Source organism: Typha angustifolia, chromosome 9, assembly GCF_048772165.1.
Source record: "Typha angustifolia cultivar Huaian chromosome 9, ASM4877216v1, whole genome shotgun sequence".
In the NCBI taxonomy this organism is placed as follows: domain Eukaryota; kingdom Viridiplantae; phylum Streptophyta; class Magnoliopsida; order Poales; family Typhaceae; genus Typha; species Typha angustifolia.
Window position 1 is genome coordinate 12,156,087 of NC_133247.1, and position 68,559 is coordinate 12,224,645.

The 68,559-nt window shown below is 36.5% G+C and overlaps 9 protein-coding genes across 17 annotated transcripts in view; 3 read left to right on the forward strand and 6 right to left on the reverse strand.

Annotated features, from left to right (window-relative positions):
• Positions 1–571: 571 nt before the first annotated feature.
• LOC140767273 (auxin efflux carrier component 2-like) lies at positions 572–3,049 on the reverse strand. 3 transcript variants are annotated; one of them, XM_073107122.1, is made up of 6 exons: positions 2,010–3,049; positions 1,685–1,940; positions 1,453–1,538; positions 1,194–1,351; positions 1,046–1,106; positions 572–940 (listed from the first exon to the last, which is right to left on the reverse strand). In XM_073107122.1, exons 1-6 carry the CDS (start codon positions 3,025–3,027, stop codon positions 846–848), a joined length of 1,674 nt encoding a protein of 557 aa, XP_072963223.1. In that variant the 5' UTR covers positions 3,028–3,049; the 3' UTR covers positions 572–845. The 3 variants fall into 3 exon arrangements, with proteins under 3 accessions (XP_072963223.1, XP_072963225.1, XP_072963224.1); XM_073107124.1 differs by having other exon boundaries at positions 573–940; positions 2,058–3,049; XM_073107123.1 differs by having other exon boundaries at positions 574–940; positions 1,046–1,122.
• A 4,287-nt stretch (positions 3,050–7,336) lies between these two features.
• LOC140767895 (probable WRKY transcription factor 17) lies at positions 7,337–8,633 on the reverse strand. The gene is made up of 3 exons (XM_073107977.1): positions 7,982–8,633; positions 7,751–7,876; positions 7,337–7,668 (listed from the first exon to the last, which is right to left on the reverse strand). The coding sequence occupies exons 1-3, from the start codon at positions 8,518–8,520 to the stop codon at positions 7,500–7,502; spliced, it is 834 nt and encodes a 277-aa protein (XP_072964078.1). The 5' UTR covers positions 8,521–8,633; the 3' UTR covers positions 7,337–7,499.
• Positions 8,634–18,445: 9,812 nt separating this feature from the next.
• On the reverse strand, positions 18,446–19,086 carry LOC140767240 (uncharacterized). Its single transcript, XM_073107085.1, has 2 exons — positions 18,786–19,086; positions 18,446–18,693 (listed from the first exon to the last, which is right to left on the reverse strand). The coding sequence occupies exons 1-2, from the start codon at positions 18,973–18,975 to the stop codon at positions 18,572–18,574; spliced, it is 312 nt and encodes a 103-aa protein (XP_072963186.1). The 5' UTR covers positions 18,976–19,086; the 3' UTR covers positions 18,446–18,571.
• A 737-nt stretch (positions 19,087–19,823) lies between these two features.
• On the forward strand, positions 19,824–34,504 carry LOC140767211 (uncharacterized). Of its 2 annotated transcripts, XM_073107046.1 has the most exons (14): positions 19,824–20,066; positions 20,143–20,386; positions 20,919–20,960; positions 21,165–21,236; positions 23,072–23,207; positions 23,360–23,517; positions 24,730–24,814; positions 25,638–25,807; positions 26,477–26,638; positions 28,328–28,477; positions 31,676–31,936; positions 33,105–33,162; positions 33,256–33,380; positions 33,577–34,504. In XM_073107046.1, exons 1-14 carry the CDS (start codon positions 19,966–19,968, stop codon positions 33,823–33,825), a joined length of 2,013 nt encoding a protein of 670 aa, XP_072963147.1. In that variant the 5' UTR covers positions 19,824–19,965; the 3' UTR covers positions 33,826–34,504. The 2 variants fall into 2 exon arrangements, with proteins under 2 accessions (XP_072963147.1, XP_072963146.1); XM_073107045.1 differs by having other exon boundaries at positions 19,827–20,066; positions 33,105–33,380.
• Positions 34,505–34,946: 442 nt separating this feature from the next.
• LOC140767212 (glutaredoxin-C8) lies at positions 34,947–37,413 on the forward strand. Its single transcript, XM_073107047.1, has 4 exons — positions 34,947–35,250; positions 35,803–35,876; positions 37,014–37,112; positions 37,204–37,413. Exons 1-4 carry the CDS (start codon positions 35,087–35,089, stop codon positions 37,272–37,274), a joined length of 408 nt encoding a protein of 135 aa, XP_072963148.1. The 5' UTR covers positions 34,947–35,086; the 3' UTR covers positions 37,275–37,413.
• Positions 37,414–37,872: 459 nt separating this feature from the next.
• LOC140767285 (protein trichome birefringence-like 5) lies at positions 37,873–42,107 on the reverse strand. Its single transcript, XM_073107135.1, has 5 exons — positions 41,586–42,107; positions 39,629–39,821; positions 38,966–39,159; positions 38,674–38,832; positions 37,873–38,575 (listed from the first exon to the last, which is right to left on the reverse strand). Exons 1-5 carry the CDS (start codon positions 42,038–42,040, stop codon positions 38,230–38,232), a joined length of 1,347 nt encoding a protein of 448 aa, XP_072963236.1. The 5' UTR covers positions 42,041–42,107; the 3' UTR covers positions 37,873–38,229.
• Positions 42,108–46,452: 4,345 nt separating this feature from the next.
• Positions 46,453–58,507, forward strand: LOC140766691 (villin-5-like). The gene is made up of 23 exons (XM_073106239.1): positions 46,453–46,588; positions 47,849–47,970; positions 48,609–48,708; positions 49,236–49,304; positions 49,384–49,626; positions 49,690–49,867; positions 49,950–50,082; positions 50,255–50,417; positions 50,769–50,916; positions 51,012–51,112; positions 51,487–51,642; positions 53,202–53,270; positions 53,359–53,427; positions 53,550–53,687; positions 54,014–54,142; positions 55,487–55,634; positions 55,776–55,786; positions 55,883–56,023; positions 56,140–56,265; positions 56,425–56,490; positions 57,194–57,512; positions 57,598–57,800; positions 57,874–58,507. Exons 2-23 carry the CDS (start codon positions 47,915–47,917, stop codon positions 57,985–57,987), a joined length of 2,880 nt encoding a protein of 959 aa, XP_072962340.1. The 5' UTR covers positions 46,453–46,588; positions 47,849–47,914; the 3' UTR covers positions 57,988–58,507.
• An 893-nt stretch (positions 58,508–59,400) lies between these two features.
• Positions 59,401–61,821, reverse strand: LOC140767242 (uncharacterized). 2 transcript variants are annotated; one of them, XM_073107088.1, is made up of 4 exons: positions 61,632–61,821; positions 61,060–61,316; positions 60,326–60,777; positions 59,401–59,896 (listed from the first exon to the last, which is right to left on the reverse strand). In XM_073107088.1, exons 1-4 carry the CDS (start codon positions 61,739–61,741, stop codon positions 59,636–59,638), a joined length of 1,080 nt encoding a protein of 359 aa, XP_072963189.1. In that variant the 5' UTR covers positions 61,742–61,821; the 3' UTR covers positions 59,401–59,635. The 2 variants fall into 2 exon arrangements, with proteins under 2 accessions (XP_072963189.1, XP_072963190.1); XM_073107089.1 differs by having other exon boundaries at positions 61,060–61,311; positions 61,632–61,785.
• A 2,352-nt stretch (positions 61,822–64,173) lies between these two features.
• Positions 64,174–68,559, reverse strand: part of LOC140766646 (nuclear intron maturase 3, mitochondrial) — a 7,877-nt gene continuing 3,491 nt past the window's right edge. The window contains exons 1-4 of one of the 5 annotated variants that reach the window (XM_073106147.1): positions 67,357–68,559; positions 67,004–67,090; positions 66,852–66,877; positions 64,199–64,303 (exon numbers count right to left, since the gene is read on the reverse strand). The exon at positions 67,357–68,559 is cut by the window's right edge and continues 3,491 nt beyond it. The gene's annotated coding sequence lies outside the window, so the exon portion shown is untranslated. Of the gene's footprint in view, positions 64,304–66,220; positions 66,357–66,851; positions 66,878–67,003; positions 67,103–67,356 lie in introns of those variants that run through there. The other 4 variants (XM_073106146.1, XM_073106148.1, XM_073106145.1 and 1 more) reach the window with 4 other exon arrangements.

Below are 68,559 nucleotides of genomic sequence, written 5' to 3' on the forward strand. Positions count from 1 at the left end.
GTAATTACTTGATTGATTGTTATATATATATACAGAGGTTAAAGTCTCTGTTGATCTTTAATGAGTTTTGAGTTAATTATCTGCAACACTCCAATGTCGGCCTTCTCCCATGCATATTTTCCTCATCCCTAGGTTTGCAGTACACCCTAGCTACTGCAATAATTAGACATTTATTAGGTCTACTTTAATTTGTTTTTATTGTACGAGTCTATAGATCAAATGGATCCCGTTAATCAACAATTAACATGATGGTTAATTAATGAATTAATCTTTCTATCTATATATATATATATATAGCTAACTAGTTAATTGCTTTCTGAGTTTTTAACTGAGACTCGTCCACAGAAAGTATAGTAGTTTTGAAAATAGAATAATCTAATCTTAAACTAATAGATTATAATGCTGAATTATAAGTTAATTAATTAAAGAAAACTTTGGAGTCTTCAATGTTATCTAAAGGACTCTTTTCACACCTAGATCATATCCACATGCACTTCCAATTAGCTGACAAGAGAAATGATATGATTAGAGATCTATATACATTAATCCACCCTCCCCAATGTAACTCCAAGGCTCTAATTAATTAGCCTAATCCTGCATGGGATCACACTCACATGGTTTTTGGATCTCAGAGGAAATTAAATCAATGCAAACATCCAAGATTGGGATGTGGCCAAGTCTTCACTGGATCAAATCACATGCACATTCACCAAGCCAGCAAGTACTTTATATCTAAACAATGGAATCTATATTAAAATTATACATACATATATATATATATATAAATTAACTAGTAACATAGAAACCTAGGCCTTTAATTAATAATTAACCATGCCTCTCTTGTATTAAAAGTTTTTCACTTCCTCTAGATCTTTATACTCCAAGAAGAACATAATAGAGGATAGTGATCGGTAACGCAATGAGCATTCCAAATATAACCCTGCAAGAAATATTTCCAAAGTTAAGTTTATCATATAATATATATATATATATACCATCATCTTCTAAATATTGATTGATGATAAGAAGTTTTATAATGACGTACGCTGTACTAAGGATGTCTGGATGACAATTATACTCCTTGGCAAACACAAATGGAACAATTCCTTGAGGAAGAGCTGCCTGTTAACAATTAATATTATAGATCCAATTACTACTATTTATTTAAGAACCAAACTTTTATATATGATCACCTGAACAATGGCTACGTGAAGAAGAACGCCGCGGACTCCGACGGCGATGGAGGTGGCCGTGATCACCGCCGGGCCTGTCAGAAACCTAACTGCCATCGAGAAGGCGGCGACGGACTTCCCGCAGGCGATGATCTTTGGTTGCAGAGCCATGAACAGACCTATATTTTTTGATGATGATGAACAGGATATAAAGTAAAGCATATTATAATTATTATTGCATGATATATAGAGTATTAAATGAGCTAATAATTATAAGTACCTAAGCTGAACATAGCCATCCCTAATCCAGCATCAGATAGAATGGATATAGAACCTTTTATTATTGTTGGCATCTCTATCTTCCATCTGAATAAAAAAAATAAAAATAAAAATATATATAAATTAAGTTGAATTTATAATTAGTCACATGCATTTGTATTCAATCTAAACTTGGATTCAAACAAATAAAATAATCTAGTTTATGTTCATGGTGTACTTTTGATGATGATCACCTGAAAGACACTAGTGACCAAGCCAGGCCAAAGAGGCTTGAGTAAGTGTTAGGGTTTCTGATGAGCTTCCTCCACACCATGATCAGTATAAGCCTTGTCATCACGCTGGCCGGCGGCATTGGCCGGCGGCTGCTCACCTCCACTAACCCCGGCTTGTTCGCCGTTACCGGCGGACCGTTCACCGGAACCTTCGGTACATTAATGCTGCTAATTTTCCCACCTTCTTCCACTATTTCTAACTCGCCATTCTCACTACCTGCATGCATGCATGCAACCATTCCATGAAGAAAAGAGATGATAATAATTTATGATATCGTACATGCACCTTTAGGTTCAGGCGTAGGAATTTTATTATCCGCAGCTCCAAGTTCACCTGAGGCGGCCTTGTTCACCACATTCCTCAGGTTAGCCTCCGACGCCGGCGAGGCGGTTGAGCTCCACACGAACATGTGTAGCTCCTTGTTCTTGGCTACGCCGGCGAGATTCGCATTAGGGTCGTTGATGGAATCACTGCTCCTGGTTCTCATGTCTTCCTTATTTGCGAACATGGCGTAGAAGTCGGCCTGGTTGAAGCTCGACGTCCTCGGCGTTGGCTCCTTCGAAGACCGCAGCGAGTAGATCTCCACTCCGGTGAGGTTGGAAGCCCTAGGAGTAGTCATGTTCGACAGTACTGCCATCGATCTCGAAGAAGAAGAAGAATTCACGGCCGACGACCTTTTAATGACCACGTGGACTTTTCCGTCTCTCCCCACCTCGGCGTCGGCCTGCAACGGCTCCCGGCCGCTGAGCGAAACGACGTCAGAGTCCACTCGGAAGGAGGAGATCGCTCCGGCGATGGTATCGTTGGCGAACTGCCCCGAGATCAAGGCTTTGGCGGCGCGGTACTCGAACAAGAAGAGCATGAGGGTGTACCAAATGACGCTCTGCAGAACTACTACTTGCACCATAAGGTCGCCGGAGAAGTCGCCGTACATGGCGCTTAGCAAGGGGATACCCATGACGAGGGTGTTGGGGAGTGTGGAGAGGGAGAAGAGGGTGATGAGCCAGTCGAGGTGGCCGGCGTTGGAGAGGTTGTGCCAGAGGAAGAGGGCGAGGAGGATGACGAGCTTCTGGAGGGAGTCGGCGGCGAGGAAGTGGTAGTTCATGGCGTAGGGGTCATTGGAGGCGATGAAGTGGAAGGAGAGGAGTGGGACGGCGAACATGGCCACGAAGCGGTTGACGCCGGCGCATTGCTCCGGTGTAAAGATCTTCCACCATCTCACCGACCCGTACGCCAGCACCATCGCCACGTACAGCGGCACCACCGCCGCCAGCACGTCGTATATGTCCTTCCCGGTGATCATGGCGGATAAGATCAAAAGTAGATCGAGACGTAATTTAGTTTATGGATCGAGTTATAAACTATATATATATATATATATATATATATATATATATATATATAATATATACATAGCTTCTACTTGGGCATCTCTTTAGCTCGATCTGTGTGCTTTAAAATAAGATGGAATAAGCAAGCATTTGATTTTTTTTTTGTTCTAAATATAAGTGATTAAGTTATTAATTAATAATTAGAGCACAATAATTTGACAATAGTAAAAATAAAAAATAACTTTTATGTATTGTTATTCACTCAAATAGATGATAATGTATAATCGTTAGTTAGTGAACGAATAAGTTTTGTATTTTATAATCAAACATGTATCAAATATGAAAAGTATTATTGATCTCTATCTTTTATATAATTAATAACGTTTTAATAATAATAATAGGCATTCATTTAAGTAAAAAACGAATTGTTTTGAAGGATATACAAGCAAATATTAAATTTAGTAGCTATGTTTTGTTTTCTATTTGTATCTTATTCTTTTATTTGTAGGTTGGTTGTTTTGAGTAAGCTTGATGCTGATCTTGAGACTTGGTTGTTTTAAGAAATGTGAATGAAGAGATTTAACTCATGAAATCATTAGGTTGGATCTTCTAATTAAGGTTAGATAACTAATTAATAATGATTACCTTTTTAATTTATTCTTTGGATCTCCACTTATGTAGGCTAATACGTGCATGGTTAGTCCCTCATTGGTCGTTTGATCCACTTAGGAGATGGTGGAGAAAGAAGCTGGAATACAGATCTAGAGATAGAGAGAGATGTAAAGTGGCGGTGGTGGTGGTGGTGGTGGTGGTGGTGGTGGTGGTGGTGGTGGTGGTGGTGGTGGAGGAGGAGAAATTAATTTACTTTTATACCTTTATATTACTTTTATGGCTACTTTTATCTTATTTTTACTCTTAAGATTATTTAAGACAAATATTTTTTTAATAATTGGATGATTAAACGAAGGAGACCGACCTCTCCTATATATAGAGATTGAGTATAATGAATCATACTAGGATTAGCCCGAAAGACTTACATAACCCAAACTAAAAATTTGTTTTAAATGCTTATATGACTTAATTGAACTTGTCTTAACTGGACTAGTATTAAGGACTTACTTGACTTAATTAGATTTACATTAAAGACTTACATGACTTAACTAGACTTATCGTAGAAGCTTGACTTAATTAGAGAGAGATGTAAGGTGACGGTGGTGGTGGTGGAGGAGAAATTAATTTACTTTTATACCTTTATATTACTTTTATGGCTACTCCTATCTTACTCTTACTCTTAAGATTATTTAAGACAAATATTCTTTTTAATACTTAGATGATTAAACAAAGGAGACCAACTCCTCATATATATAGAGATTGAGTACAACGAATCATACTAGGATTAGCCGAAAGACTTACATGACTCGAACTAAATTTGTCTTAAATGCTTATATGATTTAATTGAACTTGTCTTAAAAACTTACATGACTTAATTAAACTAGTCTTAACTAGACTTGTATTAAGGACTTACATGACTTAATTAGGTTTGTATTTAAAACTTACATGACTTAATTAGGCTTACCCTAGAGGCTTACGTGACTTAATTAGACTTGTCCTAGAGACTTACATGACTTAACTAGACTTACATTAAGGACTTACATGATTTAACTAGACTTATTTTAAGGACTCATATAAGAGATAAATATGAATTAATTAAAAGATAATTGGACTCAATCCATGAAGTCCAATACCCACATTAATATGATTGGACCCGACCTAATTCGCAGCACTCAGCAGCCTACATGCCATTTTCCTCTCTTGCCTTCTCGTAATGCACACTCACATATGCTCTGGAGTAATTAACCCAAATCTCAAGTTAATTAAGCTAATTAACCCAATTAAGTTACCCAACACTACATCTAATCGAGCTCTAGTCCTATAATAATCTACTAGATTAGTATATGTCTCCATTCCTAGTACAAATTAGGCCACCGTGATTGAATCTAGAAGATATTAAAAGCACATAAAAAGTCCAATTAATTAAAGTAATATTTGAGTAAGACTTGCTTTATAGTTTGGCGAGTTTGACCTAGCAAGCAAAAGTTCAATCAACTATAATGGATTGGTCTTCAGTTAGGGGCAGTTTATTAGACTTTTACCCACTTTTTTAGACTTTAATTTGCTTTGCATCAAGTCCAAGAGAGCAAGCACTCTTAATTTGATGCACATCAAAACTTAAAGTATAAAATCCATTTTATACATTATCCTTTTGACCCTCAAGTTAATTAGGCTAAGATTGGATATGATAATATTATCTCTAGTTTGCCTCAAGTATTAAAAATTTCCCTACCATCTTCTAGGTGCTAAAGGAGGCAAGGGTTTTGCAATTTAATTGTATTTAATTTTTTTTATTTAACATCTAAAACTGAGTACATATAGTTTTTACATTTAATACATATTATGTTATAATTGAGTGCACATAATTTACATATGCAATACATACTAAAGCCTATTATCGTAAATTAAAAAACTTATATATAATTAAATTACAAAAGCCCTGAGATGAGGCCCATCTAATGATCAACTAATAGCCCTCATTGGAAAGAGAGAGAGAAAAAAAAGGGGCCCAACAAATGTATCCAATAAAACTTGCACTTTTGATTCAGAAAAAGATTAAAATGTGTGCAAAGATAATTAATGATAGGAAGTACATATTTGACCAACTTTAATAGTGCTTGCCATGTGATTGGCAATAAAGTTCCATGGACAACATTAAGTAAAGGCCCATCCACCAAAAGGCCCACATTATTTATCTTGAGAGAGAGAGAGAGAGAGAGAGAGAGAGAGAGAGAGAGAGAGAGAGAGATGGATGATGGATGATCAAAGGATGGGCATGTGGGATGAGGGCCCCATGGATGTATAAAAAATGGGACCAAAAAAAGATTAGGAAATTGTAGCTCTCAAAATGATTCAGAGAACTTGCAATAGGGATCAAAATCATTATAAACATGGAGTTCTAACCTCCAACTACTTAAATAGGGATTGTCATAATTGGTCTCCTTCCATCACCTCATCTTGTGTGGTGGTGGTGGTGGTGGTGGGTTCCTTTCTTTCAGAGATCTTAAATTTAGTTGACTTAGAAGTTAGGTTTGGTTTGGAGTTTAGATGCCTACCTAATTCTTATTAACTCACATGAAATTTATAATTCTAATTGTTGAGTTTTATGAGTTAATTTATGTGTATAGTTTAGATCTACTGTAACTTATTTTTTATAAAAGTTATTCTAATTGTTTAATCTATATATTAAATCGCAACTTATGATTAGCTTATGAGCTTGTGATATATTTTTTTTAATAAAAAAAATCTATAATTGTTGGAAGAGTGTTGGAAATTATGGTTGATGATGGAGTTTATTTGTTTGTATTTATTTACCCAAATTTATAGTCCACCATTAGAATAAACCAAGGGGACTATTGACATATTGACTCAATTTTGAATACATTAGCAAAAGAGGAGCACCACTAAGCTCATGTATATAATATCAATGAATTCAATTCTTTTGACTATGTTGCTTCTCCTCTCCTCTTCCTTCTTTTTTTTTTTTTTCCTTTCCCACCTTTGCAAAAAGGAATCCACCTTCTCTAATAAATAAATAAGAAGTGAAAAGAAGAAGAGCACTTTGAATGCAAAATATATCTAGAGAGTAGTAGTAGATAGAAAGATAGCTTTTTTTTGTTTGAATTCTTGGAGTGTACAACAAGGTGGAAATATTACAAGCTATATATCTTGCCAAGTGGGCACCAACTATATTACTTTTATTTCAGTAGTCAATTCTTGATCCACTACTCTTAATTTCTATCTCATTAGTATATGCAAGGAGTGGAAGACTTCCATGTACAAGACCATTAAAAGGTACATAATTATATGTCCAATGGCAATAGCAATAGTCTCTTGGATGATGTATGAAACACTTTAATTTAGCTCCAATATTCAATGTGAAAGTCCAAATGGACAGCTCAGAGAAAGAATAATTAATATAGTTATTATTGACCCATAATTATTATACTAAACTCGTGAAGTGTTCCATCTAGATTTGTAATACTAGAATAATTTATACTCTCTTAAGGTGAGTTGACCTAACTGATTAATAATGATAGTATTAGTTTCTATCACCCTAGAACTAATTTAGATTTTTTTTTTCTTTCTTTTTAAAATAATAAAGGGCGTTTTGGTCTTTATGGATATGAATGTTTGAAGATAGTAGTCAACGGAACAAGCACATGACAGTTTCAACCAACCCACCGTTTTGCTCCAATAGTTCGAAAGTCAAAACACTTCTTTTTTCCTACATTTCCTTTTCTGCCCTCCGGGATCTTTTTCTTTTTACAACGGTAAAAAGTAATAAGCAAAACATTGGGGGGGTAAAAGAAAAAAAAAAGGGGGGGAAATATTACACGAGATCAGGAGGAGATGGACGGGCGTGATCGATCGCCGGAGTACACGTGGCGTGCCGGTGCTCCCCCTCGTACGTGACGATGAGCATCGCGGGGTCGTCCGTGGCACGCTCCACGTGCTTCCTCGCGGGGCAGCCCCGGAAGGTGCTGCACTTGTAGTAACCCCTGGGATGGAGAGAAGGATCGGACGGTTAGGAGAAAGGACACGTGAGAGATCGGATGGCGGTTAGGGTGAGAGGAAAGTTACCGGGGGTAGGGGGATCCCTTGATCGGCTTCTGGCCGTACTTCCTCCATGAGTACTCGTCGGGCGGGATGTCGGCGATCTTCGAGCTGATCGCGGGGACTCGGATCGCCTTCTTCGTCCTCGACTTCCTGCGCGACGGACGCACGGCGAGTATGTTAGCGGGGACGGAGCAAGACGTGCTAACGTGCGCCAAGAGGCGAAATTTGGATCTAAGAGGGGGGAGTTTGGTTTACCTCTTCTTGGAGCAGTGGCAGCGGCCGCCGGAGGAGTGGGCGGAGCACTTCTTTGAGAGGGGCGGCTTTCCGGGGAGGAGTGGCTTCCCCTTCGAGACGGTGCCCTCGCCGGCGGTGATGGAGGAGAGGAAAGACGAGGTCGCCGACGATATCGGGGGCGAGGTGCTGAATCCTTCCTTGAAGGGGACCGTGTTCGGCTTCGTGAAGTCCAGCGTCAAGCTCTGCGGCGCCGGTGGCGGCGGCGGTGGAGGAGGAGGAGGAGGAGCTAGGGTTATGGTTTGTGGTAGGGGGTCGACCGGCCGGGCCGCCGGAGGAGCGCGGCGGAACCGCGCGTGGCCGGTGCGGTCGAGGATGGAGATCACCTTCTTGAACTTAGAGACCGTCTGATCCGCCACGCGGCGGTAGTCGGAGGGCTGCGGTGTCCTCTGGCAGGAGAGCTGGAGGACGAGGTGCTCCAAGCTCTTGAGCCCGGCCGTTGCGGCCTCCTGGATCGCCATCTGGTCGTCCATTTTGGAGTACCCCATCAGATCGACGGCCATCACCACCGCTCCTCGTTAAAAACTAGCTCTCCTTCTAAAACCCTAAAGCTACCATTAGAGTTGGATCGAGAGATCTCTCCTTCTTCGTCTCCGTCTCCTTCTCCTTCTTCGTAGTAGTAGGAGATGAACGCCAGTCTTTAAAATATATAGACACGAAAGAATGACCTGCCAAGATTCGAGTCAAACGAGTCTTTTAATCAGACGGTCCTGATGGATCCATCCTCCCTTTACTAACTTTCCTTCTCTTCTTTCATTATATCCCCTCTAAACTTTATTATTCACTTTTTAACCCTCCTAATTGTCATAACTTGCTTTACCCTCTAATATAAACACACACACATACATACATATATTAGAATAAATAATCTAACAAGGGCATAAATGCAAAAGTACTCGTCCTTTGGTCCGCAGCGGTAGTTGGGCGGGAGAGGGAACGAAATCTCAGCCGTCCGATGGGTGGACTTTGAGATGCGTGCCCATCTTATTATTGTGTCCATATATAAAGGCGTGGCTACAAATTAAAGTCAAACTCTCTCTCTCTCTCTCTCTCTCTCTGAGTTACGTGCACTAAAATTATTCCCATCTCTCTTCTATATATAATATATAATATATATTTTTTTTTCCGACCATATCTTTGGAAAATCTACTCGTGCATTAAATTAATTAATTTAATCCATATGGTCTCGGTGAGCATCTAGACTAATTAATCCCATCCGTTGACCCGGATAATTCCAGATCCCACGGCTCGGAGGAAAAGGAGACGTTGACCAAAAAGGAGGGGTTTCTAAGAATAATTCCACCACGTGGAGTTGGACAAAGTGGAGGCGGCGAATATATATATATATATTTAAAATTTTTTTTTTGTCAAGTGGTTTAAGAAGTCAACTGAGGAATAGTGGATTAATACTCGGATAAGTTTGGAATTATACCCGAATAGTCGGTCTATCCGCGGGAGTTGACCAAGAGCTAAAGAGAGAGTTGCGTTGGGGAATGAGTCGCTGGTTTTACTTTCTAGAAGAGTAGCTGCACATAGTTTGACCAAGCTTTATTACCGAAATATAAATTTAATTTAATAAGGGGCTGATAAGTTTACCGTTTTATATCTATTAGATTTATGAAATAAAATATATATTTTTCGGATTGTCATAGTTTTTTGCATTTATGCCCCTACATAAAATATTTTATTTATGATTTGAATCTTTTCTTTTTATGTATACCCTTCTAAAATCTCTTATTCACGAGATTAAATTTAATCAAATTAACTCTAAAAATTATAAAAATACCCTTATTCTCCATTAAAAAAAATATGAGAAATAAATTACATTCAGATTTTAATTTATAACTGCAAAAAAAAGGCAGGAAGGGTATATAAATAAATATAAACTTTGGAGGGGCATACATCTAAATACAAGAATTAGAAGGGCTTGCATGCAAAAAGAAAAAGGGAAACGAAGAAATTGGATTCTAAATTTATTCACACGAGTTATTCACATCTCTTTGGGGGCAAAGTCAACAGATGCCAGCTTTACTGGTTCTTAATTTTTTGTCAACTGATATAGAGTTCTCACCATTAAGGCCAAATTAAGTGAGTTCATACTCATACTCATGGGAATAAAAGCAAAGATGGACTCTAAATTAATAATTGTATTTAGAAACAAATATCTCTCTCAACCGGAATTGAAAGATTCCCACCTGTCCCCTTATGCGAAAGAAACTTCGGAGTTGTGAACGAGAGCAAAATTTCGCTACTTGTTCGATGTGTTGACATACATATAGCGACATCTTTTAACGTATTCAGAGAAACACGTGTATAATGAGTGGTGTCGTTGGTGCGATCACGACCTCCAATTACAGGTTTGGTTAGTTCTGACTACTGTGCCTATATACATAAATGAGATTTTAATTTCAAGTTTGACTTATAAAACTTTGAAGATTTGACTTCAAATTATGAACAAAAACCTAGTACGACGGCTTGTTTTAACTTACTCAGAGAAACATGTGAATCATTGACAGTGTTTAGCTCTGCGGTTGCTTGTTGTGGGATGGTAAGATCCGATCCGACTATCGTGCTAACTGGGACTTTTGATTGCATAATAGAGGTTTTTAAATTCAAATTTTTGACAATAAAAGCTCACATTTAAGTGAATTTGTTTCAATTTATCCATAAGGGGCCACAATTACTATTCAGAGGCCCATTTAATAACATGTTAGACTTGGTGGGCTTTATGTGTTAAGTTTGGGCCCAATATGGGCTTTAATATATTTGAGAACTCTAGAATTTTTATTATAAAATTGCCTAAATGCAACCCTAATTGTGATGCCAAGTGAGGCCTAGTAATATAAAGTACAATAATTAATAATTATAGGAACATTTTATTTTCTTAATAGTTAATTGGCAAACTAATACACTAATTAAAGGACAATCATTGCCACATGTCATGGCATCATCATATGTGGAAGCTAACACATGCCAAACATAGTGTCATCCATGATGAGCCTCATGCATGTAAATAAGCTTAATCACACTAACTAATTAATTAATTAATTAATTAAATCTCATAAGCAAGCATTGTATCATCATCCCCATGCTATGAGTAGTCCACATGCCTATGGCCATTATGTTATGGGTTTTCGTACATGGCCACTATGTTGGAAGTAGTGAAAGCTTTTAGAGTGGGAGTAGGAGTGCATGGAGAGGTGCATGCAAGTAGGTGAGATTTAGGAATCTAATCCAAGTGTATTATATTAATACAAAGATGGGAGATATGCAAAGGCCTTGGGATCTTAACATCAAGGCATATGTGCCTCCTTGCATGAGGACATGCTTAACTAATGAAAGGAGATGCCTAATTTGAGGGATTACAACCACCCTCATTGCTATTGGTAGTCCCAATCATTATAATATTTATCATAATTTGAATGATTATGGTAGATTTATCATGCATTAATTGTAGTGTTTGTAAGAGGATTAATGTTCTTCATTCATGTTTATCATAGTTTAAACTAAGGTTTCAATTGTCATCCAATTTTTCTTTGGAACTATTGTTTTCCCTACATGTAATGTATTATATAAATTTTCATATTAAAGATGGACAAAGGTAAATGCTCAAAAAAAGATTACAAAAGTAAATAGTTGGCTAATTCCCACTTCAAACCAAATTAATTAACCACTAATCCACCAACTTCTTACCATAACACCCCCACAAAAAAGAAAAGAAAAGAAAAGAAAACATCTAGCTCTTTATTTGTAATTCTATATGAGGAGATGGGGAATAAATGTCTCTTAATTGGTGTGGATAAGAATATCTTTACCCTAAACTAAACAATTAGGGCCAAGTGTACTTTTCCTTGTTCTTTATTTTGCCCTTTAATCCATGTGCATGATGATATAGAACCCTTAATTACATCTGCCATGAATTATAAAGAAAGAAGAGAAGGTGATGGTCTTCATGACCCTCCTCTAAGTCTGTGTTCTTTTATATAATTTTATAAAAGTAATAGATACTAACAAGTGGTTTAATGTGATTGTTTTATTATAAAAACTTCTATCTATAGGATATATAGTGTGTCACATATGCTACAAAACACTATTCTTCTACATTATATATTTCATTTAAGTTAAAATCTTAGTAAATTAATAGATTAAAAAAAAAGTATACATGCAACAAAAGAATGCTATATATATATTTATATTTCATCTTAAGATATTATAACTATGCCTTCTCTTACATACTCCCTGATCCCTAGGCTTCTTTGGTTTCATGTCATTTGTTAATTTCTTCATCAATCTTTGTACATGGAAACACATACTCTTTTACTATGTCTATGTGAAGCAATCTATATATATATATATATATATATATATATATGGATTGGGTGGGGTTCCTTTCTTACACTGCTCTCATGCTGCCTTTCTTGCTCTCCAATCCTCCATGCCAATCTAGCAAGCAGCCATTGTTGAAAAGAATAGGAAAGTTTCATTGGGATCTGCTACTATAATTACACTCTCACACCCATGAAAGATATGCAATGTGTATGCATAAGTATGAAAGGAATGAAAGCAATTTGGCTGAGATGATAGATGAGCTTGTACCACACTGGGGAAAATAACTTTGGGTGGAAGAAGGTGGTGAAGTAATAGATGAAGCTTCTGAGCTAAGATACATTTGGCAGGCAAGTGGTCCTTAGGATATATATATATATATATATATCACCTTACACTGTTATTTTATCCCTTTTAGCAGCCAGCATTAATTAACTTTATTTGGTCCCCATGAAATTAATTTGGTCCAGGCCAACCATGCTGTCATATGAAATGGAAAAGGTTATTTTCAATAGTTTTCTTCTTGTCCACTACTACTAGAGAGATGTACATTAGATGAGCTAAATTAATTATATATATATATATAATAATCGTAATATTTTTGCCCGTGTTAACCTGTATTTTTGAGATAATAAAAGCAAAATACAGGAGTAGACCGATAAATAACTATGTGGTAAGATAATAATAATAATAAAAGCGAAAGATATAATATAATATTTTTTAAACAAATTTTCTAAGAGAAATTGGCCATGAACAAGATTTGATCATGTGTTCAAAGGTAGGTTGGTTTGATGAATGATTACTAAAAAGGAAACTTAACCCCCTCCTAACCCAACATATGCCATGTGACATCAACAGCTTTAATTTGCATCATATGAATGAGAGAGAGAGAGAGTAAATGGTGATGGTATGTTAGAATAAGCCCAAATTAATTAAGAGAGATGCCATGTTAATTAAAATAGATTCCATTAATCTATTTTGTTTTTTTTAAAAGGATGGCTTTGATATAATCATCGAGGGCGATCCGACGGTGGAGATTATCCGACGAGGAATGTAAGGCCCATTGGGCTTAGTAAAAGTGGAGCCCATCTTTGTGGTCCTTCCTATGGTTTGATCACCACCCACATGAACAGCTAAGCTCAAGAGTTAAAAGCTACCTTAAAACTCTTATTTCCTTTATCTTTCTTCTAAACTTTTTCTCTCTCTCTCTCTCTCCTCACATTAATCATTTGCATTACATTCTATCTATGTCTACCTCTCTCTCTCTCTCTCTCTCTCTCTCTCTCTCTCTCTCTCTCTCTCTCTCTCTCTCTCTCTCTAGAATGAGTATATTTAACAACTTTGCACTGCCTCTTCATATAATGCTGTTCACCTTTTCTCCCATCCAAGCTTGCAGAACTCCATCATCACCACCATCTCATGTGTCTCCACGCCTGCTCTTCTTCTTCTTCTTCTTCTTCTTCTTCTTCTTCTTCTCAAACTGATCACTTCTAGTAGTTTACTTCTACTTCTACTCTTTGTTGATCTCTTGGTATACTCAAAGCATGGGCTTAGAGGTGGTTGTTGGTGAATTGCCATCACTAGCTCCCATTCAAACAATCTTAGAGAGCTCACCTGAGACATCCGCTGGCGGAGAGGAGGGATGCGCCACGCCAAAGTCCGACCAACAGGCGACAAAGCCGGCGGTGGTTTGCCCGCCGGCGCCCAGGAAGGCGCCGCCGGTGAAGAGGAAGTTATCCCAGCTGCCTCCGCCGCGCGTTTTCTACCCCGTGCCGGAAGATCTCGCCGCCATTTTCGTCCCCCTCGTTTGCCTTAGAAGGAAGAGAATTCGAGTATGTCGTGTTTGAATCCTTTGTAATAACTCTCTCTCTCTCTCTCTCTCTCTCTCTCTCTCTCTCTCTCTCTCTTTTCTTTCTTTCTTCTTGGTTTTGGTTTTGGTTCCACGATCATTTGGAATAAGCTTTGCACCTGTGTTCTTGGTCTGAAAATAATACGACTGCTAGCTTCTTGAAATTATATACATATGATGGTTTGTTGTGGCATAATTCACAAGGTTTTGGGGTTCCTTTCTTCTTACCTCCTGAATTCCTGATGATTTGAGCTCATGAATACAAGGTTTTATAACATGATAGTTAGAATTCTCTCCTGGGATGAGTTGTGAGTTGGGCATTTACACAATTAATTTTAGCTAAAAGGCACAAGAGAAAGTGCAATAAGAGTGTTTAATTTTTTTTTATTCCTTGACAAAATTAAAAGTAAATGCAAAATAGTACTAAGTAGAACATAATAAGTGTGCATTGTACCAAATAATATTTTGTGCTAATATTATGGTAATTGGTACTCATAAATAAATGGATGTGGGTCTATGTACATGTCCTGATAATATTTTCCTCAAGTTTGGGGAATCTTGAAGGAGGAAATGGGTTATAACATTTGGGATCCATAATTTAGCAACAAAAGATGGCAAAAGGACATCATGCATACATTTAGAGAAGGATGGTTAAAAAATTGAGCTTTTATTTTCCCCAGTTGTCTTCTATCACTTAATAATATTGGCATATAAGGATTAAATGGATTTGATCCTGCTGTAATAATGGTAAGGTGTGAAGTGTATTTATATGCACTCAATGGTAGATATGGTTGACAGTGGATATACATATGCTGTCATGGAAGATGACCCACCATATTAACATTGTAGATATCAACTCATTATACCTTTGCAAACAAGCAAAGGTATCATTTCCAAACTTCAAGCATTGTGGTCACTTGAAAGACTCTCTTTTTTTCAAAATAAAGGAGGAGGAAAACTTAACAATATCCACAGTAAATATCATTGGTCATTTCTGGATCTGAAGCTAATAATAGACAAATATTATATGATTATGTGTGCATAACTATAAGGTATTTACATATCATCTAATTAATAGACAAGAGACATGAGTTTAAGTCAAAAAGAAAGAAAACTTAACAATATCCACAGTAAGCATCATTGGTCATTTCTGGATCTGAAGCTAATAGACAAATATTATATGGTTATGTGTGCATAACTATAAGGTATTTACATATCATCTAATTAATAGACAAGAGACATGAGTTTAAGTTAAAAAGAAAGATACCAACAATAGCTACACCTTCTTCATGAACTAAATAATATGCACGTTAGGTTATAAGACTAGGCTAACAAGAATAAATAAGAAAGTAGGGTTGCAAAGTAGGTGGACTTCATTGCCAAGAAATGATATAAAAAAGAGCTGTGTCCTTTAAGGATATTAGATTGAAAATATTCGTACTAGAGAATCGAATCAAATTTGAACCCTTGAGGGGCTGGTTGTTAAATTTTCACCCACTTCCTTGTCCTATATGGTTTGTTAGTTTCCAATTAAAGTAGATAAAAACAAACAAAGGCTGAGCTCTTCCAACATATCAAAGAAAAATTTATTCAAGGATCAAAAAGGGTATAAAGTAGTTATCTCGCATCCAATATGACCTACTAGTACTATTGTAATCCTCTGTAGAACTTGCTTCTCAACACAGGGAGCTAATATATCAGAAGATAGAAGGGAAAAGGAATTAATAGGACAAGGAAGGTAGTAGAAGGAAACCTAGTATACTTGACCAAGATACCTAAAGAAGCCAATGTGTAACTTCTTAGATGAGGAATGAAGACACCTCTCTAAAAAAGAAAAAGAAAAAGAAAAGACCAGATTGAATGTTGAAAAGCAACACATCTTGGGTGTCATCTGCCTGATCTTTGTGAGAACTAAGAAGCAGATAAAGTGGTTACCAATGACAACAGCTAAAATAACATTTGCACTGCAGAACGAAGACAAAAAGGAGAACTAGTCCAGTAAGCTTTCTCACAATAAATTTTTTTTTAAAAAAAAAACTCAAGTGAAAACCATCTGTATCCAAGAACAACTTTGTAAATCCGCAAGCAAAAAAGATGCAAAAGAATACTGGTTTTTCTCTGATCAATGTGACCTATTAAACACAGAAAACAATTCCAAAAGACCCTAAGGTTGGCATCATGACATAAGCCTCTCAAAACAGAAAACTAACTTGAGTGAAAACCATATATAGTTGAGAACAACTTTCTAGGTTTGCAAGCAAAATATGGACGAGCGTTTTGGTTTTTTCACAAATCACAAGTGACCCTACGTAAACACACGCACAAAACAATTCCAAAAGGCTCCAAGATTGGCGTCATGACGTATTGAGGAGATCTTGACGATGTAAAAAAGAGTTGCAGCAGAGCACCAGAATAAGAGAGCATGCTTTTTTAAGACTAGCTTTGACACTTAGCATATGCAGAACTTGTATGAAGAAGACCGTTCAAAGTAATTCTTTTACAATAGAGCTTTTGGCTAATTACCTTACAAGTTGGAATACTAGAATCATCTTACAACAAGAAGAAAAGAGAAAAACACAAGAATGCTGGGAAGTAATCAAGCAAATTATAATTGCTTTTCAACTCAAGAAGTAGAATGGAGTGGCAGCCTAACACAACATTGCCTAGATATGCGTAGGGAATATTAAGAAAATGCAATGTACTAGGAAACTACTATACCCTTAGACCTTAGTCTCTGTAGTCCACAAGAAAATGCAATGCACCAATAAAAAACTATAACCTTTGTCTCTGTAGTTAGCATCTACCACATGAGTAAATCAAGTATCAGTTTATTGCCCTTTCCTAAAAATTCTATGCATAGGTGTAAGTATACATCTCTGAAACTATTATAACTCACAAGTGAACTTTCACATCAACAAGTCATAACACGAAATGACTAAACAAAAAGTGGTTGCTACCACAATACAGAATGACATTGGACATGGCTATATAGTATGCGGTATCCAATTTCAGATGAAATTTATACTTGCCACTCATGCTAATTGAGATTGCACGGCTGTTGCAAAGGCAAACAGCTAGATCTAATAAGAAATCAAGAAAGATAAACTGATTCGTAAAGCCTTTGCTTAATAGATTGGAAGTCTAAAAGATATGTCTTTGAACCTGTTCATCAAAAGCCCTGTACAATCAGATAAAGGAAATCAAGGAATAGTACCTAAGAGCTCTACTAAAAAGTCCCTATCAATAACAGCGGATATACTGAAAACAGAGATCTGAAGGAAAAACGAACTAGTCAACTGAGTAGTTTTCTTATAACTGTTACCCAGGGAACATGGACTCCACTGATATTTTCAATCAAAGAAATGCTATCTCATTAACAGCTGATCATAGTATCAGTCTATAAAGTCCATATTACAACAGGGTATGCTATGGTACTGATGCTTTCATTAATCTATTGAGGGTTTAGTAATTACAATTGATCCAACAGATGAGACTATTGACTTCTTCCAAGATATGATTTGTTCCTGTTTTCTTCCTTCTTTCTATTCTAGTGGTCAAAAATGTTTCTTTGAAACTTCTGGTGAATAGGTAGGCAAATTGGTCACAAGTTTGACCAGGATCTGAGTATGTAGCAGGAATTTCCATGAAGGGCCGTCAAGAAGGATAAATTTTTTGATCTCTCTAGATTTTTCAATAAGAGCCCATGACCACCTGTTCTACAAATACAAAAAATATAAGCCTTGGTATTTCTTTGTTTATCTTTTCTCACCCCTGGCACACTTCCTTGATCAATTTAGGTTTCAGCCTGATTATAAACTCCTAAGATGACAAAATAAGGACCTTGAGTATTCTTAACTACACCATTTTATTAAATTTACTTTCTCCATGGACTAGCTAGCTTCTTCTAAATACTAGTTAAACAAGTATCTGATTCTTTTCTCCACCAAACAGCCACAGCTACTGCCAGCGGCCAAGCATATACACAAAAGCAAACTTAGCCAAAAGCTAAAACTCCCCACTTCTCACATGTTTTACAGAATGACAGTGTAAGCAAGCTACATCAATTTTGGAAAGTGCAGCTGAGGAGAAGAAGACAACATGATCATGCCCATATGATGCCTTGAAAAGTTAAATTCCATCATAAGCACAAAACTGAAGTCAATACTTTGGCCACCTGTTGAAGGAAAACAAACGCAACCAAACAGCATAACAAAAGAAAAGGAAGGCCAATATGACCTAACTTTTCAAGCGTCTAGACCCCAAAATCTCCTTATATTTATACAAGCAGAGAGGTAAATAGCCAGTTACCATACATAAACAAAGAAAACACAGTATGCCTCTATCAAAAGATCTATACAGAAAGGCACAAAGTTTCCTTCTCAAACGGGAGGAATGGTGGAAAAGGAGAAGCCTTTATACCCTTTGTAAGCGTAATACGCTATCCTTGTGTAGTAGAACCCAGGTATGAACATAATTGCCCCCAAAATCGCAAAGAAAACCCCTAATTTCCACCAAAATATGGAATAAAAATCAACAACAACCTACAAAAAGAATCACTAAAAGGCCAAAAAAAGAGAGGGAAGTGATCATTACCGTGTGCTCTGTCGCCGCCGACGCGGTCGACGGCCATGAGGGAACCCGAGAAGACGGCGAGGGAACCGAAGACGAGGAGGGCGACGGCGAAGGCGATCTCCTTGACCGGCGGGCGGTTCTCGATGGCGCGGGGGCCGGCGAGGATGTCGTCGTCCTCGGAGATGGAGAAGGCGTGGTCGACGTACGCCATGGGAGACGGGAGGAGGTGGTGTTTTGCTTCGCGGGGGAGGGAAGGAAAAGGAACAGGGAGGGTTTTGGGGGACGAGGAAGGCGAGAGGTTTGCTTTTGTAATTAAGAAGGGGAAAGGAGACGACTGGGCTGAGTTTTGTTCCGAAGCGTCCAATGGTTTGACCCAATTATGTGGGGCCCACCGATGAGTGTCACGTGTCCGAAGACGGTGCGGTTCACGCGAGAGACGTTTAAATTTAGGTGGATTTGGGTGGGTATTGACTTCTTCTAGATTGAGTCCAATTTTTTTTTTTTATTTTTTATTTTTTTATTTTTTAACATACAACGACTGAATAGAATAGAAGATATAATATTTTCTTTTTTACTCTTCTAATATAATTTATTTTAAAATTATTTGATCTTATATAAATTTTAATGTTTGGATACGATTTTAGTATTTCGAATGCATGATTTTCTTTCATACTTCTATCTTGTTTAGAAATTAGTATTTGGGTCTATCTTCAAACTGTTTTAGAGGCTTAATTTGGCTCTCTAATTAAGTAAGTCTAGTGTTTGACTTTGAAATAATATGGTGTGGCTTTGAATGTTTGGCAAATAAAGGACTCTATTTAATAATTTACAAATAAAAATATTATTTTTATTTATAATATAATCAAAGTATTTAATTTATGAGCAATTCTATGGGAAATAAGAGAAAGAATAATTATATATAATATATATATATATATATATATATATATATATATAATGTATTAATTCCAATTTCCAAATGAGATCCACATCCAAACATACATTCGACCCGTTTACGCCCATTGTGGAGCGAACTCCTCTTCCACCCGTCGCTCACTTGCGGCGCTACGTGTTAGCATATACCGCCCTCTTCTTCCACCTCTCTCTCTCTCTCTCTCTCTCTCTCGATTCCACTCCTCACTCCAAAGGAAGGCATCTCCTCTTCCCTCTCTCTCTCTCTCTCTCTCTTGTGTCATTCCCCATGTCAAATGCGTTTCTTCGACTCCTCCGGCGGCACCGCCGAGCTCTCCTCCATCCTCCACCTCCAAGATCCAATCAAACCTTCGCGCCCTTAATTCGGAGGTGAGTCGCGTTCTTGACCTCTTATGCTTCATTGCATCTCATGTGGCGTTTCTTTATTTCTGTTTGTTTGGGGTAGTTATTCGACCGGATTCACGAGCGTCCACGGCGAGAGGCCGTCGGCGGAGTACGCGAAGCTGAGGAAGGAGTCGCTCGAGAGCGAGTTCGGGCACATACTCGGGGCCCGATCCAAGACGCTCTTCTCCTACAGCCGATTCGGGCCGTTCCTGGCGTTGTATAGGGCGGCGATCATATCTTTCCAGGTCGCTAAATTGACCGTGTGGCATTTCTTCGTGAAAGACATAGGGAAACGTGCAGAGAAGGTATTTGATTCATTGTCTCTTTGATAATTTTGTTCTACTATGATAATTTTTTATGCATGCATGTATGTTTATCAAATTTCAAATGCTATAAATTGCGCATGCTTGGAAGGGTTCTTTGGGTGAATCTTGGCTATGTTCATGTTGGGAGAAGGGAAGGAGGCATGCAAGGAAGTACTAGCAATTTACAATGGTGGTTCATTAGTGCCTCGATTGCTCGACCGATTTCCAGGATTTTGGCTCATATGGGGCAAAAGATGTGCAGGAAATTTTCTTTATTTGCTAACTCATTAAGCTTACTATCGGAAGGAATACAAGTTATAACCATGAGCTAGAATAAGACCCGAGACACCCTCTTGGTGTCCCTCTCAACATATGTTGTGGATACATAGTAAATATGTAGTAGGAACTTATTGCTGGTTGATTGCAATTTAGTTGGTAAGTCTCTTTCCTATATAGGAGGTTTATTGTAATTCTTTGAAGTTCTTGAACTGTCCTTAACCTTTTTTTTTTTTTTTTTTTTCTCTTCTTTCAGTTTCGGGAGACTTTGATTCGCTTGGGACCTTTTTATATCAAGGTAAGCTAAGATAGTATCATTAATATGAGATCAATATATGGCAAGTTAGTAATTGCAGGTTTGCAACTAAATGATTGTGCAAGTTCTGATCTTGGACTAGCATACTACTTCCTCAGACATAATTGGTTTTTATGTGTAACTACCTAAGTATGCAAATTGTCTTAGTGTATTCTTGCAATGATATTATATTTTCATTGTTTGCAGCTTGGGCAGGCACTGAGCACACGACCTGATATATTACCTAGTGCATATTGCCAAGAGCTTTCTAAGCTACAGGTACGCTTGTTGCACTCTCCAAAAATTTTCTGCACACATTAGCTGAGTGGTTTGCCCTTTCTTGGAAGAAAGTATTTGTTCAGTGGGATGCTTGAGATCCTTGTTTCTGGAAAACCAAATTAAGATGCGATCTAGATTAACTTGTAGCATATGAATCCAAATATTGCATTCAAGCTTTGCATCTATAAGATTTCATGCTACAAACTTTTTATGCTCACATTTCATGGTTTTAAGCTCTTTTTGACTCCTTTCAGTAAAATTTGTCTCAGTACTCTTTGATAGGATCACTGTGTTTTTCCTTGTATCTAAGTAACACTTTAAATGTAATGCCATGTTGGTGAGAATTGTTATAGGTTCATGTAAGAAAATTGACAATAGTAGTGAAGGGTTGTCGTGCCGGTTTCACGCAATGTGTAGGCACAGCTAGCAGTTGCTTGTTTAAAATAAAATAGGATATAGATCAGTTCTTATACTATCTCGCTTCCCCTCCTCCCACTTTTCCTGCATGTCTCATTTCACACACACCACTTTCTTCGATTTGCAACATTATTTGGACATAGAATTGACCAAATAATTAGCAATCAAGAAGCGTGCTCTTTGGCTTTTTTTGAGCCAAGGCATATATTTTAACTCCTACAGATAAAAAATTGCACTTATGGAGTTGTGGATACCGTCTTGCCTATTTCTAATCGCCTTGAAACTGAGGCCTAAATTTGTGGGCATGGCAAACCTATCTCTCACTAGTTTCTTCAAAGGATCTCATATTGTATTAAAGTTTGAAGAGTTGATTCTCTGCTATCTAATCCTGTTACAATGGTTGGAGTTTTTGATGTGGCCTAGGAATGAGAAAACATGCTGATACAAGGAAACATAAGGAAATACTTAGATCCACATAACCTCAATAAATCTCCCTTTTGCCTTAAGTATTTTTTCAATACTAGCATGACTAGACATATAGATAGATAGAAAGATAGAAAATAACTCATTAAATCATAGGGGAAAGAAGATCAAACGCACCTTTTATGGAGGGGAGAATAACTTATAGGACTTGTGGGAAAGAAGAAAACCCACCTAGATTTTACTGGATAAATAAAGCATGGAATCCACCATAAAACAGAAGAAGAGAAGGGGGAATAGAAAGGAAGGGGAGATATGCAAGAACAATATTTTTCAAATTTCCATGATTTTTTCTTCATTTTCAGGATTCCTGTCACCTCTATAAATAGAAACTAGGATGATTACATCAAATCACAACTTAAACTTATCAGAATCTTTCCTAATCTAATCTATAACTAAACTAGGACTCTTTAAACTCTAAATTCAACCAAATCCTATCAAAACTTGTCTAAAAACAAACTAGCAACCAAATCTTTAGGAGTTCTAACCAAACAGGACATTCTAAAAACAAATCTGAGTTTTAGCTAAAAAAATGTCCGAAAATAAAAATAATTGAAAATCTAACTCCCATCAGTTTTTCCATGCCTCAGCTGCTTCCATCCTTTCTATCTTTGATATATGTCATCTTCTCTCATGTAGTGGAAAATCTTGTACTTCTATCTAAGCAGGACTACTGTAGTAGTTTTTCTTTCAGTTCTATGGAAGTTCCTTTTGCTATTTCACATTACTTGTTTCTGAATATGATAGACATAAATGCCTTGTTTCAGCTTATTAGCTGATAACTTAATTGTGATGAGATATTTATTCTATAATTCAGTTGTAAATGATACTAAATTTGTTTAAGCTGCTCCAAGGATTTTTAATTGAGATTAAGCATCTTGAGATGACCATCCTAATCTCTCTCTGTCAGTGCTTCACTAACAACTAATCTTATTTAGGATCAAATACCACCATTTTCTACGCATGTTGCAATCAAGTCTATTGAATATCAGTTGGGTTCTCAAATTTCTCAAATATTTGCGGACATCTCCCCAAAACCCATTGCCGCAGCATCTTTGGGTCAAGTATATAAAGGTTAGAAATCTGTAATCATTGTCAAATATGTCAAGCTTATTGTGCTTGTATTCTCCTGACTGTAGGTTCTGTTGTCTTTGAGCAAATTTAAATATTTAACAAAGTTGGGTTCCCCAAGATAAAATGCACTCTTGATTTTTCAAGTCATGCAGCCCATCTACACACTGGAGAGCTCGTAGCTGTGAAGGTGCAGAGACCTGGTATGACACTATCGCTGACTCTTGATGCACTATTGTTTCATATGATTGGCGGCCAGTTGAAACGATTTGCTAAGGCTCGCAAAGATTTATTGGTAGCAGTCAATGAGATGGTGCGCTATTACCATTTAATTTCTTTTTTTTTATAGACATTATTCCCTATTTGTGTCTGCAATTTTTTGAATTGTAGTGTTCTATTCAAATTAGTTGTTCTTTTGTTCAGATAATGTCATGTTTCAGATCCTGGGATTTGCTGATCCCAGGTATTTAACTTGTAGGGAAGACAAACTGGACACATATCTGATACCATTATGTATCCACTTCAGCTTCCCTAAATGTGGATTCAGTAGTAGATGTTTAAGAGATGATAAAGCTTGTGCCTTTTTTGTATAATATGGATGTATAATGCCTATTGCTATCCATCCTGCCCATCTCTATTTCTTTTTGTACAAATCGAACCCATTACTATTATTAAATTATCTGGGAGAGGAATGAAAACATAAGGGATACACACACACACACACACACACACACACTCTACCACTCTGGTTCTATATATTGTTTGTTCTTTTTTAAGTATTTAAACTTATTAATATGATAACTGTTGAGATAAAGTATTTGAAATCAGTCACATGTAGATAACACTAACTGAACCCAGATCTGGATCTTCTTCAAGGCCTACAGACATATCTGTAACCTTGCTTATTCTTGGTTGTGAAGTCAGATAGCATAGTGCTCTACTAATTCTTGCCCCTAGTTGCTCTGTACTGAGTTATCCGAGTCATGTCAGGCTTTCTTTGATTTGGTAATCTTTAAGTAGATATTATTTATATTTAAGCAAAATAGTCTTGTCAAATATGATGTTTTTGGATCAAATTTTCTGCTTGCATTGATTGATTTAAGGACAACAATTTTCTTAATATTGAGGAAATTTAAATCATTTTGCACTAATCTAGAAAGAATGCAGAGGCTAATTTTTGTTGAGCATAACAAAGAAATGGTGTGACAAGTAAGAATTTTTCTTCTTGTTAGCAATGATATAAGGCCATCCATGCTAAGTTTGCAGATCCTCAGTGATTGTTGCCTTAACCTTACCAGTTATGGAAATCTGGCCCCTTTTATCTCATGTAGGTTTAGATTTTTCACCTCTATAGTCTATTTCTTTCAGAGAGCCTGTGATAGGATTTTTCACCTGCATGATTACCTTTGATCATGGATATTGGATATTTTTGTGGTTGCTTTGTCATAAGTTCCAGTATTCTTAATTTTCTTCGCTATTCTCCGTTTGTTGTGGTTGCTCTTATACTAATTTTTAGGATAAACAGGTCAGGCACATGTTTGATGAAATTGATTATATCCTAGAGGCCGAAAATGCTGAAAGATTCGCTTCTCTCTACTCTTGTTCTACTAGTGAGTTCTCTTAGATTTTATACTGACTTATGAATTTTCTAGCATCTAATATTTGTGAGCTTCATTTTATTTGATATCAATATAATTACTACATATTGATAATTTTTTTTGGAAAACCTGTTTACTTATGCAGTTTAAAGTTTGAACTTCTATCTTAACTTGATTATGATTGGCAATATTCTTTCAAAGTTGTGCTATGTGAGTTATAATGGTTTATACTTTGGATACTGATTTATTTTTCTAAGCTTAGGAAGGAAATATGGAGGGCGTCACTTGGTGTGACAGTAAAGCTTGTCCTTTGCTTCTAAGACGTCATGGGTTTAAGTCTTTGAAACAGCCTCCTCAGAAATGAGGGTAAGACTGTGTACATCTCCGCTCCTAGACACATGTAGATAGGAATCTCATGCATTGAGACACCCTTTTTCAAGGAAGGCAATATCAACTACTTATCACTTGAAAAAAAACATCATATATGGCATGGAAGTGTCTACAACACCTTTTTTGTTGTTCTTTTATCATTGCATGCTGTCCTTGCATGCTTGACGGTCAATAAGAGTTTCTAAGCATTTGAGTTTATTTAAGAAATTCTTTTCATGCTGTATTTTCTTTATCTATTTACAGTTGTAATATTTATAAGTTTGACCTTTTCTTGCTTTATACTTTGTTAAAATTCTTTATTAGGTAATAACAAGAATGAACAAGATATATATTACTCAAGTTTTTCCAAATTTAAATAATAGCATATGCAGCAAGGCTAAACCTATATCTTGAATTAAGTGTTGTACATGTCCATGAGATGACTGTGTTCAGGTTTAATTGATAGGCTCCAGTGATGTGCAATCTAAAAGTGCACCAGCCGTCAAAGTTCCAAAGATATATTGGAACTTTACACGTAAAGCCGTGCTGACAATGGAATGGATAGATGGGATCAAACTAACAGATGCAGATCGACTCAATGAAGCCCGTCTGAATCGGAAAAAATTGATTGACGAGGTATTTTATACAATATTTCTGCTTCTCTCTTCAGAAAGTGGCTACTTAGGTATGTTGTCATGATGCATTTTGTTTTAATAATAATCCATTTTGGGTCCGTTCCCTCTGTCTATTCTCCTTCGAGTTGTCTAGTATTGTGCTGATCGCTTTATGCATTAATACGATCAGCTTTGTTAAATGGTTTTCAATGATATTTCTTTCTTATAGACATCTCAGGAGCCTTACCATTATGGATGCATGAACTTCATTTTTGATTAATTCCTTGCTTCATATAGTTTCTTTACTTTCATGTGTCCAATGTAGCGAAGTTCAGGCATCAAGCTTCACAGCCTGGAAGTTAATTCTGTTATTGTATTAAGACTGAAAATACTAAAACAGATTACCTAATGTGGTCGTGTTTATAGAGCGAGCACTATTATCTTTAAGAATTGAACTATTTCTTATAACTTCCTTTTTTGTGTAGTCCTCTATCAGATATTTCCTTACTTGCCAGCCACTAATGAACTTGCTTTTTGTTCTTGATGCCTTATTTCCTGAGATTGTAAAACCTGTCTCCTGAATAGCTCTATACTTGTTAATGGGTGTGGGTGGTTGCAGTTGATCAAGTGGTGTTACTATGGGGAGGTCAATAGTTTGAGGCATTGCTGATATGTACATACTTTTCCTCAGGGACTTTATTGCTCATTGAGGCAACTTCTTGAAGAGGGATTCTTCCATGCTGATCCGCACCCTGGAAATCTTGTTGTTACTGATGATGGTTCTCTTGCATACTTTGACTTTGGTATGATGGGAGATATACCCCGTCATTACCGCATAGGGCTTATCCAAGTGGTTAGCTCTTTTTGCACTATTATGCATTGCAGGAATGATCTTTTGAAATGTGTTTTTGCCATAATTTTGAGTTGCATTCTATTGTTGGGTGAAAGTTACTATGATTGTCTATAATCTAGAGAGTATGACCTATATGCAGATTGTTATGTTTGTAAATATGTAGCTATTTTCATTTATATATTCAACAATGCATGGGTAGAAAATATTGCAATAGCTTTATCATTGTGACGTGGCGTTTTAACTCTAGCAACTTCTGGTAGGTGACTTCGGAGGGAAATTAAGTTGAAGATTTCCTTTTTAGTTGATAAGATCCAAAAATGGCAAAAGAACCATCCAAATCATTTATAGGTTTCACTAAAAAGTTTAAATGCTCTGTTTAGGCTTGTTTTTTTGTCACCAAGGTTACAAAATGAGCCAAGCTTAAATATCAAGCAAGGCCAAGTCTGTAACAAAGTCAAAGCTTGGAGGTTAAATTAAGGGCAAGTTTCAAATTATCCCTTTTGGTTATGTTCAATATCAAACTGTTCTAAAAATGTGAAATCGTTAACTTTTCTCTCTTGTGATTTAGACTAATGTGAAACTGTTAATTTTTTCACCAAACCTAACAGGGAATGTATAAATTATCATAATACCCCTATAATCATAATAATCTCATTGTTTAAGTATGAATCTTTTACCATCTTTCTAAAATGATTGAAAATTTCCATACCATGATCATATATTCAAAGGGAGGTATGTTGTAATAGTTAGATAATAACTAATTTTTGAGACTTATAATGTTAGGGAAAGATAGAAGAGGTTGAAAATGAATTTGTTTAAATTTGAACAACAAGATGCGGAGAGTAAATTTAATGAAAGGAGGACAATTATAATATTTTAATATTTATTATGGTGGGGAAAAAAACTCTAATAATTTTTAAAAAAATTGCGCTTTTTATGTTAATTTTGGATAGAAAAGTTAACAATTTACATTAGAAGACAAACTAATACAAATGAAAGTTTAAGGGGTAATTTACTAATTTAATTTTAGACAAAAAAGGGGATGGGGGCAAATTTGTAATTTCCCTTAAATTAAATATAGAGCTTAGCTATTAATAAAAGCTCATGAACTCTGAATTATTTATATTCAATAGACCAAGCTCGAACATGATTCCTGAAATTTTGCTCTCCTTTAGTTTGTTTACTATTCATCAGGCCTATTTTATTCAGTTATTTGCCTTTCTCCCTTCTGTATCCAAAGCATAGTAGATTGGAGATATAGATTTTAGGTGCCAAGTATTTTTGGTGGGTTAGCTATATACTCTGAGCTGATCCTCTCATAAACCTGGGCTCCATCTGACCATTTTTACCTAAGGGAAGTCATATAGGTCTCAGAAGTATAAGAGTTGGGGACTCAGGTTTGCTTGCAGGTAGGAGATGCTTAGGGGTGGGTGAGGCTAAGGAGTGAGATGGTGGAATGCGAAGAATAATCACCACATGGGCGAACTCCCTAGAATTCTACGAGATGTTATGGTTGTGACAAAATGTTCATCTACCTAAACTAACCCAATTTTGTAAAGAAAACAGATTTGCTTCTTATGATCTGCATCATCTGCTTATGTCCTACATTATTTCATGATAGTAGTTAATCAATATCAGATCTTGGCTTTTGATTCACAGGCAACTAAATTTCATCATCATTTATTTCAGCTTGTTCATTTTGTAAATCGTGACTCGTTGGGCTTAGCCAACGATTTCCATTCACTGGGATTTATTCCTGATGGAACTGATATTCAGTTGGTTGCAAATGCTTTACATGCATCCTTTGGTGACGGAAGTAGACAATCAAATGACTTTCAGGTTTGTTTTTTCTTTAATCAAATTATGTTCCGCCTGTTGATTGTTATTTCTTTGTTGAATAATCATTAGTTTAAGAAGTTATTTCATGGCTGCGATAGAATGAAAGAATATTGAGTAATAATAAGCACTAGCCAACTTGGGTGTCGAATAATAAGAAGTTATTTCACGCCTGTTGATTGTTAGGACAGGCAGTTGGTGTGTTGAAACACGGAACCACAAAGTTTGAGTGGTTTTACTGCTGTCCATCTCCACTGCCTTAGAGACTTGGCTGTCATATCACCAAGAAAATACTTTAACATTAAACCGCTTTTTAAGACACTAAGCATTTTATTAGTTGCTTAAAGTCTAAGCATATAAATAGTACTTTGCTGCCCCTAGAAAGGGGTGAGTATAAAACATTTTAAATTATGTCTTAAAAAAAGCTTAAAGTTTAAATTGTTTTATACACAACTTAATATCTTTAGGGAAAAAAAGCCCATATATTGGTCCATATAAGAAAGGTATGCTATAGTCAAAATAAAATTTGTATAAATAACACACTCGGTTTCTGATTTTTGTTTTCTATATTTTTCCAACTTTGCCTCATTAAATAGTGAAGAGAGAGAATCCTCTTATGCATTTAATGTAGTTTAAGTGTTTAACTTTATAGTAAATTATACTGTTTTGTCAGTTTGCCTTAGGAAGACACACAATATTAAATGTTTACTCTTTCTGCGAACTAGTCTGACTTCTTTCTAAAATATACTATTATAGTATTATGTCACTGTTACCGCTGGAAAATGCGTGTAGTAGTAAATATTAACTAACTAATACATATTTAGAGTTACGTAGATTAACTACGACTTACACCAGTACAAACTAGGAAATGAGTAAAGTAACTACAAAATTCATAAAAACACAAGTGTTCAATAACTACAAATTACATATTTAAATTGTACAAGTGTTCAATAACTGTGAATTATGTGATAAAACTGTGAATTTCATAAATATACAAATTTTCAATTACTGTGAATTACGTAATAAACTGCATAAATATTACTACGAACCATTTCTAGATCATCGGATCTAAGAAGATATGGATTAGTTGTTAAGTTTCTAGAATTATTTATTTGTCTATACTTTAAGAGTATTCATCTTTCTAATCTCATCTCTATTATTTTTGGCGAACTATTAGGCATTGTTTGAAGTAAATTCGTACTATGTATTAGTGATAGATGAAATGGGTTTTCAAAAGTTTGAATATGGTAGTATCGCTCTCATTCCTTATTTTCTTCTTTTCTGACTGTAATTCACAGTTATTTTACACAATTTACAATTATTTTTAAGCAATTCATAGTTATATTTACGCAATTCGCAGTATTTGTATGTAATTCGTAGTTATTTTACACAATTCTTTCTTCCTTGTGTTGCTAATGTTTAACTGCGAAAGTGAAAAAACTGTGAAATTCATAAATAGAACTGTGAAATACATAAGTAAAACTACGAATTACGTAAATATAAATGCTAATTGCATAAATATAATTGTGAATTATGTAAAAATACTTGAAGTACTCTTAAGGAAAAGAAGGAGGAGAAGGAGCGAGAGATATTATTCTATTCAAACTTTTGAATACTCATTTTATCATTACTAATACCTAGTATGAATTTACTTCAAATAATGCCTGTATATTTGCACAAAATAGTAGGAATGAGATTAGAAAGATGAATACTTTTAAGATAGAGACAAATAAATAATTCTAGAAACTTGATTGTAGGTTTAGTGTTATCTTATAAATTCATAGTTATTGAACACTTTTGGAAAACATTTTTATTTAGTTCTTAGGAGATACCTAATTTTTTTCGCCTAGAATAATATCTAATCCTTCCAAACTTAGAGGAATTTCTATCTATAAATTAGAATTTAAAGTCCTGTCTACTTATAAAGGTAGGAGTTTAGGATGGTAGCAATGAAATGAAAAAGAAAAGTAGGGGAGTGGATTATAGAGTTATATAACATTAAGAGAAGAAAAGAAAAAGAAGTAAGAGATGAAAGAAGAAGAAGAATAAGGTTACACATTTTTTTATTCATATCTAATCAGTGTTTAATGAGGCATCAAGTGGCAGAAGGACAAACATGTAAGGAAAAAATAAAAAATGCCTGACTAGCAAGGGAAAACCAAAACGGGCTCAAATAACAAAAACAAAAGCCATGTGTTTTTTTTTTTTTTTCATGCAAATAACCCATAGTCAGATTCTTTTGTTTGGTCAAAAAGAGGTTGGAATTTTGATATCTTCAGTTGTGTTAGTTGAACCATAGCATGTAAGTTCATTTTGCATTCTAGTGATAATCATGAAAAGTGGGATTGTTCTGGGTTGTTTATTGATGTGTTCAGTAAAATACCCCACTTGTTTCTCCCAACTATTTGAATTTATTTGGTAATCAGGGTATTTCAGTTCACAAGATGTGTCAATTGCTTAATAAGCATTCCCCTTTTTAATTTTAGAGATGGGTTGTAAAAGAAACAAGAGATAAGTTAGAGAGATTTGGAGTTGATTTTGAGGAATTCACAGTAGAACCATATTGGTGTGCTTAAGTAACTGTCTGGGATAGTTGGGTTTAGATCCCTGCTGCTTAAAACCTGATAACCGGGATCGTCCAAACAACCAACTGGTCCATATTATCATTGAAAGTAGCATGTTAATAATATGATGGGCAAGATGACAGGCACCAACACTATATTGAATATAGTATGACAAGGAGATTCTCAAAGTTAGGCGGGAGAATAGATGTAAAATATTGGATAAAAGACCTGTCACTATATCTAATAGTCTTTTTCTCTTGGTATTCAAATATCAATGTTAAGACAGGGCTTTATGTGGGTGTATAATGAAGGGATATGTTGACTGCTTAATAAAAATACTAATGACTTTTCTAACATTCAAGAAAGGAGTGGAAATATTGAAAATGCAAGAATTTTCATTTTCCTGTGCTTTCTGAGTTACAAAATCCTGAAAGTTAGTTAATAGTAGCAGTATGAGTCAGCGCCCGGTCATTGTGGCTCCAGGTTTTGTTTTTTCCAGTACATAATCAACATCATATGGATACAAGCAAGAGAAAATGGATTCAGTCACGTACAATATCTTTTCTACACAGTTGATTTATAATCAAAACAAGTATTTTTTTCAATATCTCTAAGTTCCTTCTGCATCTTATTGCAGGGAATAATGTTTCAGCTTTATGATGTCATGTATGAGTTTAACTTCTCTCTGCCCCCTGATTATGCACTGGTGATAAGAGCACTAGGATCTTTGGAAGGCACTGCAAAAGCATTGGATCCTGATTTCAAAGTTGTTGAGAGTGCATATCCTTATGTCATTGGGAGGCTTCTTGCAGACCCAAACCCTGATATGAGAAAAATACTGCGGGAGCTACTTATACGAAACAATGGCTCCATAAGATGGAATAGACTTGAACGACTGGTGTGTATTTCGTCTCCTTTTGCACCAGTATATAATCTTTCTTTTAGCCCCTCTCCGTTCTCTCTGAACTCTTTTATTTTATTGCATTTTCTTGATATTAATTTCACAGACACAGTTAATTGGAGTATTTACTATTTACATTACATTCATTGCTTGTTCAAGCTAAGGTTTTCAGGCCGACACATCTTGTGCTGGCAAGGTCCCACATGAGAATTACAGTATTGCTGCAGAACATTAACTTGCCACTATCTGCAGTCTCCCACGGTTCTTGTCGCCATTGATACTGCCACTTTTGTTGGCATGGTTGTGCATAGTTTGATAAATAGTTGCATGAACTTAATCTCTCTTAAGTCTCAGAAAGTCTTGGAGGTCAGAAAGTGGCTGAGAGCTGAAGGGTATTGGTGAGTGCCTGACCAGGGAACTCAAATTTTGTGGTGTGGGTCCTGTTTTTTACCATCCTTTTGTATCCTTTTTGGTTGTGAAACTATATTGGTGGCTGGGTATGGCCCCACTTCCACTATTATCAATAGTAGATAATAATTGATGATGCGAGGTTGCATACTTTCTAGTGAAATATTTATATAGCTTGAAGTGCGTCTAAGTGATAGGTGCCCAAGCAGTCAAGTCAATCTGACCAAAAATCAGTAAATGATAATTTATTGTAGCATAAGGTCCAGGGTCGCAGTCTAGGAGGTCAAGCAGCTCAACTGCCTAAAGTAGTAACTCATATAGGAACCTTTTTACGATGCTCTCCATGAGCCAAATATTGGGAGCCCTGTAAGTATTAGAAGCTTGAGAGCCCTTCAAGAATTAGAAGAGATTCTGGGTAAAAGTCCTCGAAGAATTCACAAACCTTGAAAAAATCCTTCTTTCCTTCGATAGTTGGCAATGTTGGACTTCAAGAGGCTGAGACATTTGATTACACCCTGCCTAAGCCCTTTTCCTCACATTTTGTTGCAAAAGTCACGCACCTTGTATGTCTATCTATGTATATATATACACACACATTATATTAGAAAGATATAGCTCCTTCTGTAGATCATATGCCCTCTATTTTCTTCTTCCCAGTAACGTCCTTCACAAAAATCAGCTGGAAATATCTGATATACGTCAATTATTTTATTTGTATATGGTATTCTCTAGTTCTGATGAAGTAAAATACTTCCAGGTAGCAGCTATTTCAGAACAATCGACAGAATCAGCAAATGAATTTGTGGACGACTCTGGTATGAAGAATACTGACACCCAAGAATGGAAGTCATTTGACATGCGCTCTGTGGTTGCTGCTACTGAAGATCTGCTTCGTTTCATTCTATCAGAGAAAGGTTGGAGGGTGCGGGTTTTTCTTGTTCAGGACATCGTGAAAGCTTCAGATGCCTTCCTGCAAGAAGAAGCTCTCCCATGTATCTTTGACAAGCAAGAAATTATGGAAAGATCTTCTGAGGTCTGTTGAAAGCTTCCTTGACCTTTTTTCTTATAAGAAGCCTACTTTGGATACTGAACTGAATGGTTATATAGCGATTAAAATTATAGGCTTATCTCAATTAGTGCATGTATAGTGAAAATGTTGTTCGTACTGCTATTTATTATTTGCTTTATGATCAAATGATTTATTATGTTCTTATTATTTCATGTGGCAGAGAAGTGCAGTGATCAGAAGATTAGTGAACGGGTTTCGCTCCTTACGAAGAGCTTTTAGTTTGGCCCCAGAGGTATGGACTGCAATGTTGATACGGACCTCTCTGAAACAAGAGTTCCATAAATTTCTTTTTGACATATTGTCAGCCTTGGCAAGCCATTCCCGTTATAAAATACCAGAAACATTTTGGCTTTGTATGTCGAGATTTATCCACTATTTGGAAAAGCAGGATGGAGTGCAAGATTCATGATTTAATTAATCATTCATTTTTTTCTATAGCTCCTAACCCAACTATTCTCTGGTGGCAAGCAAATGGTAAAAACAAAAACCGGGATTTGGCTTGGGATTTTATGATCAGGAAGTCGTTTGTCCATAACTAGTGTTATGGAGATCTCATCTTAAAGTAGTCTGAAAATTCTGTTGCTGAGGCGATGTTCGTGAGCCTGATCAACTCATGTTGACTCTAGAGGTTTTTGAATTTTTTATTTTGCCAAGTTGGTAGGTATTATTATCTCAAGGAAAGAATTGAAGATCTTATTACTGATTTATAAGAAGCAAGTCCCAGTTTTTGTTTCTTGTTGCCAATTTAGCTGGAAAGCAAGATGGGAATTACAGGGAAAGCATGATGGAAGGTGCCATGTACCCCAAGTTTGCATTGCATTTCAAGTTACTCGATTTTTGTTGGAAGAAGAAGCTTCTCAATGATCAACAAATTTACTGGGCACGGCTTGCTCCTGTCTCGGTCAAAATCTTTTGTAAGAAATCTCTCAAAGTTACGTGCTAATTTCAACTGTAGCCAAAAAGAAAACCTCTCAAAGTTAAACTTACTAGCTTAGCTTTATGTGTCCATGTAAGTGGCTGAGTGCAGAAATTAGCACAGAATATGGTTCTTTATGATAGCAATCAATTTTAAGAGTTCGTTAACTTAATTAATGAGCATATTTTGTGTGTGTGTGTGTATATACATCTAGAAATTCTCTTATTTGTAGAATATCCTTCTAAATATTACATTTCTTTTATCGGGTGGGTGGGTGGGGTTGGATCATGGTAAGGATGGACACAGACGGACTTTTATGAGTTATTCGTGTTCTAAATAAATACTTTAGTGTTTTATAAATAATTTATTTATTTATTATTATAAATAGGTTATTAAGATGATAAATAAATAATTCGGATCATAAACGGACTATTAATATGTGTTGCGGGTTGTTTGGATCATATTAATGATCGAATTAGGCAGATTGATTTGTTTACTATTCAAACCTAATTAGATTAAATTTAAACTTATTTTATCGAGTGGGTCGGGTGGATTTTTACCGTTACAAGGACGTAATCGAACTCGGGTTCAAAAGTTTGGTCCATTTGAAATGCACATAATCGGGGTAACATCCGGCCCAAAGTATCTGAATCTGATACGCAGCGGGAGGAGGTCAGGAGGGAGACGAGGACTACCGACTGCTACTTCGATCTTTCCTCCTAATCCCCCTTCCAGATCGGTGGAGGCGACAGCGATGGCAGTCTTTGGGAGGCGGATCGGTATGGCGGCGGTGGCCCTCGTGGCGGTAGCGGCAGCTTCTCTCTTTGCTTCCTCATCTGAGGCGGCCAACAAGGTCTCCTTCGTCAAGAAGACCGTCTCCTCCCACGACATCGTCATCTTCTCCAAATCCTATTGTCCGTACGTTCTCTTTCTCTCTCTCTCTCTCTCTATGGGTTTTAGTCGGTCAAGTAGATCTATGCTGATTTAGTGGTGTATTAGAAATTGTTTTTTTTTTTTGTTTTTTTTGCTGTTGATACTCGACATCGGATTCGGAATGATGTTCTGGTAGTTTAATTAATTGATTTTAATTCAGGTCATGTGCTTTTGCAACTCGTATTTATGACTTCTTGGAGGGGTTGCATGTATCAGAGTAGGAAATCACTGGAAAGATTAAATGAAGTTTGTGATGTAAGCCGTGGGCTTAATTTGATATGAAATTAGGTAATTTGTTGAGTAAAATACTAAAATGGTAGAAATGGAGATGTTTTGGAGCTTTATGTGGTTCTTTTGAAGTGGGCTATTGTTTATAGACAAGAATGGTTTATCTGCAACTTTAAATGCTTGTATAATTAGTTTGTTCCTTGTACTTTGTCAATTCATAGCTAATCCATCCCTGTGCTATTTTTTGTCAATTCGTCAGCTAATCTTCCTTTGTAACATTCACTAGAAAAAGCTACTGTGATTGAACAGGTATTGTAAAAGAGCAAAAGCTGTTTTCAAAGAATTGAACAAAGAGCCATATGTTGTGGAGCTAGACAAGAGAGGTTTGTTTATTACGGAATTACGTTATTTTTTTTTATCCCCTGCATATTTTCATGTTTTATTTGCTCTTTCGCTTAATTTTCTATTTGTAAGTGTATCAACTTTCAAGGAGTAAGTTGCTTAAGTTTCGAGACAAATGATGTGATCGTTATATACTACAATACTTTTCCTCGTTTTGCAGATCCTTACTAGTTAGGTCATTATAAAAGGAAAATCATATGGGTCTTAAGAAATCCTGATACTTCATGTAGTAAATACTAAATAAGTAATAGAAAAGTATATGATTGTTCTAATACTTATTTCTACAAACCTAAGATAGAGCTGTAGTACCTGCCTCAAGCCTTTTCAACGTTCTTGATTGTTGCAGCTCTGGTATATTGGTTGTTGCTTGGGGGTTTGCATCAGAGCCAGTCTACTATCTTATATGTTTAGTTATATCTTGTTGTACTGAATGGCCTAATGTAGGTCTCTATGTTGCGGGGATAGGGAGGAGAGGACAAAAAGGTAAAAATCACTTGTGGACTATCATGGTTCAGCTAGCAGGTTACCATCTATGATAATCCAAGTGAAAATTGTTCTCAATACCTTATCACAGGTTTCTTTGCAGGCTCAAACAATATTATCTGAATTCTGAAACCTGCCGTTGTGGCATCTTGTGTGTCTTATAACATGGACGACTAATTGAACTAGGACTTAAAGAAACCCTAAAATAGAAGTCGGGACCCTGAAACTTTAGAGTAAGTTGCACTTTTTTATGGAGAAGCTTGGGGGCTATACCGCCCGTTGTTCTAAGATTTTACTTTATTGCGTATTTAGTCGAGAAATCTTACCAGTAGAATCAACTGTTAGATTAACTTCTCCAGATGATTCTTTTGTGTTAGATATTGATTTACTCTTCATCAGAAGGTGATTCTGATATCAAAGTAATCTTCTCAAATCTGGCTATTAACTGTTAAGTTTCTAGTGGACTCAGAATTATGTTATAGAGACTTAATACACGTATGGAGTTTTCCTAAGTAGAGTGACCTGCCCTCCTAATATAAAGGGTCTATATATTTAAAGAGTGGCCTGAAAATTATCTGGCTTAAGCTTTTCCTTCTCTTGTGTAGATTTAATGCTCTCGTCCATTTGTATTGCAGAGGATGGTTGGGACATTCAAGATGCCTTGTCTGAAGTTGTTGGAAGGCGTACGGTCCCCCAAGTTTTCATCCATGGAAAGCACTTGGGTGGCTCTGATGGTAACCCAGCTGCTACCCCTCCCGATTTATTTTTTGTGAAAGGTATTCTCTTCAGTTTTCTTACTAACTTTTGTTTTTTATTGGATGACAGATACCGTCGAAGCATACACAAGTGGCGAACTTTCGAAACTTCTGAATATTGATCCAAAAGATGATCTCTAAATAGTTGCAAAATAGTAACCTCTCTGATGATCAGGAAGAATATTTAGAAATTTGATCTTATTTAAGTGAACTGACTCGACATCAAATTCCATATTCTGCAGAAACTTTATCAATAAAAGAAGTTAAAGATTTGTCGGAATTAAGGTGATGGTTTTGGATAGATATGAGGTTCTAGAGTAATCATTGTTCCTATATAATTTCTCTTCATGATGTGCATTGCATTGTGCAGTATTGGTTTTCCATGAGTGATCTTTATCTCCAAGCTTGTCTGTTCCCCTATGTTTGGGAAAAGAGATGGTTAGAAACTGAAGGGTAATTTATCCATCACTTCCAGTTCGCACAATGCTGGATATCTTGTGATATTCAAATATTAAAGCCATTTTATCAAGAACAGTACAGAGGTAGGCCTCAATCAAGATAAACCAGTTTCTTACTCTCAAATCATCAATGCAAAGTTATTCATGACTGATAAAATTAAGAGTACTTTTTTACAGTATTGCCACTGAAAACTTTTAAGATATTTTAATTGCGATTATATTTTTTAAGATATCAAAAGTTAATAAAGTTGAGTGTAAAAATCTTGCATTAAAAATAAATTTATTGTACTATGATATTGAATTAATTTTTTAAAAGTTTACAGTGGCAATTATGTAAACATCCCCATAATGAATAATTGATGAGGATAAAAGCTTTGATTGATTTCAAGGTTTCTAGACAATATCATGCCATTCCAACAGAGACCAAATCATTTATATGGATGATTGACTTACAAAAGATGGCAGAATATTGCACTATAGAACACTATAATTTGGCCAATTCTTCAACAAAAACACAGCCTCGTATGCATCCAGCAAATGGATTTTGTAACTTAACGTGTGAATCCCAGATAGAGGAGATTAGAGCTGCATCGATAAGAATACCAGAACAATAGATGAACCCAACCAAGTACACAACCCTACCATCCTGCTCTCCAGGAACGTGGTGTTTGCTCTAAAACAAGGGTGGCATAAATCATCTCATTCCATGAATCTGGAACTCCAGGAAGACACCAATGGCTGCAATCCTGCCGCCGTTTAGAAACCTTCTGACCCCGTGTCATGTTCTTACCATAAACTGAAGGATGAGCATCCTTACGGAAGTTGGTCAGCTTTGTCACGTTTAACAGAACCACTGGGAAATGCATTTCATGAATAACTTCCTCCACTATTCTCATTTTTAAAGGATAGCTATCAAGTAAAGCTCCACTGGTAATAGGACTAGTCTCCCCATTGCATGAGCCACCGGAGTCCCAGTCTCCACCTCTGATTAAAGAGGTCAAATTAGAGCTAATTTTGAGTCGCTAGTTTCCAGGAAATATGCCTATATTAGTATAAGAGGAATAGGAGAAATATATCGGCACCTGAAATGTGCGGTAGAGTATCCACGGTAAAAGACCAAACTTTTAGTAGGATCCACGTTTTTGTCTATCCACCTCCCCCAAGTTTTCATGGCTCTCCTATAAGCTTCAACTGCATCAAACTTCTGATAAAGAACATCACCTTCTTGATAGTAATTCTTCCTGAAAAATCAAAGCGATTTAGTATCGTGTCGTATTCGTCCAAAGGCTGCAAAATAATCAGCTACATGATACAACCAATGATAATTAAAGAAAAAAGAGAAAGGAAATGGCAAAAGCAAATAATCACATTTACCCCCTTGCTGTCTTTCCATGCGTCCACCAATGACCAGTGTTAAAGATCAGAATGTCAGCTTTCTTCCACCTATTGGCAGACTTGTCAATGCGATCTATTGAAAGAGTTGGGTTTGAGTTACCCTGTCGATTGATACGAGTCCCTTCTCGAACAAGAAAATGGGAGCGGACAAACTCTACTGTACAGTTGTAGTCCTGCACTTCAAACAAATAACTGATGAATTTTTGTCCAATCCCAAATTAATGCTGCATCTAACAATAAAAGCATGTCACTTATCAGATTTTTTGAAGTTTTTCTTGTGAATTTGTTAAAACCAAGACACATTTACACCCATGTATAAGAACTAATTAAAGTTGAAGTTTGTTTTACAAGATGATAGAATGGATGGCTTGAAGAAACTAACTAATGCAATAGATATGCACATCTAGTTCCCGGCTCCAGATATATAAACATTAATGTCCAAATAAGAAAAGAAAGCTTGGGGGGGGTAATTGCAGCTCAATACTAGATAATGGGGAACTTTGTTGCTATAATATTTTACAACTAGCTATAGCATTGTGATGTTTACTTGCCGACAAGGAAGTTCAATAATATATGAGTCAGTTTTAAAATATCTTCTTGGTGCAGCAAGGCAAGGCAAAGTTTATGAATTGTTTATCTTACCACAAACTTGAACACGAAGTAGCCACGTCCTTTGGTTATCTTATACCCTCGTGTCTCATACATCTTAGACTTATCAGGCAACGCTTCATGTAGAAGACACAACATTGATTCAAACTGATTCCTATTCATTGAATCCCCAACAAGCATCAACCTTTTACCTCTTAGTCGCTCCAAAAAGTCTGTTGCATTAAATCTATGAATCAAGTCAGGGGGCATTAAAGATAGTGATCCTTGATGTAAGTGATAAAAACATAATTGTGTTGGATTGAGATAAATTGGATGAAACAACTTATATGAGGAATTCAAGGTGCTAGTTTGCAGCAGAGAAAATAATGATATTGAAGAACCAACATAAGGAGATGTAAGATTAATTCAGAACAGGAAGAGATCAAAGCTTTCAATGAGACAAGAAATCTTTCTATTCTTATAGATCTATAACAAAATTATCTGCTAGTAAGCATGAGAACTGCTACTTGCAGTACAAAGTAACAGTACTTTCTTTTCAATTGGCTAAATGATCCAATCCACTAGTCAGGAATATATGCTAAACAAAAGTAGAATATATTAACAAATGAATCTTAGACCTTAGCTTGAAAAGGAAGAGGCAATATCAATAGTTTCACGCATACCATATTTCTAGCAGGTCCCAAAATTTTCTTTCTTGATCTTAGTAAATTTATCTCCTCCATGCCTATGATACAGAAACAAGTTGCCTCAAGCTTTCTTTTAAATAGTGTTACCGGAAGGAGTCAGCATTGCTGCCTAGGATAAGTTGCAAACTTGCAACATTTAAACTGTACTTGCAACATTCAAACTGAAAGCACCTAACCACTATGTTGGGTGGAACATTTTTTCGTATTAAGTGGACTTGTGTATTTACTTGTCATATTTCATTGGCTTGGCAGGAAGTTGAATAAGCATAAGAAAGTTGCAACTAGTAAACATATTACTTAGTATTTCTCTACCCTGCTTTCTGACAAACTAATCCTGAAAAGAAGGCCCGAAACTCTAATCAAGTGAAGTAATTGCTCACATGAAGGAAGAAGTGATTGCATTACTTTACACAATTAAGATTAGATATAATATAAGATAACAATTTTCAGAAACACCTGTATATAGGCATACTAACGTTTGGTATTTAAATTAAATGAAAAACTATCTGAATGTTCGCCATCCTGATACATTTACAATTCTTGAACTTGTTGAAAAAAACTTTTTCACGATTCGAGATATATATCTATATAATGTATAGTTTTTCTTGTCGACATGATCACCGATATTCAAGCTTTTCCAACAAATCTTAAGTCAGATAAAGCATAACTCGAATATGGTGACACTCCTTATTGAATTGGGAAAATCAGATCTCAACCTGATGTCAACCTCAGTTATCTACTATGATGCAGTTTAGGCTTATCCAATCAACCTATCAAAGTTCATCCAAAAGAAGAAAGAGTTTAGTCGAAAGAAAAAACTGATAGCTCTTGATTTGGAAAATCAACACTATCTTGAGGTAGAAGTGAGCCAATGATGGTACCAGAAGATAGTACCATATCTTCTATACTTGTCATTGATCTCCAAAATTAAAAATTTTAGTTTACTATTATGTTGAGCCCATTTATTCCTCCAAGCATTCTTTAATACCCCTGATCTATAGTCCTTGATCCCCTTCCAAAGCTTCTTTTTTTTCCCCATGCTATACATTTCAGTAGTGCCAATTAGGCTGCTTAATATTTTCTAGTGCATCTGACAGCCCTTCCAGTTATGCCCCCAATAACCCAGCGCCAAACCCCACAAGATGGCAATGTAAACTAATCATTTAAGAAATGCGACATTCTAACTACCAAAACCTTTGTCAGATACTTCTCAAGTCTACCACTTGTCCATCTCCTAGAATACCGCACGAGATTAAAGAAAGATCGAACAAGAGGACAAAATTAGGGCACCGAACTATATCTACCTCGGCAGGTGGCAATCTCGAGGCTCCCATCGCCAATGGAGGTACTCGGAATCGCCTCTCCCGTTCCCCTGGCACTCGAATGCCTCGTCCACGTATGGGCACGACGCCGCCTGGTAAAGCGGGTATCTCGCGTGATCCCCCTCGTCCCTGACCCACTTCCCGTCGTAAAGGTCGCAACTTTTTCTCTCCTCCGGCTCCGGAGGCGGCGATGGAGGCGGAAGCAACATCGCGGGAGAGGGTGGTGATGGAGGCGGAAGCAACATCGCTGGAGAGGGTGGCGTAGGAGGAGGGAGAACGGAGACGTCGGAGAAGAGGGCGAAGTGAGAGGAGAGAGATGATATGGCGGGGGAGAGGAGGAGGAGGAGGAGGAGGAGAAGGGAGGAGAAGAGGACGACGACGAGGAAAGCGCGGGAGTTGTTGTGGCGGGAAAGGAGGAGTGGTAAGGAGAGCGCCATTGGAGGGGCAGAGAGAGAGAGAGAGAGAGGAGAGAAGGAGGTGACGGGATCCGGAAGCGGGTTTCAAAATTAGATTAGATTGAAATTAGTTCGAACGTAAACCGAAAATATCAAATATAAATATATTTGAATTCATTATATTAAATTTAAACCTATTTTAAAATCAAATTTGATTCATTTAATCGATATCGAGCCGATTTGAATATTTTGACAGCCCTTCTTCAGTCATTGGAGAGGACATCGAGTTTCTACGACGTGTACTGGAAGTAAAGGATATTAGAAGGAACTCGTCGTAAGACTTTAAAATAAAATTAGAGAAATGGTTGACCTCCTTGCCTCCAATAATATTTTTTAATTAATATTTGCATATTATTTTAGTTTAAAATATTATATAAAAAATAATAATACAAATATATCTGATATCCAATATGTATATATAACTGTATAGAAGTTTCTAGAGCGATGCATTGCATAATAAGACTGGTTTAAGACTTAAAAAGACACCATATGCTTAAACTAATCAATACTCTAATTAGTGAGAGAACAACCTAATCAAGAGCCAAGTAAAAGATCCTATGAACATTATATGCCACTTCTCGACTGACAATATAAAAATAGACCTTCTACTTAGCCTCATTTGTGTTTTATCTTTGTCGATGTAGTTGTAGCTAGTGGTAATAGTTTCAACCAAAATTCCGATAGTGACATAGAGGTTGTCACGCTTTCTATGGATAAGGTATCGGTGTGCGGTTTTCGATCGAAGAATGAGTAGGTTCTTTGGAGAGTTAAGCATGGATATGAAGCTTGCTCCAGGGAACTCATGACCTATAAGATGATCCTATTTTCGATTTTTGTTCGGTATCACTAAACTATCCTAAACACTCTATTTGAATATATATTAATTTAACAGATATAGAATTATTTCGGTCACTTTCTTAGTTTCTCTATCTCTTGTTTGATCTAACCATGGATTTCTACACCTACCCCATTTTATGGAATCCTCTCAACAATATTATTTGTTATATATGCAACACATTGGAGTGTTTTCTTCTTCTTCTTCTTTTCTTTGCATAATTGTCAAATTCTGCTTAAAACTTTTCAATATTACAATTCCCGCTAATTTTAAAAATAAAAAAGTTTATCGTTAATGCTTTATAAGGTATAAATATAATTAACCCTATATATTACGAGCCCACGAGATCAAGATATAAGAAAGAAATTATGCAAACTCTTTGCGCATCTTAACGGATGTAATAAAAGGAAATATCTGATGATTTTATTAGAGAACAATACATGAACTCCATCCAACCAAGAATATAGGATGATACTCCTATAAGAGTGTTTAAGAATGTTAGAGGCATAATTAATCTATGAGAATCTACACCACCTCTCGGATGTCGGCGACTGAGAGACCGAGAGGTGGCCTTGTGAAGATCAACTAAACTAAGGCGTCGTTTAGCAAACACTTGGTTGTGATCTATAGGCTCTTCTTGCTCAGCAAACTCTTCTTCATCTAATGACAGTATTGGATGTAGTAAGAGCTGAGATCACCATGAATTCAACTTTGTCTTCCTCGAGAGTCTATCGATGTTTGTGGAAAAGGAGAAGAAAGGAGTAGTCGTTCAAATTCCGATCGAGCAGTCGAGGAGGATCTACTATTATTAATCCGGACGCAACATAGTGAATATGGAGTGAGAGAACATGTCTACTTTGATTATTAAATCGATCATGTTCGTGTCTATTGGCAAAAAAATTTTAACCCATTTATTATCCGACCAATTCGTCAACTTGTTTATGACATGATAAATCTATTTATGATATGAAAAATGATTATTACCCTAATCTATTTATGACACCCAAAAATCTATTTAAAACCGGTATAACATGTTTAATAAATGAGTTATATTTAGATTTATTACCCAAACCCATCTAACAACTTTATGATCCAACTCATTGATTAATTTATGACATAATAACCCAATTATGCCCCCCAATAACTCATTTATCATCTGATTAACTTGTTTATATTTATAACATAAAAATACTCTTTCTAATATAAATAAATCTATTTATAACCGGAATAATTTAAAAATTAAATAATTTGTCACATGTTTATGACTCATATAACTTGTTTAATAAACAAGTTGTGTTTGCATTAACCCTATTCAATTGTTGCCCAAACAAGCCTCTTTGTAGGGGTGCCAAAATAAACGAGCCACTCAAGCTTGGCTTGGGGTCAGCTCGGCTCGGCGTAAGAGTCGAACTTTTATAAATTTATGGTCTGGAATTGAATTCGAGCCCTAAGTCGACTCACTCATACTCAGCTCAAAAATTTATTTATTTATTATACATATAACCATTAGACAAATCTTTGATCCAAAAGATAGGCTCGACTTAAATATAGCCTAATTTTAGGTTAATGCTTAGGTCATTCAGACTCAACTAGAGTTTACCTCAAAAATAGATTTGATTCGGGCTCGGACTTGGCTCAAGCTTAGCTTGACTCGAGCTAAGTGGAGCCCAAAAAACAGAAAAAGAGAAAGAATATAGGCTCAACAACAATAATAAATTCAAAACATGAGAAGGGTTTGCAATGAATTTCTCCAAAAATATTAATTACATTCAACTACTAAAATCTAATATCGTCATTCAAAGGGTTACTCCCTACTTTGTCTAATCTTCGTATAGCGAGACCAAGACAACACTTGCAATTCCCTGCTCCCTTTTTACTACTTTTCCGACAAATTGGCGGTCGACTCGCGCCGACATTTTATAACCTTTTGACTGTCCTTACGCATCTCTCTCGAGTCTTGACGGCGATTTAAAGTAAATACAATGCATAAAAGTCACCGTGACACCCACTTCCACACCCAAAAATCTATATCTATATCTATTTCTTTCTTCTTCTTTTTTTTTTCATTTTCACCTTATACTTTCGTGGTTTTATGTTTCACACCCTCTTTTCGGTATTTACATTTTGATCCTCATATTTTATATATATGAACTAATTATTGCCTATTTCCCGTATAGTCCCCCTCGTTTTATTTTTATTTGACACATACGAACACTCTTTATTATAAAAAAAAACCTCATTAGTATCTATTTTGTTATGTGAGTATCACACGATTAATTTTAGAGATCAATTTACTAGAAGATTAATATAACGTAAAAGAAAAATTGATAAAAAGTTTATATGAAAATGAGCAATAATTCAAAGAATCTTAGTATAATTATCTCTTAACAAATTTTACATTAAACTATTAGGAAATAAATATCTCTTCGTATATATGTAAAAATATTGAAAAAAATTATGGTGTGAGTAATAAAAAATAAAATAAAAATACAAGGTGTGAATCATAAATTCATGAAACTGTAGGGTGTGCGATGTAATTTTTCGATATTTTCTCGTCCGCTCCCTCCTAGGCGTTTCGGATCCGTTACCGCCTCCCGGAGGGCGACACGCGGACCGTTCATTCCATCAGCGATCCCGCACGAATCTTAACGCAGTTGGGACATCGTGCCCAAGTGACAGCGAAAGCCGCGAGAAAGCCGTATGTTTACCAGAACGGACCAATTAAGATCCTACACGCACCGGTTGGAGAGCCACCACGATTGACCCCAACCGAATAGCTCGGGCGGTCCCACGAGAGCCAGCCAATGACGCAGAAGAGAGGTCCGGGGTTTCGGTTATCGGGTCCACTAATAGGTCTCTTCGGTTCGGATCTGAAGCATTCGCTGGCCACGTGAGAGCTGCCTCTGCCGTCGGGATCGTTTCCCGCTTCCCGCACAGCCGCTCGTGCTGTCGCCCAACGTGTAGCGCACCAACTTCGTTCTCAACTAATGATTTACTAACACGTGTCACAGAAAGGCGGTTCGCCGTTCACACCTTACAGCGAAACCATGCCGAGAAACTCTTACCGCGTTAACATAGGATTGTTGAGCAATAACTAGCAAGTAAAAGGACCAAATCGCAAAAGTAGCGAGAAAGTTTGCACCACCTACCTGTCATCTTTCCAGCCCATCACTTACTCAGCGGAGCACAACATATAAAACAAATAACACTCGAAATAGCAAATAGGATTCCGCCACATGTACTATAATGACACGTGTTCTTATCGCATTGCTTAAGGAGGAATTCTGTACATTGGGGGACATGCGTCTTATCCCTAGTGACCCCGATGGCCGGTGGCCGACCACCTCTTTCGGGAAAATAACTTCGAAAAGAAACCCGAATTTTATGTAAATTAGAGAGGAGCGTGAATACTGTCGATAATTTTGCAGAAAAGCCCTTCCAGGAAAAAGGAGGAAGAATTTATAATTAAATTTCAGTCCATCCCTGGGTCTTCTCCGTTCGCTACCATTAGCGATAAGCACGCCTCACTCCCATCATTCGCCTCCCTCGCTTTCTTTTATTCTTTTTCCCCCCCTTTTTTCTCGGGCGTGACCTTTTCCTCTCACTCCCTTCTCTTCCTTCTCCTACGAGATCGATCAATTAAGAGTTCTCCAAAGTTTCTATCCTACCCTCTCCGTTCCGCTCGAGTCCCTGAGGTGAGATTTTTTTATTTGTTTCTCGATGTTTTCCGGAATTTTTTAATCGTGCTTTGGTCGTTGGAGACGTGGGTGTCTTTAATTCGAGGGAGTTGAACCAAATTAGAGTAGTTTTGGTTATTGGTCGCTCGTCCCTTGGCTCCGGGGGACCGATCTGGTTGTGGAAACGAGATGGGGAGCCCTGGGGGTGCGGCGAAGGTATGGGTATCGATCGATGAGAGTTTCTCCTCGTGTTTGGATCCAATTTTTGGGATTCTAGCTGATGATTGTAAAAAGATCTCATTTTGATGCGAAGGATGCTGGTTTCGGTTCTCGACATTTTAGCTAAACGATAAGAAAAAGCTTAAATCTTTGTGCATCGTGATGACCGTTGAAATCGACTGTTCCATGCATATTCTTTTTACAATTGCATCTGAGGAAATTTTGAATCGTCTGCAATTTCGTAATTCAGTATATGGGTGGCAAGGATGCTTGTGGAATGCAAGAACTATCATGGAGGTTGCTGAATTTGGTTTAGTTGCCAAGCCACTTATTATGGATTTTATCAACTCGTTTGGTTCCCTGCAGTTCGGCATTCAGTATCTAGACTGTAATCTAGCTATTTTAATGGCCATCTGATGTGTGCTTGGTGGTGTTCCTATGAGTTTCATATTCTCAGGTTGTTATGAAGGTTTTTCAGCAGAAAGTGATTTGTGGGAGTATACTTTGGGCATTTATTGCCTCTGTTGGGTGGAAGCAGCGTAAAATTCGGCATTGTGACATTTCTCATATATAAGCATTTCTCTATCCTTGAGACTTATGGCTGCATGCATTATCTGTGAAACAGTGTTCTTGGATATCTAAGTAACCTTTAGATTCTTGTCAAGAATTTTTCTTCTTCTACATCAAAGACTTTCAAAGTTCTTTTCAGCCCTGACTTTGCCTTGTTTGGATAACTTACTTCAATCTTTTGAGGCAAAACATATCCTTTCTAACTCTATTTGTTACAAGCCATCTAACCAGGGATCTCCTATATAACCATTTCACATGTAGTCTTTATCGGTTACAATATTCTTCAGTTTGATGTTCTTAGTCCTGAATTGTCTGATTTCTCATGCTTTTTATGGTTATGCTAGAATATTGGTTTTGTGCCCTCACAGGAGATTTAGCTTGACTTAAATGCTTTCAAATTTAATGAACTTTGCCATTTTTTATAATCTATTTCTCTATTGAGTGGACTTCATACTAACTCTTCATTTGTCTATGAATGTCTTCTTGCAGCATACATTTTCTTCTCTTTTGAAAGCAAAGTCACCCAAAAGTAATTTCCAAAGGAGCAAGGGCAATATGGCTGTGTCTCTGAAGGACTTAGACTCTGCTTTTCAAGGGGCTGGACAGAAGGCGTATCCTTGTTTTGCTACTTTGCTATAGACTAGCTTGATTAGTAGTTACTAGATTGTTCTACATATGTTATTTGCAGACAACACTTGGTCAGAAAATATGAACTTTTACATAAATATTATGTCAGACAACTGTCTTATAGTAGCCTTTTAATTTAGATCTGGATAAAAGCTTCTCAGTAGACTTCTACTGCTTGAATTATCTAACATTTATTGAGTGGATTAGTAGAAATTTTCTGATTGAAGCTATAATAATCAAGAAAGCATCTAAAACCTAAGCATCCTGCGTAAATCCAAGATAGTAGCTTTTGATGGCTGTTAGAAATATTTTAATCATGTGCAGGTCAGAGGATTTGCGCCAAAAGAAAGACAAGATTTCTTATAACTAATTATTGAACTTAAAAGGATATGATAAATGCTAGTTAGAAGATTAAGAATCATGGTGAAAGTCTCCTTCTTAAACCAGTCACAAAATAAGTTACATGTGTTATGCTCAATATTAGCATGAGAACAATGAAAAGTTTAGATATGTGGTAGAGTGCTTCTTGTTGTTTCCCTTCTTGTGTGATCATTATTAACTTCCTTTGCCCTTGCATTACTCTGCATTATAGTGTTACAATTATAATCCTTAATTCTCTCAGTGGATTGGAGATATGGCGCATTGAAAATTTCCGCCCAGTTCCTGTGCCAAAGTCTTCTTGTGGAAAATTTTTCACTGGAGATTCATATGTAATTTTAAAGGTACCTTATTGAACTTACTATTAATATGTAAATTATTTTTCTTTGGCTAGGATTTTATTCATGAACCTTATATCTTAAAATATTCATTTCGATAAATTGGGTTTGCATTTCCTGTATCGTTATTTCATCAGCTTCTCAGAACCAGAATATAGTGTTCTTTTTTCTTTTCCAGTATGTTATGACACTTTTCACTGAAGAAGAATCGTAATATGCATGCTCCATTCATGTTTTTGTTGTTTAATTTTGATAAGATGATTCCTGTAGTATTATGCTGCTTCTACAAAGTGCAAACTATTCTGTCAAGGTTGCAGTATTTAATTCTTGATGATAACATGTGTTATTTCCAGCATCTCGTGACACATGCCTTTTTGTTGGCCTTGTCCATTTTTCACAATGTTAACTTTATCATTTCCTTGAATATTTGACATGCACATAGGTAGATAAAAATGTTCATAATTCTAAGTCTCTATAGACTCGAACTTTTCTTTTATGTACCTTTACATCATAGTTTCTTGTTTTTTCAACAGACATCTGCCTTAAAAAATGGTTCTCTCCGCCATGACATCCACTACTGGCTTGGTAAAGATACTAGTCAGGTCAGCTATTCATTGATACAAACACTATGTGATTGTAAATCTGCAACATGTTACTTACCATTAAATTAAATTCATACAGGATGAAGCTGGGACAGCTGCAATTAAAACTGTAGAATTGGATGCAGCCCTAGGGGGGCGTGCTGTTCAATATCGCGAAGTACAGGGTAATGAGACTGAGAAGTTCCTTTCCTATTTCAAACCATGTATTATACCGCAGCAAGGTGGGGTGGCATCTGGTTTCAAGCATACTGAAATCAATGAGCGTGAACATGTTACACGTTTATTTGTCTGCAAAGGAAAGCATGTTGTCCATGTGAAAGAGGTATGCCATACATCAACGCTACCTTTAACTTATTTGAGTTTTCTGACTTTCTGCTTTCATCAGGTTCCTTTTGCTCGGTCGTCCCTCAATCATGATGACATATTCATTCTGGATACAGAGTCCAAGATTTTCCAATTTAATGGGTCCAACTCATCTATTCAAGAGAGGGCTAAAGCTCTTGAAGTTGTGCAGTATATTAAAGACACTTACCATGAGGGGAAATGCGAGGTTGCAGCTGTTGGTAAGTTGACTCTGTCCAAAAACCTAACTGAGTGGTTTTAAGTTAAATTTCCAGACTTGATAATCTAGATTGTCTCCCACAGAGGATGGGAAATTGATGGCTGACGCCGATGCGGGTGAGTTTTGGGGTTTCTTTGGTGGCTTTGCTCCTCTACCAAGGAAGGCAATCTCTGAGGATAACGGAAAAGATGAGACCTTTACGGCAAAATTGCTCTGGTAACTTATTGTCCTGAGCTCCTATCTGGAAACTAGTTATTTAAGTTTGTCAGTGGCGCATTTTTCATTCTTCTCTAAATCTTATCCAAACTCCAAAGCATACTCTGATGCTTTTAATATATATTAAGCGATGCTTCTTCTTTCTGATTGCTCTTTTTTTTTTTCTTTATAGTGTCAATAAAGGACAAAAGGTTCCTGTCGATTGCGAAACATTAACAAGAGAGTTGCTAGAGACAGACAAGTGTTACCTGCTAGACAGTGGTGTCGAAATCTTTGTGTGGACGGGCAGAAATACATCATTAGAAGATAGAAAAAGTGCAAGTGCTGCTGCGGAAGTAAATCTCCTAATTTCTTGGTTAAAATATCTTTGTATGACTGAATAAGATTCATGTGTAATATTTCACTCCTGTGTGAAGGATGAAAGGAGCCTAAAGATGAGGATGGTTCAATAACCTAACTTAAAGTCATCATTTTAGATTGACTGTTGTTATCCCATAAGTAGCAGGTTTATTAGATCAATAGTCTTTGTAGTCCCTTCAAGATTTTCCTCTACTAATTCAAGTAGCACTAGCGAGAAATATTTCATGGATCTGGTGGCTGGGGATTCAACATGCTCTCTGTATTTTCTTTAGCCATTTGGTTTGTTTTGTACAGCCATATGACATTGTATCTATTTTCCTTTGTAGGAATTACTTAATGAGGCTAGCCGACCAAAAGCCTATATTATCCGCATAATAGAGGGATTTGAGACTGTAATGTTTAAATCAAAGTTTGATAAGTGGCCGCAAACAACTGATGTGGCTGTATCTGAGGAAGGAAGAGGCAAAGTTGCAGGTTAGTGAGTAAATTTGTGTCCTCTTCATCTCATTGAAGTACATACCTTAATGATGTTTGTTGCATCTGAGAGCTGATTTACTTTCTTTCTGCAGCACTTCTCAAACGCCAAGGATTGAACGTTAAGGGCCTTATGAAAGCTGCCCCGGTAAAAGAAGAGCCTCAACCATATATCGACTGTACAGGCAACTTACAGGTGTTTCCTTGTTCCTTTTCCTTCCATAGATATCATAATAGGGACAGAAGCTGGTCAGCAATTTAAAGCTTTTGCCATTTGCCTCTCCAAAGTCATTTTTTTTATACATCCTCTTAAAAATTCAGAACTGAAATTGCCTTCATAAGTTCACATAACTTTGAAATTACCCAATAACTATTTTCATTTAAGGACCTATTTGGAAGGGGATATAAGCATTTTCACTCTGCAAAGTTTTGCAAACATGCACTTCTGGATGGGTAAATGCATACTTTCCTTCTTCATGTCTAAATGAGTAAATTCAATGCCATGGAGTCCTTTGGCCTGATTTTGCAACATGGATTATATGCTAAATCAAGTTTCTTCAAACCTCACAGGTTTGGCGAGTAAATGGCAAGGAAAAGACTCTACTTTCATCTTCTGACCAAACGAAGTTTTATAGTGGAGACTGCTATGTTTTTCAATATACATATCCTGGAGATGATAAAGAGGAATATCTTATTGGCACTTGGTTTGGGAAGAAGAGCATCCAGGTAAATCTTTGTTCCTTTTAGCATCTTTTCTGATAGTAATTACCTTGATAAGAAAATCACTTATACTTTCTGATATCCTGCTGTAGGTTATAACTAACTTGTGAACTGAGCTCAATCAACCCACATTTAGCATCTTTTTGATAGTAAAGTCTTGACAGGAAAGGTGTGCTTCCCAATATTCAATTGTAGATAGTAACAAATGAAGAAAATCGGAATTTTGAAAGGGTTGCATCATCATTATATTGATTACTTTATAAAGGAAGATTGGGATGAGTTAATGACAATGATCTACTCGTTCTTTTTAGATGATCCTATATCGGAAGCTTGAGTCTTTTGTCTTATTGTTCATTTTCTTCTTTCTCTGCTTTGCGGTGTCCGACTTTCTCGAAACAAAACATCAAGCCCATACATACTCACTAATAATTTGCAGAAAGTTGGAGAAAATTGCAGACAATTAAATTATTATATGTCCTTATTTTTTGGATGAAATAAGTAGTTTCTTCTATGTAATTGATAGGAGATGCTCATATGGAGAACTATGTTCCAGAATTCACTGCTGGACTACTGCAAACTAGGCAACCAATAATAGCTAAGAGCCTAAAGCACCTTCTTAAATTTTAGTGTTTTTGCTCAAAAAAAGGTGTCAGTATCTTTCGCAAAAGACGTGGTGTCAAAACAAGTATATGAACATAAGCTCTCATCAAGAAGCTCTACATTGTTCTGGTCACTTGTGAAATATGTATTATTCTTTGCATGCCATAAAACTAAGGAAAAGCCAGAAGTACTCTGTGATCCAATTATGGTAAGAGGGGGTCGTGTCTGTAGCCCTGTAGGAACCCTTTTCAACATTGGATGCTCCTTTTTCTAAAGCAGTGGCTGACATGCATTTGAATTTGTCCAAGTCATGTGCACCAGCAACAACTATTTGGTCTGAGCCAAGTTATCATTTATAGATGCAGAAAAGATTTTACGAACTAACCATTAGACAGATTTGATACATATATGGAGCCATGTTATGTCTATTCAATCGGTAGGTTCTTTATTTTAGAGTGAAAAGGATGAGACGGTTTTTTGTCAAAGATCTGAAATTGATTAACTATAATGCATGTGTAAATCCATTTGTATAGAACTTATTCTGATAAACATCTTATTATGAGAAGGAAGATGGATGCTAGCTTTAAAAGTGGCAGCAAAAATGCTAGATCTATGTAGAAGGACAGACCTTTGCAATTGATAAATCTAGCAAAATTAACTAGATCTATAATTTATACAACCCATATTAGTTTATAACCTGTAAAACAAAAGAAATACTAACGAAAATGAAAGAAAAAAACCTTTTGATGGGATTTGAAAAAGAAATCTTAAATTCCTCTTTAATCTCTTTCTCCTCTTCTCCTCTCTTTCTTCTTCTCAAACTTCAATTTTTTTATTTGGTAAAGTGGCTGCTAAAGAGATCCATTAGACTATCCTTTACGGGTCTATATCCAAATGAAGCAGCTTCAAACTGAATTTACACTTTTTACACATTGCATGTACTAAAGCACATCTGTTGGTTACAGGAGGAGAGGACTGCATCTATCTCACTTGCTAGCAAGATTGTTGAATCTGTAAAGTCGCAGGCTGTTCAGGTAATTCATCATTTTGGTTCCTGCTCTGGACTTCACTAGATGTGTTTTTAATATATGTGTGATCTAATAGTTTCATGGTTACTTACAGGCTCGCCTTTATGAGGGAAAGGAATCAATTCAATTCTTCTCTATATTCCAGAGCTTTGTTGTATACAAGGTCAACCTTACTATCTTAGGATTGGGACTTCACTTTCTTTTTCTTTTTCCCAAAGATTTATGCTGTAAAATAGTTTGATTTTAGCACATCATGTTTTCTGATGTATATTTTTGTTATTGTAGGGGGGTGTTAGTTCTGGGTATAAGAACTTTGTTACTGAAAATGCCATTGATGATGATACATATTCAGAAGACGGAATTGCTCTTTTTCGAGTTCAAGGTTCAGGACCAGATAATATGCAAGCCATTCAAGTTGAACCGGTATACTGCCTGAATTTATCTTTATAATTTATTTTTAATATTACTTGATATGTTTTACATAAGTATATAAGGCCTTATTTGTTTTGAGTTTAAGGACCCCCTCTAACTAGTTCAGGGACTCTTAAACTGGTCCAGTAACTAAATATCTTTTTATTTTTTTTTATATCTAATCAAGTTTACTTTTAAAAAAAATCAAGACTAAGTAATAAGACTAACTAATCGAGTTCGGAGTTTAGTCTCAAACCAAACAAGGCCTAGCAATTCTATCTTAGTTGATTTTGCTGCTATCTAAATCTTGTGATGATTCTATATTTTACTTTGATCAGGTAGCATCATCTCTGAATTCATCTTACTGCTACATACTACATGATGGGAATACTGTTTTTACATGGTCCGGAAGCCTTAGCACCTCAGTGGACCAAGAGCTGATTGAAAGGCAGCTAGATGTGATTAAGGTCTGATAAGATCTTCCTCATTATTAGTACATAAACTTTCATGAATGTTTCTTTTCAAATTATATGTTATGATTCATAGAGTTTATGCCGTCTTGGAGTTTCATTTCATACCTATAATTGTTTTGCATAATGATTTTTAGTCCTTAACTCCTTGAACAAATTGGATGGAAAACTAGTTTTACACACTCCTAGTTTTTACTATTGGCATGAAACTTTTGACCTTACATTCATGTCTCATTTTCTAAATATTGCTTTAATATGTAAAATTATTAAAAGAGTCAGCACATTATTAATTAAATGTTGCATTCTCATATATAATCAATGATGGTCGTGCTGGTCGGCACTTATTGTGTCGGTGGCGTACTGGTATGTGGCACAAGGAATGCTGCACAACACACCTTCTAGCGGCAATCCGCTCATCGTCGAGCTTTCGTTGCCGCCATCGTTGCCTGTCGTTTGCTGCCAGAGAGCTTTGTCGATGAAGGTGCCGTTGCATTCTATGTAGATGCCCTAGCCCTAGCCTAAGGAGGAAGAAGACCTTCGCAACTTAAGTCTTTCACCCGCCATGATCCAACCGAGGTCTTCTTCCTCCTCGGGTTAGGGCTAGGGCTAGGGCTAGGGCACCCGCATGGAATGCGGTGACACCTTCACCCACGGCGCTCTCCGGCACGTGAATGACCGGTGAAACGTCAGCAACGAAGTCGAAGAGTGAAGGTGAGTAGTCTTCCTCTTTTTTCTCTCCCTCTTTGCGGCAAGACCGGTGGTCGGCATGGTCCATCTATAAAATGCATAACACTTCAGAGAAGTTGAAAGCTGTACCTGTAATTTGTATGATAATAATTCTCTTCATTTACTTTTCCAATCTCAAGTGCTGGCATGCATTAGCTTTTATTGAGAATAACCAAATTTAGTTGCGTTAAGCACAGTTTATGTACATGGGATTATGCAGTAGTGCAATTTTCTGATGTGGCACTTACTTTAGTGCAAGGAAAATTCCCAAAGGGCGACCCCCTTAGTTTCTCCTAAATTTCATTAACTAATATATGTCATCTGATATGGGCAGAAATTTCTGACAGTCAGCAATGTCCAACGGTTTTCTTTTTCATTCCTTCAGAAGTTGATATATATGAAATGAACCAAAGATGTTCTATACTTCTAGCCTACTATGAAGAAGTTTCCAAGCAGGATTTCTTGCTGAATTTGCTCCTTTTAAAATATTTTTACCCAAGTCCACATTCAAAAGCATTCGTAAAGAAATTTTGACATTTTGTAGTTTCACATATTCGTTTGCATGGTGAGACTAATATTTTCTTACTTATTTTGGTATGTTATTTATCTGTGCAGCCAAATCTGCAGTCTAAACCACAAAAAGAAGGAACAGAAACTGAGCAGTTTTGGAGTTTATTAGGAGGAAAATCTGAATACCCTAGTCATAAGATTGGGAGAGAACAAGAAAATGATCCTCACCTTTTATCTTGCACTTTCTCGAAAGGTAAGTGCAAAATTTATTTTTTAGGATTTGTGGACTCATTATATGTTGGATAGTAGATATTCTCCTACATGTCTGGCTAATCTTTTGCATGCTTTGTTTTGTTGAACAAACTTGTTATGATATGCAAATGGTGCTATGAAGGCAGTCTGAAGGTGTGCATAGGAGCATCTGTCATATCCTTTTGTTTTCTATTTTTATTCAATATATAAAGTATGAAGCTGTTATATTTTGCTATGTTGTGCTTGCAGGTCATAGAAATATTCAACTTCACTCAAGATGATCTGATGACAGAAGATATATTCATTCTGGACAGTCATTCAGACATCTTTGTCTGGGTTGGACAGCAGGTGGATTCAAAGCATAGATTACAAGCTTTGAACATTGGAGAGGTATATGGCATATATGATAGCTTCATAGAAAAATTTTACATTCTAGTCAATTTTCATATTTTGCTTTGTGGACATCTTTTTGGTTTATTATAGTTTTATTTTTCTACTTTCACCAGAAATTTCTTGAGCTCGATTTTCTTATGGAGAACCTATCTCGAGAAACTCCACTGTATGTTGTTACGGAAGGAAGTGAACCACCGTTCTTTACGCGGTTCTTTACCTGGGACTCTGCAAAATCAGCAGTAAGTATTCATCATAAAGAAGAAGTTCTTGAAATCTTTGATCCAGAGCCTTTCCAGTCAACCTTACATGTTTATCTTTGACTTTGTTCTTGTTGGTTATAGTTTTACAATATAGTTTATGTATGTACCATGTGGCTCTCAAACTTCTTTTTGTTGCAGATGCACGGTAATTCATTCCAGAGGAAGCTTGCTATAGTGAAGAATGGAGGAACACCAGCACTTGATGTAAGATGCCATATATATGAACCTAATATTAATATATTATTCATCACAATGGTAAACATATATTTGGTTTGTAATTTTAATAGGATATATGGATAAAATTGAGAAAACATGGTGAGAGGAATTCTAAGGGATCAATTTACATCTGTTAATGCCAGAGGAAGACAAAAATACTTAAATAGTTTATAAAATTCATGCTTTATTGGCTGTGAGATAGTTGTTCATCTTGTATTGAGGTGTTTACATTGTTACTCCTATACGACTTGCCTTTTCCTTTTATTGACTAGAGAGATGGCATGCAGCTGTATTAGTTGCATTTTGTATAGGAATTCTTTGACTATTTCTTTCTTCCCTTGGTAATCAACAAAACACTCAGGTTCCATTCTTTCCTAGAATCCACAGGCTTAACTCTGCACTATAGTAGTGTTCTTATCCAAATTTTGAAGTTTTGTAAGTTTGAAATATTTATAAGTTTGAATTCCTGATTTAGAGATATTGACAGTAAGGGTCAAAGTTACATCCTGCTATTAGTTTTTATCAATCAGAACTGCAATATTAAATTATTTATCAACACTTTAGCTTCATTATTTTAGCATGTCTGTTACTGAATATGTTCATGCTCTGCTTCAAAATTTCAAATATCTTTCCTTGAAGAATGTTATTATTGGAATTACCAAACTGATTAGATTTCTGCTGTTGCTCTCAGAAACCCAAACGGAGGACACCAACATCATATGGAGGAAGGTCTAGTGTACCAGATAAATCTCAGCGCTCCCGAAGCATGTCCTTTAGCCCTGAACGTGTTCGTGTTAGAGGAAGATCTCCTGCCTTTACTGCACTGGCTGCCAACTTTGAAAATCCAAATGCCAGAAATCTTTCAACCCCTCCTCCAGTAGTCAGAAAACTTTATCCCAAATCAGTAACACCTGATTCTGCTACACTGGCACCTAAGTCAGCAGCAATTGCTGCACTTACTTCTTCTTTTGACCGGCCTGCGCAAACTCTTATACCAAAATCATTGAAAGGTATATGTATGTGAGCACACTCTTCTAACAGCAAATAGATGCATCTGTAGTGGAAAAATAACCTTTTCCATTCTTTTGGTTAAAGTGAGCCCTGAGGCAAACAAACCAAAACCAGAGGCAAATGCCAAGGAGAACTCAATGAGCAGTAGAATTGAAGCTCTCACAATACAGGAAGATGTAAAGGAGGATGAGCCTGAAGACGAAGAAGGGCTCCCAACTTTCCCCTATGAACGCCTAAAAACCACGTCTACTGATCCTGTCACAGAAATTGATGTGACAAAGCGAGAGGTAAATCGTTTACCTTCTGACTCAATTACCTTGGCCTATTTTAAGAGCTAATCTTTCCTCCAAATAAATGCAGACTTATTTATCTTCATCTGAGTTTAAAGAAAAGTTTGGCATGACAAAGGAAGCTTTCTCGAAGCTACCCAAGTGGAAGCAGAGCAGGCTCAAGATGGCTCTTCAACTGTTCTAAGACTATTGGATGTTTGGAGGTTTCCATTTTGACCCTTAGCACAGACGATGGTTATGGCCTGCCTAAGTGTATGACACACCTGCTCTCTTTTAGTTAATGATGTGATTAGTCCCTGAAAGGTCAGTTTGTCTGGGTCAAGGGACCCATAAATAGATATGAGGGGGAAAAATCATTGGCTTTTTAACTGCTAATGCTCCCAAATGTTTCATATCGTCACCCATCTTAGGTCTACCATTTTTTTCCCTTGTTTTCAGCTTTTCTATTAGCTGTTGAGTTATTCTTTTCTAAGGTCACAGGTTTGGTTGTGAGCTTGCATTTTTTTTCTCCCCGGGCAATTTTCTTTGCTTAACGATTGTTTCCGAAGGTAAAAGCTTTCTCCTAGAGTATGAAGTCATATTTATGTCGTCGAGAGATTGAAAACTATGTACAGCAGTGTAGAGCATATGTGGTTGGAAACCAGCTTGCACCTTTGGTTTGTTTGATCAATAAAGTTTGATTCTTTGTGTGTGCAACTTCCATACATCTTGGAATTATTCTCACTTGCATGTTTTGTCTGTGTGTGGCTAAAGTTCCTTTCTTGAACTTTATACCACATGATCCATCATTGATATTTCAGTACCATGGTGATGTTTCATTGTCCTTAGTGATTTCCAATTCATCTGTGACATGCATCAAATGGGAGCAAAGAATCGTATGCCATGGAAATTTGTAGTCCAACTGATGCCTATTCTAATATCTTTTCCTCTTCATCACAAGAAGACCAATCCAGTTTGTATTGCTAGATAAGGTTAACTCCAGTTTATATTTCGCATCTTTATGTATTTTAAACTTCAAGTATTAATCCTTATGGTGATCCAAACTAATTTAAGCTAGTCAACCAACTGTTAATAGGGCTGTAAAAATAAAGAAATAGAGTCTGATTTGATGATGATAGAAGTAGTTTGATCCATTAGCTACTTGACAAAAAACATTGACACCAATAATAGTAGGGGTGGTTCCTCGCGCAAAATTAGTTTTGGATAGAAAATCTAACAATCTTAATTTAGTCTAGCCGTCTAGGGCATAGAGGGTTAAACCGTTTAAATTTAAAGTACACGAGGGTAAGTTAAAATCGGGCAAAACAATATATATTCGAGATCCTAACTTGCAAATTGTGAGAAATCTGCTGATATCTCTGTATTTAAGGTAAATGGACATAGGATTTATTCTTCTTGTTATCTGATGTATGATGTTTTTTTTTCCTTTTTTTTCTGATGAAATTGTTTTATGATGTTAATGAGCATGAAAACTGGTTAAAGAAAGTTACATGCAAATCATTATCAGCATGGATGGCAAATATTATTATTTTTCCATCTCAATTTTCTATGAATGCCACAAAAGCTAATAAAATAGTGGATTAATTGTACCCATATGAGTAACAAAAAGACCAGGATGATATTAAGCACCAACTAAAACTTTATTCCAATCAATTCAGGCCATGTACAAAACTTAATACAAGCTATAAACTGTCCATATAACCACTCCATAATCATACACAAAAGATGACAAAACTGAGACACTAACAACACTCCATGGAAGAATCTATAATATCACCTCAATCATATGCATACATATATATATGTATAATCTCTAATAATTTTTAATGGAATTAGGAGGTTATACCCATTGCTTTCCTAGTTTTTCCCACAAATAAGTCCTTGGATTTGATCCATCCAGGCAAGCGGCCACCGATTGTCGTGAATGGAAGCTGCATGATTCCAGATTTCCTTCCTAAGGAGACCATTGCTATAGTTGAAGTAGGAGGTTTGTAGATGGCCAGCTTGCTTTCTTCTTCTCCATTCATCAAAAGCTTCAAGTTCTTAGTTACCATCATTGCATGATTTATAGCTAGATATCCTTGTTTAATTTCCTGCTCATAAAACACGAGTCAGAACTAGGTTTCGAATACATGATAAATCTTATTTGATTAGGTCATGAAGAGTCTTTCTAGTTTATTCCAGTTGTTTTATGATTAAAACATTACAATCAATTTGATTTGCTAGATAAAAGAGGACCTAGACAATTCCCTGAACAAGTTTGCTCAGAGACTTCAAAGATTATTCTGAAAGTAATACGGGGCTGATTAATATATCCTATGGTACTCAATATCAATCTAAATCTAGAGAAGCCTTTTCTTGGATCTATCTGAATTTCTAGCCAGATATTATCTACTACATATGAAAAGCAACTGGTAAACCAATAGGTTGAAATGATCTTAGTATGTTTAAAGAATGTCGATTATAATTGCAAAATAAACTACAAGATTGAGAGAAAATTTGTATAAAACTTCGACACTTACACGAACATCAGTGATGTCTCCGATGGCGAAAATATTCGATCGACCTTTGACTCTTAGATTCTGATCAACCATCAATCTACCATAATCATCCAAGCTTTCACTTAAGATACTTTCCTTCAGCCACTGCGAGCCCACTGGCTTGCCGACACAAACAAAGTAGCAATCTGCTGTGATGGATTTTCCAGCTGATGTTTTGAACTCTCTGGTACCTTCTGATACGTAATCGACATCAACTGTTTGTTCTAAGAGTACTTCCACTCTCTTTGATTTCAACCATTTGTGAGCCTTTGCAGAAGCTTTCGGCCCGATAAATTCCAGCAATCTTGATCCTTTATGAACAAGAGTCACCTTCTTCTCAGGGTAGTCAGTAGCAATCTCTCCAGCAAGTTCAACTCCCGTCGGACCGCCTCCAATGATTAGGATAGAGCTGGATGATTTGATCTTCTTGTTGTCTGAAATTTGACATGATAATCTTAAGTTCATCAACAATTTGAAAAGAAGAATGTATTGCAATTAAACACCAAACTACAACATATAGATTGCTAGTCCATATTAGACAACTATACTTGCAGAAATAAACAAGGTTGGTATATACTAACACGCGCAACTGACATCACGAAAATTGTTCAATTATATGCTACTATGTATCGCGCCAACGAGAGATAACGAGTAAAATTTAGAAATCAAATCAAACTAAAATGCATGAACAAAGAACAGATGATAACAAAACATGCCTTCTTGGAACTGATTGATCCTGTCGTTCTTGCTCTGTGGAACGGAGTCGGCATGGCCGGTGGCGATGACCAGATAATCGTATGGGACCGTGCGGCCCTCGTCTATCAAGACCTCTCTCTCGGTTACATTGATTGCAGGGGAAGTGATGACAGTCCCATTGACAAGGTATTGTGAGTGCTTGATCAGTATTCTCTCTGCAAATGATGGCTCCACCATTGATCTCAGATCTGCCCAAGTGATCTCATAATACTCTTTCCTAGCAAAAATTAAAAATTAGGTCAGGAAAAGAAAATTTCTGCAATATATCTTGCCCTAAAATGTCAAAATGATCTCTTTTTCTTTTGTTTCTTTACTCTAATTTGATCCTAAATGCAACAAATATATGGATGTAACTCTAGTTTAGATCAATCTACACAAAACCAACATGCCTAAAACTAATCAACAGTTCTCACAAAAACTCTCATAGCAGACCCATGAAGAAAAACAATCAACAAGAACAAGAGGAATCTAATCCTCTAAAAACAAAAAAGACACAATTTTGAACAACATTATGAGAAGTTGAGACTCTCACGGATCGATCAGAACAACATCCGCAGCAAACTGCAAGTTCTTGGCGAGGAGACCGCCGGCCATCCCGCCGCCGACCACCACCACCTTCCTCTTCTGCTCTCCTCCTTCCATGGTGGCAATTGGCAGAGCTCTTGATTGAATGCTTAAAATATTCTACAATATGGAAATGGTTGTAAACTTGTAATCCTACTACTATTTTCTAATTCTATACTCTTATATAGAAGAAGCCAAACGAATCAGAAAGAATGGGCCTTTTGGATTCTTCCTACGAATTCGGACCGTCGGATTTTATCTAATCTTGGTTAAAAAAAGAACATTTAGAGGTTGATTTAGTCCCTCCTGAGGTGGCGGTTGACAAAATAAATTGCCCAGCCAACCTGTTGACTTTTGGGATCAACTCTACAAGATATTTAATCGATGAACATAAATCTTGGATCTATCTTTGGATTCTTTCTTTGTGAACTGATTGAATCCTACGTCGTTGCTGAAGAGGTTGCTTTCATAGACTCGAAACTATCAGTCGTTATATATATATATTCTAATTCTTGGAACCGATACCGACGTTTTTATCCATGACTAATAGTGGATTTATTTTAACTCTCTCCTAAGCTATAATTAGAAGATAATTATCCTAGGAAGAGGTCATTAATTAAGGTGGGTTTTTAAATCGTAATTGTCCTCAAGACACCTCTTCTAGATTAATTTCTTGATATAATGTCAAGAAATATGATCATGGTGGCTACTACTACTATAAATAATATAATGATCTTCCTTTTAAGAAAAAAAAATCTATGCAAAGTGGGCCAACTAAATATTTGTAAATACTTTTATTAATGATACCTAAAACTTTGTTTAGTGTAGTATCTTTTTTTTTTTGACCAAAAAGAAAGAGCTCCGAAGGAAGGACCGAGAACGGAGAAAGTGAAGGGTAAGTCGTTACAACTTTATAAGACAATTAATACGGAGAACGCGTCGAAGCTTATTTTAGATCGATAAGAAGAGAGCTTCCAAAACTCCGAGAGGAAGACCTAAAAGGTCTTCCCTTCGAAAGACTATCGTTAATAAAATATTATACAATTATCAACTAATTTTGATTCTGAAGTATGATTACTGTAGAGACTATCATTTGAAGAAGATATCAACTACTCTGTCTTATTTATTTTGGATAATTAATGTTAGGTGGGGGAAATAATTCAATAATATGGAATGGTCTTAATTTTAGAATTATGCAACTTGTGGAAAAACTCATTTCCTTGCATCTAGAATTTGGGTCCCTCTCCAATGCACATTATTTTGCTCTTCCAAGTCTTAGGATTTGTTTGAATGAAAAATCTAAATCAATTTAATAGATTATGGGTTCTATAAATTTTTATTTTTTTCAGTGACAGTGAAAATTTCTTTACCTTAAATTAACTCAATATGAGACTCTGGTCCGTTTGTTAGGAGGATTAGCCTGACTATTTAAACTATATATATCATAAAAGACTATGATTAGCATATAGATTTGTGATCTCATTAATAAAATATTATATTTTGACCTGGTCAAACCTTAGTTTAGAACAGCTAATAACTAATCCAATTCCTACCATTCCAAGTAAACCACCCAAGCTCTCTTCCCCCCTGTTATCCCTCACATCTTTCTTTTATCTCCTCTGTTCATGAAAAGTCTAAGAACAACTAGATTATTCCATTAACAAGGTACATTTTCTTTTTTAAATTCCTTTTGCAGAGTTTGAATTGGAATATATCTCACCATCAGCATGTAACTCTGTCAAAGTGCTCCAGATTCTTATTTTTCCTCTCAATTTGAGGCAAATTTCCATGCTTTTCTTTTTTTCCTCACAATTTGAGTCAAATTTTGATACATACTTTTCTAATGTTGATACTTCAAGGACATGAGATTGTGTCATCAGTGATGCAATTGTTTTTTTTTCCAGGAAGTTTTGTGCATACCTCTGTCCCTGTTAGCATTGTATCATTTCAATCAGACATCTGTCATGGATGATCACATAATTTCAAAACCTTTGGTCTCACTCAGATAGACTGTTACAGAATACTAATACATGAAATCTTTGGTCTGTGACCCAAGAATTAAGAGTATTTTGCATTCACAAATCCATCATTTGGGTCTATTTTGGATGCAGAAAAATCATATTGACATATAAAAGCAGACTTAGAACCATCCTAAAGCATCTGGCAGAAAAGTAAGTGCATAATATTTGTCGCGCCAAAAAGTACTTTTTAACACATAGAAGGTCTCAGGAGGATCTAGTATATGCTGAAGGCTGAAGCAGAGTTCATTATCTTCTTCTTTTCCTTGTCATATGTTCATTCATCTCCTAGCTCTTCTCAGTAACCATCTCACTCTCACATGCTATTTACCTGCAGTAAAGTTACTGCTCATGGCTGCAAAAGCTAAGGAAGAGACCATCTTTAAAGAGAAGAGCATGTCAGCTCCTTCCACTCCAAGAAGGATCCATGTCATGCCAACAAGGCATTCAAGCATCGACTTGCGTGGTCAAGACACTTCAATGCTACCGGAAAAGCCAATGCCAAACTACCTCCGGCCTACAATAAGTTCATACCTCAACGCCAACTGCAGCAGCCGCAAGAAGAATGAGCAGACCTCAGAGAAACACAATCCTCCCAGAACACCAATAAGATCAACCATCCCTGTTAATATAGAGAAAGCATCAAAGATTCTTGCAAGGACAAGAAGTCTGCCAAAAGCTATGACAAAGAGAATTGAAACTCATATCGACACTGCTGCAGCTATGGCTGCAAATAAGCATGACCAGACTTCAAGCAAGCAATGTAAGGGCTCTCCAGTGGAGGATAAGAGGTCCAAGGTAAAGGAGTGTGAGGCAAAAGTGGTGGTAAAGAAGGTAGAAAAAGAGAGTTCAGCACAGAAAATGCATGAGATGCAAGGAAAGGAGACTTTGCCGGCTTATAATGATGTCGTAGAGAAGACAATGAGCAAGCATGCAGTGAAGAGAAACAAAGTTAAAGCTCTGGTAGGTGCCTTTGAGAAGAATGCCAAAATTAAAGATCTGGTAGGTGCCTTTGAGACAGTAATATCACCACGGGAGTCAGGTCAACAGCATGAGGTGGCGACAGCTGAAGGCAACGGAAAGGTTGATAAAGTGGAGAGGAAGGTTGAGAGTGTAAGTAGACAAGAGATAAAGGATGATGAAATGAGTCAAATAAACAAGCAGGAGGAAGGGGAGAAGTCAAAGGATTGCCAACCTGGTCAACAGTAGGAAGAGGAGGAGGGAAAAGGAAGGAAAAATGAGGTGGTGGAGAAAGAAGGAAGCAAGGTGATAACAGATTAACAGAGTTGGATCACTAAATGATATTTTGTTCTCTATATCAACGTAAACCATTCATTTGCTTGTATTTCATCACATAGGTGACATTACATTAGCAATGGCTTTGCACTAATTATGTATGACTTGAATCCATCGGGAAAAAAGAAAGAGAGAGAAGTATAGTGTTGATAGTAGGGGGGCATCAGCCTAGCTCATGGGCTCCCAAGCTGCTCGAGCTCGTTTGAATGATGCCTTAATACATATCAGAGACAATATATCATGGTCTGTCACATGGTCTGAAGTTCATCTGAAACCGACATCTTGTCGAAGCGTTTCACATTTCACTCCTATCCAGTCTGAACATGTCCATCAAACCTAGCTAATAACAATTTATTTTAATATACTTTGAATTCAAAGCTGAATTTGACTTGAATATCAACTTGTTGCCTAAATGCTATGAGATTTTATGATGCATTGAAAAATAAGATTAACAAACTACTAACAAGACTTAAACCGATGCAATGAAATCATAATAAAAATGACAGAAATGTTTAACTTTTTAAGCAAGCCGGAACTAAAAGTGAAACCAAAACTATAAACTATGACTTGTCATAGGTGGTTAGAGACTTGCTCAACTCAAATTGGCCCAATATATATCTGAGATAATATATTGATCTGTCTTATTTAGAAGAGCTGCATAGTGTTCGAAAGTTGAAATACTACCTTTGGCATTTTAGTAGGCCCTTATAGTAAGCCTCTTCTCTACACATTTAAATATTGCGTTGCTATAATACTTTTGACAAATATCTGCTAATATTTCATAATATACATATTATAAAATGTTATGGTGAATTCAATCAGATTATCTTGCCCCATATTATTCAGGCTACATCATACATAGTTTTACTTCTATTAATTTCAAATTTTCATTACTCAAGGTTAGGACAAGTGTGCGAGATAGAAGCATCCTAGTAGACTTAATGAAACAATTCTATGAGCTCTTTTTGTTTTATCACAGCCGATCTTGTTCATCACCAATGTTTTTGATCTGATTCAACTCATAATCTGAGACTTACAAGTTATGCATGAGTTATACCAATAGCTCTCATCAGCGCTTCTAATCCATGTCGGAAAAATCCAATACATCCCGAACAAAACTAAATCATTCACCATAACGTAATAAAAAGGAATTGAGGGATTCAAAACAGTAGAAAATCATTGTTTCCAGGGGGACAATTAACTTAAAAAATGTGGCTTCTTCAATTTGAAAGGGGCAAAAGGAAAACATACACCCTTCCAATCTTGTAGCAGCCTCAAACTGTATGATCTCCATCTAGGCACTATGCAAAAGGTAGCCTGCCATGGCAAAGCAGCAAAGCACCCGTTGTCTGAAGTAATGCCAACCAAATCTCTATCCCCTGTGTAAAAATCGCAACTTTATCATATTAAAAAGCCTAATTTGACTAAATTTGCATTTTTTTAAAGTAGAATCAGAGTGTTGCCAGGTATTGTGGCATTGGAATAACTGAAGATTAGATATCCAAGCAATCTTCCACTGGCTTTTGGTTTGGGCTCTATGCGGCAGACAGGATTTATTGCCATTAAAAATTCCTGCTGTTGACTCTTTTTTAGAGCCCAAAAATAAATAAATAAACAAAGCCACGAAAGAAATCAAAATATTTCGTAACAACAAAGACCCACATCACCATGGAAATTAAAACGAAAGTAAGAAAATTCAAAATTTTCTGCAACTAGAAATGAGTGAAATCACAACAAAGTTTGGAGGACATAAATGATCTTAATACCTACCAAGGTAAACAACATTGTACTTTAATGTTCCCAACTGAATAAAAATATGTTAGCAAAATGGAGAATCACAGATAAACTAAATTCTTAAGGATCCTCAAACTCACCTAATTTCAGTTCGCAATTACTTGCACTAGACGTCTCAACCAAGAAGAGAAGGTATCATGAAATTTGAGTTAATAAATTTTGAATAAAGCATCTCTTAACCTAAAAGCCTTAACAAAACAGAAGATGCAGTAGAGAACAAAGTATTGCTCACCTGAAGAGGTTCAAAATTTCAAACTTGCTTAGAATTATCTGGCCTTCTGGTGCTTAATTAATTGTTTCCACAATGAGATATTATCAACTGCAAAAGAAACTGAAAAATGTCTTCAAATGAATATTTTGGATTTTAAAAATAACTGTATCCAGCTATCATTCGATTTCAGCATATCCTAAAGGCTGAAGAATCCAGATACTGATTTAATATGAAATGTAACCAATACTAATTTTTTTAAAGACCACATGGAGTCAAAAACTAGAATCTACTTACATGTAGAACACTGACAACCATATGACCCATTTCAATTAAAAGATTTGAACTATGAGCAAATAGTTTTCAACAGAACATACATGATTCCGAACTCAAAAGTTAACTTGGTACTCGCATCCCAATGTGATATAGCTGTATAGAACTTCCAACGACATTGGAACAGCACTAAATATAGCTGTATAGAACTTCCAACTTGGTTAAACATACTTCAGAAAGAGAGCACTCAGAAGTCTTGCACTATCAAAGCAGAATTGCAGGACCAGGATAGAAATTTATCCTGAGTGAAACTCTGGATCTTCTGTGCCTTTGGGATAAAGAACAATCGATCAACTTCCAGTTGATATGAGAGAATCAGTACTTAGTGAAGCGCCTTCCACATCCACAAATGAAGTACACTCAATGTCTTGAAGAGTAATACTGCCACGGCTCAAATCACACAGCATGCATCATGCACAATGGAACATTTCTTGTTCAGACTCTCATGAATTGCAACCATTTCCAGGCACCACTTGTTCTCATTCAAGGGATCCACAGTCGATTCCGAAGTAAACTTACTCAATATATCATAGTATCTGTTGATTCTGTTGTACCACAGAAATAAGCCGAGCATGGATTTGAAGATTCCATTGTCTCCCTAGTCTGACTAAAATCATTGACAGCACACCATCTGTTGTCACCCCCATCATCCTCTTCCACTCCATTATAATGAGTTACCCTCAGATCCTTAGAATAATGACTAACGGCTTGTCTCTTTGGTACACCCATGCTTCTCTCCCATTGTCAAGAAACAAGAGAACCTTACGTGGTAATTGGCAACCGTCTTAACCATTTTAAAGTTTCTGCAACAGCAGTTGGTATAGTTTCCTTTCTATGAACCCTTTTTGTTTTATCACAGCATATCTTGTGCATCACCCATGTCTTTGATCCGATTCAACTCATAATCTTGGACTTGCAAGTTATGCATGAGTTACACCAAGAGCTCTCCTCAGCACTTCTAATCCATGTCGGAAAAAACCAATACAACATCGTGAACACCGTAATAAAAAGGAATTTAAGAGATTCGAAACACCACAAAAAAGTTATTTCAAGGGGAAGAGAATTTTAAATGTGGCTTCTTCAATTTGAAGGGGGCTAAGAGAAAAGGTGCACCCCTCCAATCGTGTAGAAGCCTCACAGTATATGATCTCCATCTAGGCACCATGCAAAAGGTAGCCTGCCATGACAAAGAAGCAAAGCACCCGTTGTCTGAGGTAATGCCAACCAAATCTCTATCCCCCTTGTAA

What these genes read in the sequence shown, in the direction of transcription:
- LOC140767273 (XM_073107122.1), bottom strand. Translation starts at nt 3,027, where the DNA reads ATGATCACCGGGAAGGACATATACGACGTGCTGGCGGCGGTGGTGCCG. An exon ending in TGGTCACTAGTGTCTTTCAG is followed by an intron (nt 1,539 to 1,684) that starts GTGATCATCATC and finishes TTTTTTATTCAG; the next exon opens with ATGGAAGATAGAGATGCCAA. An exon ending in TTCACGTAGCCATTGTTCAG is followed by an intron (nt 1,107 to 1,193) that starts GTGATCATATAT and finishes CTCTTCCTCAAG; the next exon opens with GAATTGTTCCATTTGTGTTT.
- LOC140767895 (XM_073107977.1), bottom strand. Translation starts at nt 8,520, where the DNA reads ATGGCCGTCGATCTGATGGGGTACTCCAAAATGGACGACCAGATGGCG. An exon ending in TGCCACTGCTCCAAGAAGAG is followed by an intron (nt 7,877 to 7,981) that starts GTAAACCAAACT and finishes TCCGTCGCGCAG; the next exon opens with GAAGTCGAGGACGAAGAAGG. An exon ending in AAGGGATCCCCCTACCCCCG is followed by an intron (nt 7,669 to 7,750) that starts GTAACTTTCCTC and finishes TCTCCATCCCAG; the next exon opens with GGGTTACTACAAGTGCAGCA.
- LOC140767240 (XM_073107085.1), bottom strand. Translation starts at nt 18,975, where the DNA reads ATGGCGTACGTCGACCACGCCTTCTCCATCTCCGAGGACGACGACATC. An exon ending in CGGCGGCGACAGAGCACACG is followed by an intron (nt 18,694 to 18,785) that starts GTAATGATCACT and finishes GGTGGAAATTAG; the next exon opens with GGGTTTTCTTTGCGATTTTG.
- LOC140767211 (XM_073107045.1), top strand. Translation starts at nt 19,966, where the DNA reads ATGTCAAATGCGTTTCTTCGACTCCTCCGGCGGCACCGCCGAGCTCTC. An exon ending in TAGGGAAACGTGCAGAGAAG is followed by an intron (nt 20,387 to 20,918) that starts GTATTTGATTCA and finishes CTCTTCTTTCAG; the next exon opens with TTTCGGGAGACTTTGATTCG. An exon ending in TTTGGGTCAAGTATATAAAG is followed by an intron (nt 23,208 to 23,359) that starts GTTAGAAATCTG and finishes CAAGTCATGCAG; the next exon opens with CCCATCTACACACTGGAGAG.
- LOC140767212 (XM_073107047.1), top strand. Translation starts at nt 35,087, where the DNA reads ATGGCAGTCTTTGGGAGGCGGATCGGTATGGCGGCGGTGGCCCTCGTG. An exon ending in TTCTCCAAATCCTATTGTCC is followed by an intron (nt 35,251 to 35,802) that starts GTACGTTCTCTT and finishes GTGATTGAACAG; the next exon opens with GTATTGTAAAAGAGCAAAAG. An exon ending in TGTGGAGCTAGACAAGAGAG is followed by an intron (nt 35,877 to 37,013) that starts GTTTGTTTATTA and finishes TTTGTATTGCAG; the next exon opens with AGGATGGTTGGGACATTCAA.
- LOC140767285 (XM_073107135.1), bottom strand. Translation starts at nt 42,040, where the DNA reads ATGGCGCTCTCCTTACCACTCCTCCTTTCCCGCCACAACAACTCCCGC. An exon ending in CGAGATTGCCACCTGCCGAG is followed by an intron (nt 39,822 to 41,585) that starts GTAGATATAGTT and finishes CTTGATTCATAG; the next exon opens with ATTTAATGCAACAGACTTTT. An exon ending in CATGGAAAGACAGCAAGGGG is followed by an intron (nt 38,833 to 38,965) that starts GTAAATGTGATT and finishes TTGATTTTTCAG; the next exon opens with GAAGAATTACTATCAAGAAG.
- LOC140766691 (XM_073106239.1), top strand. Translation starts at nt 47,915, where the DNA reads ATGGCTGTGTCTCTGAAGGACTTAGACTCTGCTTTTCAAGGGGCTGGA. An exon ending in AAGCCATTCAAGTTGAACCG is followed by an intron (nt 53,688 to 54,013) that starts GTATACTGCCTG and finishes TACTTTGATCAG; the next exon opens with GTAGCATCATCTCTGAATTC. An exon ending in AAGCTTTGAACATTGGAGAG is followed by an intron (nt 56,024 to 56,139) that starts GTATATGGCATA and finishes TACTTTCACCAG; the next exon opens with AAATTTCTTGAGCTCGATTT.
- LOC140767242 (XM_073107088.1), bottom strand. Translation starts at nt 61,741, where the DNA reads ATGGAAGGAGGAGAGCAGAAGAGGAAGGTGGTGGTGGTCGGCGGCGGG. An exon ending in GATCAATCAGTTCCAAGAAG is followed by an intron (nt 60,778 to 61,059) that starts GCATGTTTTGTT and finishes GTCAAATTTCAG; the next exon opens with ACAACAAGAAGATCAAATCA. An exon ending in GAGACATCACTGATGTTCGT is followed by an intron (nt 59,897 to 60,325) that starts GTAAGTGTCGAA and finishes TTTTATGAGCAG; the next exon opens with GAAATTAAACAAGGATATCT.